The 51409-nt window shown below is 44.1% G+C and overlaps 1 protein-coding gene across 1 annotated transcript; it reads right to left on the reverse strand.

Annotated features, from left to right (window-relative positions):
* Nucleotides 1-473: 473 nt before the first annotated feature.
* Nucleotides 474-46025, reverse strand: FFAR4 (free fatty acid receptor 4). Its single transcript, XM_077455194.1, has 3 exons — nucleotides 45130-46025; nucleotides 19567-19695; nucleotides 474-5032 (listed from the first exon to the last, which is right to left on the reverse strand). Exons 1-3 carry the CDS (start codon nucleotides 45652-45654, stop codon nucleotides 4640-4642), a joined length of 1047 nt encoding a protein of 348 aa, XP_077311320.1. The 5' UTR covers nucleotides 45655-46025; the 3' UTR covers nucleotides 474-4639.
* Between the last annotated feature and the right edge of the window lie 5384 nt (nucleotides 46026-51409).

The raw sequence follows: 51409 nt of genomic DNA on the forward strand, positions 1-51409 counted from the left end.
ATGATAGACTTGTAGGAGATCTTCCCTTATGCGATGTTCAAATGATCCCACTCAAAAGTAATAAAAACGCTCCATGTAGCATAAAATCTATTGTAGTCTCATATACAAACAGTAAAAAAAACACCGGCTGGCATATGCAAACATGAGCGATAGCGATGATATCAGCATATTGTCCACCCTGCGCGTTTCGTCAGAGATTGACGTCGTTCTGGGGCACTGGTGACGTACTACGCCAAATATAACAAACATTAAAAACCAAGCCTCGTCTTGACTCCTGAGGAATCGGCTGGACACCAGTTACCCCTCATGCCACTGTGAATGCCCGCTACATGTAAACTCTATTAAGTAATCTAAAAGATGGCAGGAAACATATGTAGCGATGTAGTTGCCGCTAGTAACAAACAATCCATGAATTCCCCCCGCTGCCACACTTCATACATCACTTGCAGAGACAATGAACAGTCTTTTGCTGGTTTTGTTTTTGTTGTTTTATTGGGGGGTACAACTTGGATGGGGGAAAGGGGATATGGGATGCCCATAGAACCTTTAATTGCCATCATATTAAGATTAAGCACAATAGCATATAGTTAGAGCCAGAAGATATGATGTGCATTTTTACTGAGTTTGAATCTCCTACTGTATCTCCAATCAGATTGTTGCTCCTCCTCTGCTTCACTCCTGCAAACTATTCCTTCTAAGAATTCCCCATCCCTCACCTTGTGAAGGATGAAGACATCACTCTTGACTGTGTAAAAGTGATGGTCCCAGAATTTCTTCTCCTCCTGCACAAACTTCTTACTACTGAGGTAAAGTAATGTCACATCCTCTTCTATAGGCTAGCAGGACCCACTCTGAATGAGTCCTTAAGCAGGCTCTGGTTGCTCGCTGCTACTGGGCCTGAGGCCTGCAGTACTTCTCCCCAGAGGCCCAGTAGTTTAAAAGCATATTTGTCTTGGATGGTGGACTACTGTTCCCAGCCAGCCCAGCTTGCAAATCCTGTGCCCTCAGGCCACAACGATTTGACACATATCCCCACAGTCTCTCCTCTGATCCAGGACTCCTCATCATTCACTGTCTAAATGATGAAGACTTTGCTAATGATCGTGTAGAAGCAAAGTTCCCTCACAGACTTCCTGGCACATCCAGCCCTCCACTTTGGTAACGCTCATCGACCTTCCACTGCCCTTGATGAGGAACTTGACCGGACCATATGTTCCAACAGCATCATCTGCCCCTCTGCTCCAGGAGTTCTTTACCACCGACTGTGTGGTGATAAAGACATTGCCAATGACTGTGTAGAGGTAAAGTTCCCTCACAGCTCTCCCTGGACCTCCTCCTGCGATCGCTACACCCCCCTCCCCAGATAGGGGTGCCCTCCTGCTGCTACCTATCATTCCATTCCTCACCTCACTCAGCCGACATCTCCCTCCAGTGGCATGTTACCTCAGCTTTTATAGGAGGCCTGCCCCCTGCCAATACCAATTGGGGATTGGTCAGGGCTCCCACATGAGCTGCCTGCCACTCCAGCTCTAGGCCCAGACCCTCTTCCAGAATATTCTCCCTGGAAGCAGGGGAGCACCACAGAACTAGAGCACGGGTGGTCACACCCACTGCTGCTCTAACCACTCCCTGCCCCCAGATCAAAACAGACGGGCCTAGCTTGCAGCATAGGCCTGCCTAAATTTGCCTGTGATGACAGTGCCTATTAAAAAAAACTATTACTTGCACCTACCTATTGGTAGAGGGTGCTACACATACTACAATAGTTAATCCTACATATTATCAAGTACATCAAAATGATTTAATCCAAATATAAAATCAGCTGCATATTAATTACAACTAGCAATAATGTCCTTATTTCTGGAGTGTTTAAAAAATGTACATTGCAGGGATTTTAACAAACTTTGTTTCAGATTCCTATTCTGAAGACATAGTGGTTTGTCTTTGACCATGTGCCAAGTGAATCTGTATGGGTGTGGGTTTTATAATTATCAATGAGGAAAGGTGCAGGGTCTGATGTAAAGGGGAAGCTCAGTATATGATTTTTTTTCTTAATGCAGACTTCTGGGGAAATCAGTAAGCCCATCACACCAGCAGGAAATTACATTTATGGGGGGGCGTTCTGTACACCATCTGTGTAAAGAACACCTCCAAGTAGCCATATTGCATTTCACAGAAAATTCCAGAGCTACAGATTGAAAAGAAAAGGTCATTTTTAGTAACATTCAATTTCAATATGTCTTGTGTGGCAATTGTTTGTGCTATATTATTATTTTTTACCACAAAAGCAGAGTTACCCTTTAAGTTTTGAAGAACAAAAATAAAAGATGTGCAGACATTTTAGGATAGTAAAGTAAGGTAGGCCAATCAATATGTGAAGCTGACATCGCACAGACTGCCCTCAGTTACCGTGATTACAAAAAGGAAGATATCAATTTTAGAATTTTTAGAAAACCCTGCAGAAGAATTAAGTGAAAATATATTTTTTTTAATTATAAAAATTGACATTTTTTTACGGTAGTTTGTGCTGGGTGGGCCTGAGACTTTGAGGCCCATAGGGAAAAGAGAAGGGCCACAGTGCTATATACAAGGTTAAAATTGACCGTGACTACAAACTAAGTATTGGGAATGGTTCCCCAGATGCAGGAAGTATTCTACACTTCCAGTTCTGTTGAATACCTGCTCCTCCCATTCACACTGTGGTTCCTGCTGGCAGTTTATGCATCTCTACAAGACATGGAAGTTGTCTGGAAGAACCACATCATGTGGAGTGGAGAGCAGGTATTCAACACCACTGCAAATGTGGAAATATCTCTATCAGCTTTATGCAGAAACATACCTGCACCAAGCTTTTGGCGAGTCACCTATGTTTTATCAATTACTGTTGTATTGGATTTCATTATGTATGTATTAACTACTTGATGATGACATTTAGTGCCAGTTTATTGCCACTGGCACTTATTTCTGTATTTGTTAATGGTATAACCCAGTTCCCCTTTATGTTGGGGCTACTTAGTTTAATCCTTTAGATAGACCCCTCCTTTCTTCTCCATGTTAGCCTTCATAGCAGACATTGTCTCTTTGCACTTCATATGACCGGTGAACATCCCATGTTCCTCTATGGTTTCCTGGGTCACTGGAGCAACAATCTGGTTGGATGCTGACTGCTCATGCTGGCCATCTTTGGTCAGGCAGAGTCTATTTAAGACCCTGGTTCCTGGGTTCGGCATACTTTCAGCATGTGGGTAGTATAGGGACTTGTTCACCCGTTAGGGACAGTATTAGCAGTAGTAAAAGGTTTTCAGATGAGTAGGGAAAGCTTAGGGATCCTCCAGTCTCCTTGTAAGCCTTCCCACTTGGGCTTGGACCAGGCTGCATCCTACCCCTCAAGACAGATGCAAACAGCTTGACTGAGACCTGCTCCGCTACACGCTGCTGTCATCGGTGAGTGTTCCCGGTTGGGCTTCCTTCTACTGGGCTTGTTGTGAACTGTTTTTCACTGACTTCAATACAAGCTCCATTATTTGCACCTGGACAGAGTGTGTGTTATTGCTGCCACACCATGCTGCACCCGCCCACACGGGTATCCCTTTAAGCCAGGGGTGCCCAACCAGTGGCCCGGGGGCCACATGTGGCCCGCAGAGCCCTCTGATGTGGCCCACGACCTCCTGCTCTGGGATGGCTGGTTGGCAAGCCCAGTTCGCCGATCCGTCATCCTAGAGCCTCAGTGTTGTGAATGAAGCTGGTGACGGAGAAAGCAAGTGGCTGGAGAGCAGAGCCGCATAAGCCAATGCTTCCTGTATAGCGCTGGCTTCTGTCACAGGCGGACAGGCGGAGTGATACCAAATAGGGCCATATCTGTTCTGCAGTGGGTACCGGGCTGCTTTCAAACTGATCCGCAGGTGCACCACCTACCTCGAAGGGCCCATAGAGTGGGTTGTATCCGTGTCTGCTCTCTATATGTAGAGTGGATACAGACCTGTCATCTGCCCGCTCCACTCATTGTGGCCCTCGACTGGTTACCAAGTCACTTAAGTGGCCCTCACTCTTCGAAAGGTTGGGCATCCCTGCTTTAAGCTCTCTGGCACACAGGGCTTTCTGGTCCCAACAAGCGGAGAGCTCAAAGTGTGCACTAAAATCAGAGTAAACAATGACAGCTCAAAGCCAAACCTGAACAACTGTGCAAGACTGAAGGTAAGGCTGGAGTTAAGCTTTAAGAGTTTACTTAAGTGTTAAAAGTTAAATGTTAGGATTCAGGCTGAAAATTAAAGTTCTCCTGTCAGGAGAAAAAAACACGCAGGCCTAAAAGTTGACTATGTGTTGAACCCTCTGAAATGATGTCCAGTGATCCATGGCATTTTCATCTGCAGGTTTTTTTGCACCTTCCTATTGGTTATGATAGGCAACATCACTGGCCAAAAGGTATACTTTCGGTTCATCCCTTTTACACTCTTAGTAATTATGCAACTATTCGTAAAGCTGTACTTTATGTGACTGAAAAAAGGAAACCATTGTAAAACTGACAAAAAAAAAGTCTTCTGGCAAAGTAAAAAATATGCCCAACAGTGAGGTTTCATGTTGTTCTGTTACAACTTCATTGTTAACAAATTGACACTTGTCACCAGAAATTGACATCTTGCTATTTTATCCCTGCTGAACCAGTTTGATTTTCATTCTTTCTGGTTGTGGTCTCTGTATCTAGGGTTTCCTCTGAGCTGCAACAGAATATAATTTGCCACCATTTCTGCCGGAATAAGTTCATGTTGTACAGAATTGGGTTGACTATTGAGTTACAGAATGTAAATAAAATAATCCAAAAGAAGCATGTAGGTGAGAGATGGAAGTTTTTGTCCAAGTTCTGGACAAGAAGGAGCAGAACGATGATGAACACAGGAGTCCACATGACAAAGAAGGAGATCATCAGAAGGAAGAGGGTTTTAAAAAGTTTGTAGTCACGCTGAGAGACTCGGATTTGGTGGTTTTCAGAATATGCTATACTGCTGATCATCCTCTGCCTTATGTCCTGTGTTATCTGTAAAAATAAGTACAAAGCAGATTAGAAACAGATAAGTCCGCTGAATCTGAAGTCATAATTTTGAGTGAATTCAGCTTAAATGGAAATTCCCCTAAGAGAGACACCTATTAGCAACAAGTATAAAGGCACCCTGCTACTCCATCATTATATGGAAAATTAATATACAAAAAAATAATTGGTGAAACCCACAAGTACTTTTTTACCCCTATTCCTTTAAACAGTTTTTTGAAATTAACAAATGCAATAATTTAGAAGTTGGGTGAAAGTTTTAGCACTGTAAAATACTTTTGACAGTTAAATAGTATGTTGCAGTTAACCTTCCTGCCACTAGATGGCTCTGATCCCATTATAGTGTGGTAAAAGCAACCTACTAATTGAGGATTAGCCCATTCTAGAGTATTCCCTCATCTAGTGATGTAATGGGTGTGGTTAGTGTCCTACTAAATGCCATTAGTAGGTGGAGCCCAGGGCAGATGGGACATGGGATCCACATACCCCAGAGCTGTCAAGATGTAGTCTCCTGCAGTATTGCTCGAAAGGGCCCTTTGTAGGGCTGAAGTCCCAGGTGAGGTGGTACAGAGCAGTGTTTCTCAACCCTGTCCTTAAGTACCCCCCATGCTTGCAGGTTTTTCTTTATCTTGCACAGGTGCTTTAAATCAAGTCAATGGCTTGGTATTCTGGACAGCTATTTTATCTAAAAGAAATTCCCAAAACATGGCCTGTTGGGGGTACTTGAGGACAGGGTTGAGAACCACTGGTAAAAAGAAGAAAAGGAGGTTATAGGTGCAGAGGCTTGGGTCACAATACCTAATATGCAACCAGTGTAATTATAAAGGTACAAGTCCATGATAAGTCCAAAAACTATCCAAGGCACTAGGGCAGGCTTCTTGTTGGAGTTTAGAAGACTGAATATACACAGACAAAAACAAAGAAGCGCTTCTAAGTGCAGTCTTTTAAAATACAAAGTCTTACTGCACTTAGAGGCGCTTCTCTGCTTTTGTTTTTGAGAACCACTGGTATAGAGCATGGGAGGAACAGCTGTAGCTGCCCTTTCTCCTATGACCTTCTGCAGGCCCTGCAAAGGGGTGCTTAAGGCCTTGAAGGCCTGGACAGAGTGCGCGGATGTGAATAATGGTGGAAGCCTAGGAATGAGGGTGACATATTGGAGCATGCCTAGCTGGGCAGGGCTATAGAAGGGACATTAAAACAGACTGGTATACTAACGTAAGGGGGTGAAGGGGGATACCAATGCCTAAACATTTTTTTATCTAAATTCAAGTAATGCATAAAGGTGAAAAGTGTTTAGGCATCATAACCACTTTAAAGAGGAAGTAAACCCTGATGAGTTTACTTCCTCTTTCATTCCCTGCAAAGGCAAAGCATAATGGACTACTATGCATCGCATAGTAGTCCATTATGTGTCACTTACCTGACACAGGAGCCAGCGAAGTCGCCGCTGTCCCCTGTAGTCCGCCGCATCCATCTTCTTGGTGGGTCTCGCCGCTCCGCCGCTGTCATTCGGCGAAGCCGCGATGACGTCACTCCCGCGCGCCAGCTCCGTCCTTGAGAATGCCGCGCTCAGTGCGCCTGCGCGCCGCTGTCTATGGCGCATGCGCCATAGACAGCGCTGCCTGTTTTCGGGCAAATATCTCCTAAACCATATAGGTTTAGGAGATATTTCTTGGACCTACAGGTAAGCCTTAATCTAGGCTTACCTGTAGGTCAAAGTGGTTTGTAAGACTTTACAACCACTTTAAGATGCAACAATTAACACATACACTTGAGAAATACAAGAAAGTGTCCAGTTTCCAAAGTTGCGTTCATCGTATTCCCATACGTAATAAAAAAATTCAAATAAAATGTATTAAGCATTCAAGAAAATAGGTTTTCCAGAGATTTTGTGGACTATAAGAATGATCGCATCTTTCATTGGAAAAGATCCTTCAGAACATCTTCTGGTGGACCCCTTCAAACATGAATAATTCCAATCCACCTACTGATAAGCCTTAGCGCAGGAGTAAATATGCCAAAAGAGAGCATTCTAGACACTGCAATGACAATAAATTAGGTTGGGAGCACAAACCTTTAGAAACCACTAGACCCCATCCTTCATATGCATGGAGGAGGCAGAACACTAATGACAATCTATCAGATCCTCAAGTGCACCCACCCACTTCACAGGTGCCCACAGCTCATGCTTCTGTTTCTCCGAGTACTGCAGGAGATAACATTGTTCATGTTTTGATCGGATCACCATTGCACAGTCTATTGCCTCATCCAAAGTACACGGAGGCAGAGGGCACCAATAGTGTATTTGCAGTTACCACTTCCAACTCTTTTCAACTGCTGGAAGACTCTGATGTTGTTTCTACTTCACTATGCCCAGTTCTTGACCAGAATACATCCATGGTACAAAAGTTTTTTTTTAGCCACTCCCCTCCCAAAAAAGAAAACTGGCATATATAGAGGATTCCGAGGAGGGAGGCGTAAATCACACAAAAAGAGGAAAGCAGGATCCACCACTTCTACCATAAAAACATCACTGTATCCACTCTCAGGCAGTGAGATTTGTATCCTGCAAAGGGGTCTTAAAGAATAAGTTCACATTTAAAAAAATATATATATATATATTTTATTTATTTTTTTGTAAAAACCTGGAAAGCTCTTAATTTAAAGCATTTTTTTCACTCCTGCATAAAACTTTTGCACAGTAGTGTGCATGTATTTCTTTCTCAGTTTTTATCATGTACAGCAGTGTTTCTCAACTCAAGTCCTCAAGGCGACCCAACAGATCATGTTTTCAGGCTTCCCATTATTTTGCACAGGTGATTTGATCAGTTTCACTGCCTTAGTAATTACCACAGCTGTTTCATCTGAGGAAAATCCTGAAAATATGACCCGTTGGGGCGCCTTGAGGGTTGGAGTTGAGAAACACTGATCTACAGCAATGTTTCTCAACTCCAGTCCTCAAGTACCCCCAACAGGTCATGTTTTCAGGATTTCCCTGAAATCAAAATGAAACAGCTGTGGTAATTACTAAGGCAGTGAAACTGATCAAATTACCCATGCAAAATAATGGGAAGCCTGAAAACATGACCTGTTGAGGGGAATTGAGAGTTGGATTTGAGAAACATTTATCTACAGAATATAAGATTTTTATATATATATATATATATATATATATATATATATATATGTTTTATAATAATTTCATATATACATGTATTATCCCTCACAGGAGCCATAGTGTCACGTAAAGATCTGTTAATATGGACACATGTTCATGAGTGATTAACTTACTGGGTAGATGTACACAGAATATATATTTTATTTTATTTGTGATAAATGTATTTAAATATGTACTACAAAGTTGCTAATAGTAGCATTGTGTATATACCGTCCGCTTTTGTCATGCCCTAGACTTGAGAAAGGAGAGACGTGCCCTGAAAACGCATTGTCATGGCAGGCCACACCACCAGATACACTCCATAGTGGCTGGTGTTGCTCTCACACAATGGTTACCTCCAGAAGCCTCGCATAGCTATCAGTGTAGCCTGTTTCACCCATCAGCCTTCTCCCTAACTGCCTGTGAGTGTACACTAGTACTGCAGGTTACCAGCTTTACAGCAGGGGGCATAGATGCAGGATTGCCAGCCTCATCTCACTAGCCAGCTTCTCTGTAGGCTTGTACAAGTGGATTGCGAATTAGACCATGGAGAGCGCATTCCATCTGGATCACATGTAATAATTATTTGTCAGTGTATTCCTTGCCAAAAGTGAGTGCAATGTATTTTATCTTTCTGTCTAGCCAAAATAATAAGTGAGGGTTAGCATTTCCCTTTTTTTGTTTTTTTCAGTGGACCCATGGATCATTGGGAGCTGCAAGTCCCAAGGGCAACCTAATTATTGTTACGGCTGTTTACAAAGAGTGAATTCACTGACTTATTGGAGAGGGGTTTGTTTGGTGTCAACATTTAGCGCAACACTACTTTTTTTTGTTTTTGTTTATTCTATTCTTACCTTGCCCTGCCACCTCCAACCAGATAGATTTTTTATTTATTGTGCCGCAAAGCAGCACTTCTGCATAACTCGTCTGGGTGAGTATGATGTCTGCTCCCCACTGCGCAGATGTACCAGAGGGCTTCAGGTCCTGAGAGCCCCATGGCACATCTGTCCACGTGTGGCTTCCCCTGTACATCTGCACACATGAGCAAAGAGTTATTGCAGAAGTCCCAAAATGTTGCTGTCTTTGCACATGCACAGTAAATACCCTGCACATGTGCAGATGTGCCAAAGGGCTCTGTCAGGACCCGACATGTGGGTAGAGTCCTTCGGGTTAACTGCACATGTGGCATAATGGCAGCACCCGGAAGAGGGGGGGTTGGGAACAACTTCACTTCAGTCAACAAACATCGGGCTTGAAGTTCCTCTTTAAGGGCCATTTCATACCAGATGCAGTTCTGTGTGCTTTTTTTCTGCACAAAATGCATGCACAGTGTTTTCCATGTAGTCTAATGGCTCTAGTTCACACCATGCAGTCAGTTTCTGCTCAGTTCACACCAGATTCAGTTCCATGCAAAAAAAAAGCACACGGAACTGAACGGAACTGCGTCTGGTGCGAACTAGCACTTAGGGACAATTCACACCAGATGCAGTTCCATTTTTTCTGCACCAATACAGTCAGATCCGGTCAGTTTCTACACCAGAAACTGATCATAAACGGACTGCATGGTGTAAACTAGAGCCATTGGAATACATGGAAAACAACGCGCATGCATTTTTAGTGCAGAAACAAAGCACATGGAACTGAACGGAACTGTGCCTGGTGTGAACTGGCCCTTAATGTTTTTTTGTTTTTTTTTATCAAACTAAAATTTTGCCGTGGTGTGCCCAACAAAGTTGTTGTAAACATAATTCAAAAAACAGACACAGGTGTGCATGCACCGAATAAGCCACAGGGTTAAAACCTAACTTTTATTAGAGTTACTTAAAAAAGGGTGTTGCCCAACAGAAAGTATGTGTGTTTGATACTTATATGTGGAGGCTGGGGGTCTAACACACTTTTAAAATGAAGCCTCTCGTCCCTGACTGTAGCTCATTATTCTGGTAAGTTATTTAGGTCTCTGCAAATTAACTTGCAAAGCTGTACATTAGTGTTGCGGAGCCAAAAACACAGTGGCTAGAGCTCTAACACACTTTAGCTAAAGCCTCCCATATCAGACTATGGTTCATATGTCCCAGTCAGTTTATTTGCACTAATGCTTACTTCCCTCAAGCACCAGATTAGAGCTCACTTATAGAGAGGCATAAAGTATCTCCAGTCCTCCACTCTTTGTGACTCATATGTTCTGGTCAGTATATTTAGATCTCTGCAAATTAACTCACAAAACGGTACACCAGTATTGCAGAGACATAAAAACAAAGGGCTGGGGCTCAAACACATTCTTTAGAAAAAGCCTCATCACTGATGTGGCTTATATGTTTTTCTGTTTGTCTGCATCTCTGCAAATTAACTCACAATGCTATACATCTATATTGCAGAGATATTAACCAAAAGGGGTCACCATATTTCACCCCCGTGTACTCAAGAAGGGCTTTGACTCCATTCTAAAGAGCACAAAGTACTGAAGGGCTTAACTAGCCTAAAGCCCAACATATCGCCTGGCCCAGCAGCTGCCCAAATTAGCACTAATTCTTACTTCCCACAAGCACCAAATTAGAGCTCACATATAAAGAGGCATAAAGAGTCCCCAATCACCCACTCAAAACACCAAAATTATACCACTGATAAATATGAAAAAGAAATAAGCCCAAAAAGTTTCGCTCTCAAAAGGGAAAGCTTTGTTGGTGGCCGTAAAGTGATAAAAAAAAATACTTCAGTGGCCTGTGTGCCATCACCACATGGTCAAACAGCAAAATGGCAACTAAGTCCACTTTCTCCTCTATTTGTAGCCAAAGCTGGCTGCTATGCCCACCCCTTTCTGTATGATAACTGCCGGGACTTTGCCATCTTGTGGACAAAAAGGAGAAGGCCATCTACCAGGAACTCTGTGAAATATCCTATAACTTTCACCCTCGGGAGAATACTGAGAATCATCTAAACTTGGATTTTTACACTCAGATCCTCCAGTTCATGAAGGTTCAGACAAATGTCAACTTACAATAATCAGTCACACTTTTGCCTGTTCTGCCCCAAAAATATGCCACATAGTATATCTGTTTCCATTATAGGGTATGGATGCAAGTCAAAGATCTAATCACACACAAACAGAAGGTAAGTTAACTCCTCATTCAAACCCCAGGGTGAACGTGATCTGAGGCGAAATATCCATTGGGCACCTGCCTTAAGTAATTTTTTGTCCAGATCACCTTGTCTCTGTCCTAAGTAGACCTGTTTGATGATCCAGGACTTCAGGCAATCAGCTTTGCCATCATGTTTATGCCACATGTGTCTGGAAATCGGCCCGTCCTTCTTTAATGTCACATCATTGACATGCTCCAGTACATGACACCTAAACTGGTGAATAGTTTTCCCCACCTATAACAGCGGGCATGAACACTTACAAATAATAACCCTTCTGAACTACAATTGTAAAACCATTAAATCTTAAACATCTCAACATTCTTAGGGCAAAAAAATCCCTAACTGCTGGGATATATGTGCATGCTTTACAGTGTCCACACTTAAAACTGTCCTGAGGTCTTTCAAGTAATGATGTTGGGGCAGCCAGTGGCTGAGACTTCTTTTCAAAATGACTATGTAGCAATAGATCCATCATATTTCTCCTCCTTCTATATGTGATCAAGGGAATCTTGGGAAGTACACCATCTAAATCCTTATCATCCAAGAGGATATGCCAGTATCTCCTGATGATATTATAAATCTGACCGGATTGTCTGGAGTAAGTGCCTGTTAGGTGTGTGCCTTCTACTTCACCTCCTCGTTTCCTTTTGGGAACCAAGAGGAATTCTCTTGGGATGTCATTCACTTATTAAAGGTTCTTTTGAGATCACTCCATTTGTAGTCTCTCCTCTTAAAGCTCACAAATTACTGTACTTTCTCTCCTGAAGCAGGGGCGGACTGACAACTCATGGGGCCCCCCAGGGCAATAGAAGATTATGGGGCCCCCAGGCAATAGGATAAGATTATGGGGCCCCCAGGCAATAGATCATACAGACACACAATATACACACACAGAATACACATACACACACTGAAAAGGTACTGGAGAGGCGGGGCAGCTATAATCTTGGAATTTTTTTAAAAAACACAGATTTTTACATACTGTCCCTAGTTTTATTGAGGCTGGCAACCCTGATGGGGCCCTCGGGCAGTGTCCAAGTGCCCGAATGGTCAGTCCGCCCCTGTCCTGAAGACATCATCTGTAGAACAGTTTCTCTCTGCCCTCATGAACTGGCTTGATGTTATGCCTTTTATGAGAGAAGTGCAATGGTGACTATCCCAGTGGAGTAGGATGGAGGAGGGTTTAAAATATATGGTGGTTCCAGATGGCACCATCGGTATCCCACAAGATTTTCAGATCCAAGAAGTTAATACTTTCTCTCTCTATTTCACTTATGAAAAACATCCCTATGTCACTCATATTTAGATGTTCCACAAACCTCTCAGTTTTCTCATCGGTGTCCTGTCATAAGATGGAAGGATCTGTCCAATAATACAATATTTCCACCCTTATCTGCTGACTTGATCATGAGTTCTTTATTGTTTCTCAATTCCTCCAGGAATTAAAAAAATAATAATGTCAGATTGAAGCTTCTGTTCTTTGTCTATTTCTTACCCTGTAACTTTTTCCAGAGAACTTTTTCCAGTTCACGCTCAACCAACTTGACAAATAGCTGCATATGACTCCCATGGGCAAAAGGGGGGGAGAGGAGGTAATAACAGTTTCTTGTTTTGAGTGTGGTACATTATTATTATTATTATTATACAGGATTTGTATAGCGCCAACCGTTTTTCCCAGAACTTTACAACATGAGGGCAGACAGTATAGTTACAAAACAATTAAATACAAGAGGAATGAGAGGGCCCTGGTAAATAGTCCTATAATATCTACATCAACTCCTTCACTTTCATTTTGCAGGGATTCAAGAAGCCTCAGTCCCTCTATTTCTTTGGAAAATATAAATAGCAGTTGACTATATTGTTTGTCCTTATATTCTTTCCTTATGGCTAATTTTCTAACAAAGAAGAGTATACCCTTGGTCCACTCCATAAGATCAAAGTTATGGGAGAGGACAAAGGACCATCAACTTATAAGGGCAGCAATATAGACTTCAATTAATCTCGACTAAATCCAACTGAAAATTTGGAGATCAGTGTTCACCTCCTGAATATTCTCTTCCTCTGTGAGATATGTTTTTCATGCCCCTCCTGGACCCCGCGTAACCCCATTTCTCGTGGTCTACAATGCCTGTGTTGGCATCTCTAAAAAAAACATTTCCTCTAGAGCTATTCCCTGCTCTCCCTCTCCTTCCTCATCCTCTCCCAGGACTCATCTCAGTTCTCTTCTATATGCACTGGAGTCATCTGTTTATCATGTCCATCTTCCTACTCAGAACTCTCTAAATCTCTAAAAGTATCTGAGCAGGCTGTAGTGTCAGTGTGAAACCAGGGGTTTGAGACATTTGAGACCAGGTATAGACTCTGCCATTGGAGAAGTTCTGAGAATCTCGGATTAATTTTTATTTTTTTTTCATTTTGATTGATTCCTTGTGATTCTCTACTTGTCTTTGCAATCTTTCCTCCAATTGTGTCTCTGCAAATTAACTCACAAAGCTGTACATTAATGTTGCAGAGCCATAAAGACAAGAGGTGGTTGGGGCTCTAATACACTCTTTAGATCCGGGGGCCCCAACCACTGGGCCCGGGCCATGAAGTCTGCTCTGTCACAGGTTCGACATCTCTCTGCTTGCTCTTCTGCAGCCACGACAGAGCAGAGAGGTGACATCATCTCTCACTGCTCACCCTCACTCTGGGGCCCAGCCAATGCACATGTGTCAGTTCCCCCTTGGACGCCTGTAACAGTGGGGAGAGACCACCAGAAGCCTCTCTCTCTACTGTCTCTGTTGCCTGCCACAGAATTGCCTTCACATTTAAAGAGTGACAAGCTGCATCTGGTATTTTTGGTAACAGGCAATACGCATCGGGTGGCAGGTGACGTGGCAAGTGACAATCTGTACCTTGTGGCAGGTGACGGTGGAAAGTAACAATCCGCATCTGGTGGCAGACTACAATCTGCATCTGGTGGCAGGTGACGTGGCAAGTGACACACTCAGGGTTCCCTCTGATTCTGCATTATAGTGAGTTGAACTACCGTATCTATCGGCGTATAACACACACTTTTCCCCCCTTAAAATCAGGGGTAAATCGTGGGTGCGTGTTATACGCTGATCCCTGCTGTCTCTGAGGGAAGAGGAGCGAGCGCCACTGAATTACATAGAGCCGCGATCTCCTGTGTACCCGACACTCCATTGCTCACAGCCATGCCTCCTGGCCCCGCATTGGGCCACTCTTCTGTCTATCATACCAGCAGGGCCAGGAGGTGTGGCAGTAAGTGACGGAGCACCGGGTACACAGGAGATCATGGCTCTGTGTAATTCAGAGGCGCTCGCTCCTCTTCCCTCGGAGACAGCAGGGATAATCCAACACTGGCGAGGCTTCAATGATGGGAAAGGTGAGGCTGCAGATGGGCACTGGACAGTCTGCATTCTTGGTCAATGTATAGGCTGCAGATGGGCACTGAACAGGCTGCATTGTTGGGCAATTTATAGGCTGCAGATGGGCATTGATCAGGGTGCATTGTTGGGCAATTTATAGGCTGCTGATGGGCATTGAGCAGGGTGCATTGTTGAGCAATTTATAGGCTGCAGATGGGCATTGAGCATGGTGCATTGATGAGCTGTGATCCTAATTTTGCTTCAAAGTTCTTTATTTAAAATGTAAGTTTTTTTCCTTAAACTTCCCTCCTAAAATTGGGGTGTGTGTTATATGCTGATAAATACAGTATTTCATTTTATATTATGATGTAACATAGAAATAATGCGCCCCCCCCCCCCCCCGGCCATAATTTTCTTTCACGCAGACGGACCCCGGTGCCAAAAAGGTTGGGGACCACTGCTTTAGATTAGACCTTCTTGAGTACACAGGGGTGAGATGTGATAAACCCCTTTGTGTTAATGTCTCTGTAATACTGATGTATAGTTTTGTGAGTTAATCTGCAGAGATAGAGACAAACTGAAGGGAACAGATGGGCCACAGTCAGTGAAGTGATGGGAAGCTTTTTTTTTTCCAAAGAATGTGTCCGAGCCTCAGCCATTTGTGTTTATGCCTCTGCAATACTGATGTACAGTTTTGTGAGTTATTTTGCAGATATAAATATACTGACCAGAACATATGAGCCAATGACAGGGATGAAACTCTTTATTTAATCACTTGGCACATCTCCTTCCTGCCCAGGCCAATTTTCAGCACAATTGCGCGGCCATGTAACACTGTACCCAAATTACATTTTCATGATTTCTTTGACAGATAGAGCTTTCTTTTGGTGGTATTTAATCACCACTGTTTTTATTTTATTTTTTAATGTAAAAAAAAAAAAGTTTTTCTTAGTCTCTGTTATGACATTTTGTAAATAAGTAATTTTTCTCCTTCACTGATCTGTGCTGATGAGGCTGCACTGATGGGCACTGATGAGGTGGCACTAATGAGGTAAAACTGATTAGGAGGCACTAATATGCAGCACTGATGGGCACTGATAGACGGCACTGATATGCAGCACTGATGGGCTCTCACTGTCAGTGTGAGGAGAGGAATGCCAATAACCATTTCCTTGTTTACATGTGATCAGCTGTGATTGGACACAGCCGATCACATGGGTAAAGAGGCTTGTCACCAGCTCTTTATCGGGATTAGTGATGAGCCATGTCCCAGGGACGTAATGCACCACCGATTGCCACCCTGCCCTCCCCTCCGGCCAAGCCAGAACGGCAAGAGTGGGAGGACATAATATGACGTCCTCCCAGAACAAGAGTGCTCCTGCCCTTAATTAAAGAATGTGTTAGAACCCCAGCCTCCACTTATAAGTGGAGGACTGGAGATGCTTTCTACCTCTTTATAAGTGAGCTCTAATCTGGTGCTTGAAGGACATAAGCATTAATGCAAATAAACTGACTGAGACATATAAATCATAGTCAGTGATGAGAGGCTTGATCTAAAGAGTGTGCTAAAGACTCCAGAACTTCCAGGTAGGGGGCACGCGAACTGCTGGCGATCCGGCTGTACAGTGATTATACATGATTAGATGGTTATACACAGCAGATATCAGTGGGTGCCAGCCAGTGAATGACCGCTGTCAGCTGGAAAGTAATGGATTTTCTTTCCCCGCAAAACAGGGAATAGGCCCACATTTAACCCTTTGACTACCTAGGTGTTTGACGTCTTCCTAGCCAGTGTCAGTACAATGAGAGTGCATATTTTTAGAACTGATCACTGTATTAGTGTCAGTGTCCGACTGTCTGCTGCCATTACTAGTAAAAAAATGAATAAATATAAATTCCAGTATATATGTTTGTAGACGTTATAACTTTTGCGCAAACCAATCAATATGCGCTTATTGGGATATTTTTTTTTCCCAAAAATATTTAGCAGAATACATATTGGCCTAAATTTATGAAGACATTATGGATTTTTTTTTACATTTTTTTTAATTCTTTTATTAGATATGTTTTATAGCAGAAAGTAACAAATATTTATTTATTTTTTTCAAAATCGTCAGTCTATTTTAAGTTTATAGCACAAAAAATAAAAACCACAGAGGTGATCACACTTTATTTGGCTACTTTCACACTGGGGCTGCGCCGCATCAGCTTTAAAGCGCAGTTTCTTTTAGCATCGCTTAAATGTGGAATGGGAGGCAGTTTTCAGGTGCTTTACAGGAGCTATTTTTAGCGCTAAAACAGCTGAAAAATGTCTGGGTGTGAAAGTAGCCTTTGTGGGAAAATAATCCATTTGTATACAGTGTTGCATGACTGTGCAATTGTCAGTTAAAGAAACGCAGTGCCATATCGCCAAAAAATGGCCTGGTCATGAAGGGGGTAAATCTGCTGCTTACATTGCCACTAAAGCTGGACATAGACAGTTCAAATTCCTGCTGAACCGGCCGAGATTTGAGCAATGTATGAGCAGACTGAATGTTTCTGAGCTGATTGCGCAACTTGGGTACAACCAGCCTGCTGGATTTTACATGCAATTATTGAAAGCGGCTGTTATAGCCACTAGCGATAATTATTGTCTTCTCCCAGCGGGGAGGACTTCCCCCATCGCCAGGAGAACACAATCGCTTGGTGGGAGGGATTCCCTGGGCAGCACTGACTGTGTTGATGGGGGAATTGTGCAAATTTCTTTCTTGCAACCAGTGGCCACCTATGGTGGGTCTAAGGATTCTTTTGAGGAATGAGTACATAAGAAGTACTCTCCTGTGCTCTACAAGCGTCAGCATTCAATATAGAGCCAATGTAATGCCAGAGATGGGTGTATCACCCTTGTGAAATAGAATGGTGAATGTATAAACATTGTTTAGACCCCTTTCACACCACACCGCTGATAGCGGCGGCGGTAAAACGCCGCTATTTTTAGCGGCGTTTTACCGCCGGATTTGCGGCGCATTTCGGCCGCTAGCGGGGCGCTTTTACCCCCCGCTAGCGGCCGCGAAAGGGTTAAAACCGCCGGCAATACGCCGCAATAGCGGCGTTTTGCCGGCGGCATTACAGCGCTGCCCCATTGATTTCAATGGGCAGCAGCGGTGGAGGAGCGGTAAACACACCGCTCCTTCACCGCTCCAAAGAAGCTGCTGGCAGGACTTTTTTCTGACGTCCTGCCAGCGCACCGCTGTAGTGTGAAAGCCCTCGGGGCTTTCACACTACACACAATGGTGCAGCTTCTTTAGGACGTTTTGCAGGCGCTATTTCTAACGCTATAGCGCCTGCAAAACGCCCTGGTGTGAAAGGGGTCTTAATGTCCTCAGTATGTCTACCAATTGGCTAACAGGTGTGCGGGACAATCAGAGGGGAAGAGGGTGGAAATGAACTTCATCAGGTGGATTTAATAAAGGGATTTGTAGAGTACAGGAGAGTAGTGTTAGAAGTCCTTTATATTGTTTCAGCAATATATGGAATAGTAAAGTTGTCATACTCAAGCCTCCAGAAACAGTAAAGCCTCGTACACATGATCGGATTTTCCGATGGGAAATGTTCGATGTCAGGCTGTTGGCGGAAAATCCGACCATGTGTACGCTCCATCGGACAACTGTTGCCGGAATTTAAAAGGACAAATGTTGGATAGCAGGTTTTAAAATTTTCCACGGACAAATGTCTGTTGTCGGATTTTCCGAGCGCATGTACACAAGTTCAAAGTACAAACACGCATGCTCGGAAGCAAGGGCGATTCTACTAATGGAGAATTAACATTCGTGACGTGGCAAATTATGAAATCTCCAAATGCAGCGCACAATTCTCTTTAATGGGATAATAATGAAGCTGCTTTGCTGATAAAACTGATGGAGTTATTGCAAACAAATTTTCAAAGGCTTTTTTTTTTCTAGTGATATCAAGAATATTACCATATTTATCGGCGTATAACGAGCACCTTTTTCACTCTAAAATCAGGGGGAAATCAGGGGTGCGTGTTATACACCAATCCCCCTCCATTCCTAACCTTCTGTGCTGCTCTCGGTGGCTTTCACGTATTTTCGGCCGTTCTCTGCTATTTTCGGCCATTCTCGGCTATTTCCTGCCAAAATATATATATATATATATATATATTTTTTTTTTTTTTGGGCAAGTTACTACAATACCATTATTCCGTAGTTTTTAAGATCAAAGATACAACTATGTTGGTGCCCCTTGTCAATTGTACATTGTATTTTTTTAAATGTAACTGCCTATTCCCAAACTGTCATGTGAAGTAAACCACATAGCCAAGTATTATGCTACACAATTTTTTTTATTGTGCATTAAAAAAAATAAACAGATGAAATCAGACATGTTATCTGCCAATAGACCTTAACCAAAAAGTGCATTCTATGCATCCAAAAATATAGAAAATATACCAAATCAAATCATTATTCAACCAAAAAAATGATGTCAAAGCAATAACTCCAAGGCCAATAATAGATAACACGTTATCTCCTCCGATTCTGCAACATGTCTGGTTGACGAACAGCCATTCAGAAACAAACTGAAAGGCGCGAAACGAAAAGTGCGAATCAACACTCACCAAACTTCTACTAACATGAAATTAGCAGAAGGAACCCAAAGGGTGGTGCTAAAGAGCTGAAAAACTATGTAGTACGTCACTATGTTCATGATTGTTGGCCAACATTTGTGTGCCGTGTGTATGCAAGACAAGTTTGGGCCAACGGCCTTCAAACAAAAGCCCACGGTTTTGTTGGCCAACAATCCGATCGTGTGTACGAGGCTTAAAAGAACGTGATGGACACTTTATGACTAAGTACCTTATAGATCTTGGTATAGCTGACAACAATGCTCAAACCAGGGATCAGAAAATCCAGAAGAATAAATGAAACGTCCCATGAGATTTCTTCTGCAATCGTAGGCCAGATAAGAGTACAGATCTTCAGCTCCTAGTGGGTAAAAAAAACAATATATTAACTTGTGCTAAATAGCAGAATTATGGAAGACATTCAATTCATGTGTTTCAGAAGCCATCGTTGTTTCGTATTACCAAAGGTGACCTCCATCCAATACAGAGCAAGCTTTCTATTTCAGCAGTCCTCATTCCTTTGCTCTAATAGAATGGGCTTTTGGGGTATGGGAAATGTGCATGTGACCCCCACCATATTATAGCATTTAGGGGTGAGCAGCCACTCGCCAGGCACATGTTACATGCATTGGCAGTCACGTTATCCCCCTGGGTAAGCTCCAATGCCATTTTGACAACGTAAGTACTCCTGCAGGAATCTGCTGATACTGATGGGTACCAGCAGACACTGGTGTTAATTTACTAAAGGCAAATAGGCAGTTCAAGTATCAAGGGTAATTGCACTATGCATGGGAATTTTCCCTAGAGCTTAGTGAATGCAGTAACATTTCACTTTGCAAGGAAAATATAAAAAAATAAATGCATTTTTGATTGCACATGATTGGATGATGGAAGTCAGAAGAGCTTTACTACGCTTTGGGGTAAATTCCCATACAAAATGCAACATCTCTTGCAAACAGTCTATTTGCCTTTTAGAAAATTAACCCCAGTTTCTCTGTAACACAGTCTGACCAGGACTTGAGGAAAATGGACACCCGTCATTGGTATCACTTTCACTTTGTTTTAAAAAGGATAAGGGGGTGCATTGCTATAATCTATACTAGTATCCTACTAACCCTTAGTTTTAAAGGTAGAGCCACAGAAAATTTAGATTTTTCCAAGCCAAGTTGGTGACCTTAAATTTCTCTGCTAAGGTTAAGCCAACGGATATTACTTATATCCAATGCAAAGTGTCCCTTGTGCTGCTGGCTGGTCTCCTGTTGAAATCCAAAGTCCCCCCCCCCCCCCCCCCCCAATATAACTCTTTAGAGGCAATCTGAGGTTTGCGGGGGTTAGTAGAGCTGCTGTACATGTCGCAGGCACCTGTCAAGAGTGCCAACTATGTCTGCCCTTTCCACCCCCTCCTCCATTCATAGAAGCAGTACAAGGGTTCAATCAATGAGAAGCACTCTCTGAACGGAAGAAGTGGACCTTTTATTCACCTGTCCGTCCTCTAATTATACAAAACTTTCTTTGATGGAAGCTATGGTACAACTGATAGGAACTGAGGTGTAAAGGACGCTCTTGATAAGTGCCTGTTAGAGGTCCAGCAGCTCTATTAACCCCTGAAATATAGGAAGATTGTAGGTGCGGTGGTTCGGGGAGGGCCAGTGGACTTCAAATTTTTAACAGCCAACAGCACAAGGGACATATTGCATTAAATGTAAGTACTGTCCCTTGTGCTGATTTTAAAAATAGAACAACATTTATACGCAACAAAACCATTGGAGCACATTGTATTGTTTTAAATATTCTTCATCACCATCAGGCAAATAAACCTAAAGAGTGTTTGATAGTCGGAATAATGTGTATTTTATGTCTCCCCATTGGCAGTCATTGTGGTCTGGAAATGTAGAAGAAGAGTGTGCCAACACTGATAATGAGTTTACGGGAAAGAAAAGTAGCTGAATAGCAGGCTGATTGCTAGGAGCCGTCTCATGTGTTGTGGTTATAGCCGTGTTTGCCCAAACCCAAAACTTTGTCCTAGAGTTAATTCGACTAGCTTTGTTCACAGTGCCCTAATAACAAATATAACCAAAAAAACAAACATTCGTTTGACTCATTTGGAATCTGACTGATTCACCAGCCATTGCTAATAAAAGCACTAGTTCCCTTTCCTCATTTTCTCATTGCTATTTTTAAATGATTCCACAAACACGTGTTTGAAATATGCTTAAAAAATTCTACAGGTTGCAGGTTTTGAGTTAGAGGAAGTTTAGGGCTAGAATCATTGTTCTCACCTCCTTTCACACTGGGGCGTTTTTCAGGCGCTTTAGCGTTAAAAAAAGCGCATGTAAAACGCCTGAAAGAAGCCTCATCTGCAATCCCAGCCCGAGTGCTTTCACACTGAGACCTCTTTCACACTATGGCGTTTTTCAGGTGCTTTAGCGTTAAAATAAGTGCCTGAAAGAAGCCTCAACTGCAATCCCAATGTGAAAGCCCGAGTGCTTTCACACTAAGGCGCTGCGCTTGCAGGGCGTCAAAAAAAGTCCTGCAAGCAGCTTCTTTGCAGCGCTTTAGGAGCGGTGAAATCAATGGGAAGCACCTGCAAAACGCCTGCAAAAGAGTTAAAAGCACCCCACTAGCGCTTGAAAAACGCTGGTAAAACGCCGCTAGTTTAAGCAGAGCGCTGGCAGTGTAAAAGGGCTCTTAAAGCACTTGGGCTTTCACATTGGGATTGCAGATGAGGCTTTCAAGTGCTTTGAAGGCGCTTTTTTAACGCTAAAGCGCATGAAAACGCCTGAAAAACGCCCCAGTGTGAAAGGGGTCACAATAGCAGTGATACCTCACATGTGTGGTTTGAACACTGTTTTCATATGCAGGCGCTACTCACGTATGAGTTCACTTCTGTACGCGAGCTCGGCCAGATGGGGAGCATTTAAAAAAAAATGTTTCTTCTTATTTATTTTACCTTTTTATTTTTCATTTTTACACTGTTCTCTTAAAAAAAAATAGTGTCACTTTTATTCATATTACAAGGAATGTAAACATCCCTTGTCATAGAAAAAAAGGATGACAGGACCTCTTAAATATGAGATCTGGGGGTCAAAAAGACTTCAGATCTCATATTTACACTAAAATGAATAATAAAAAAAAAAAAAATACTTTTATATATGTGTATGTGTGTGTGTGTGTGTGTGTATATGTATATATATATATATATATATATATATATATATATATATAATTTGGGGAAAAAAATTCTTTAAGAGCTATGGGCGGAAGTGCGCTTCCGCACTGCATTGGTATGGAGCCGGGTGGGGGCCATCTTCCCCTCACTCAGCTCCATAACACAGAGGACACAGGTTCCAATCGACCTCCGCCGCTTCCAGTAAGCGGAGGGCACCAGAGCGTGGCGGGAGGGGGGCCCCTCTCCCGTCACAGATAAAAGTGATATTGCTGCCAACCTGTTGCAGAGACCTATTTTATCTGAAAGTGGACTGCCCGCTGAAGAAGAGGATACTGAGGTTATGGCAGCTAGTTGCTGCCATAACAACGACATTCCTCTTTTAGTACCGCCGTACAAACACGGCTAGGTGGTCCGGAAGTGGTTAAATATGCAATCTGCTAAATCTCATCTTAATACAGACCAAACTAATGTTTTTAGTCAGTTTTCCAGCTAAGCTAAACAGTTTGTAACACATGCTTCCCTAAGTACTTTCACTTTTTATACTGCTGACAAATGAGGATGTTAATGTAGCACCGTCAGATGCTAGGTAAACCTAGTTTATGGCTCTTTCTGTAATCAGGGGAGCAGTAATTGTCTGTTCTGACCTGTTCAGGGTCTCACAGGCTGGGAGTTTGATTGTTTCCCCCTGCCTCTGAAAGAAGCTTCCAGAGCTTATGGTTATTATTATGGTGGATTATGGTTATGGTCAGGGGCGGACTGATCAGTCGGTCACTCGGACTCTGACGAGGGCCCGCGGACATTAGGGGCCCGGACTCGGCAACATGAGAGGCCACTTGCAGCAGCTGAATTACATGCAGTGATGACGATAATAACACTGCTAACTGCTCGCTGCTCCCCACCGGCCCCTCCCTCCCGTCCGTCCCAGGTGCTTGTACTGTATGTGTCGTGACATCACCTCGGACGGACGAGAAGAGTGGAGGGGCCGACGGGGAGCAGTGCGCCGGTAGAAGTATTATTATCGGCATCCGGTGACTCGGTGAGTGAAGACACCAGGGGCCGCCTGCGTGTCCTCCTGTGCTGTGTAAGTGTCCTCCTGTGTAAGTGTCCCTCTATGTGCATGTCCCCCTCCCTGCATTCTCCCTCCAGTGTCCCCCTGTGTGTGTTTGCGTGCGTTCTCCCTCCAGTGTCCCCCTGTGTGTGTGCGTACATTCTCCCTCCAGTGTCCCCCTGTGTGTGCATTCTCCCTCCAGTGTCCCCCTGTGTGTGTGTGTTCTCCCTCCCTTTCGGCAATCATAGCGAAAACCTCTGGGTTCAAAGACCATTCCGCTTCTTGGATAGGATTCCTGCTCAGGAAATCTGCCACTCAGGGTTCAGGGTTCCCTTTAGGTGGATTGCTGACAGAGACAGCAAGTGTTCTTCTGCCCAATGAAGAATTTCCATAGCTAGTGCTTCCAATAATTTGCTCCTTGCGTCCCCCTGTCTGTTTATATAAGCCATGGCATTGTCCATTAGCACCTGAACATGGTGTAAATGAAGATCCTGGGCAAATGTTCCTAGAGATGTTACCTGAGATATTTCATGAGACTGGGGTGAGATCGGAATATGCATCCTTTAAATCTATTGACACCATGAAGCAACATGGAGTCAGCAGGTTTCTGACTGAAAAATTGAGTCCATCATGAACCTTCTATATTTGATGGATCTGTTCAGAGGCTTTAGATTGAGAATCAATCAAAATTATCCTGTTGGGGTTTTTTTACCAGGAAGACGTGAGAATAGAACCCCTCCTGCCATTCTTTTGATGGCACTTGGATCACCACCCCCTGATGCATCAGTTCCTCTAAAGAGGACTTCATGGTCAAGGCTTTTACCGGATCCTTTGGTGTATTCGTCCCCCAAAAACCTTTTTGAGGGGCATTTGGTAAATTCCACTGTGTAACCCTGCGAGAGGGGGATCAGAATAAACTGATTTGATGTTATCTCTGACCACTGCGGAAGGAACTCTTGTAACCTTCCACCTACCCGCCAGGTCGAGTCAGTGGGGTTTTTTGAGGCTTGTGTAGGAGGATGGAAAAGAATTCCGCCCTTACCCTTTGCCTTTTGTGAGGATCAGTTCTCCCCTAAAACTTGCTGTCCTGCTCCTGAGCTTTTTGAGGTCGGAAAAGATGCTTTGGGGCCTTTTTCTTTTTGACCGGGAAGCACCTTTTCTTTTTCGGCAGTCCTGTCTAGAATATTATCTAGATCAGGGCCAAAAAAAAAGGTCACCCGAAAAGGGAATCCCACAAAGTTTACTTTTAGACATTGTGTCACCTGGCCAGGTCTTTAGCCATAAAGATCTTCTCACAGAATTTGTCAAGGCTGCTGATCTAGCCGACATTTTAATTGCTTCAGCCAAAGCATCTGCTATATAGGCAACTGCAGAGGCTAGGGTAAGGGTAAGAGAATATAAAATCTCTTGTTAGGGGGAATCTGTCACTATATGAGACTTTAGCTGTTAATCCAGAATTCCAGATTTATGGGTACACATGTTGTAGCCATTGTTGGCTTTAAATTGCTCATGACTGATTGCCACAATCTCTTGAGCAAAAGATCTATACGTTTATCCATTGGATCATTTAGAACCCCCATATCTTCAAAAACCAGATCGGTGGATCTCGAGACCTGGGAAAAAGCCTCATCCAACCTGGGTACCTTGTTCCAAACTGCAGAGGGGTCTTCCTCAAAAGGAACGCGTCTCTTGTGGACTTTGGAGAAAAAAAAATATTTTCTCTCTGGATCCTGCCATTCTTTTTTTAATGGCGTCAGAAATGACAGAATTAATCAGGAAAGTCCGACCCTTGGGTTCGTTTAACCCTGCATATATACGGTCATGAAGAGATAATTCCTTGTTTTCTTCACTTAAGCCAAGTGTAACATTAATGGCTTTAAGAAGCCCGTCCACCTCTTCCAAGGATAACTTAAGGGGGATACCTCAGCTTCCTCAACTTCCTCTTCCAAGTCTTTTTAGGAGGGTGCATTTGACTGCTCTTCCCTATTTAACCACTTCAGCCCCGGACCAATTTTCAGCCTAAGGACCAGAGGTCTTTTTACAATTTCACACTGCACTGCTTTAACTGGTAATTGCACGGTCATGCAATGTTGTACCCAAACGAAATTTGCGTCCTTTTCTTCCCACAAATAGAGCTTTCTTTTGATGGTATTTGATTGCCTCTTTTTTTTTTTTTTGCGATATAAATGGAAAAAGACTGAAAATTTTGAGAAAAAAATATATTTTCTAATTTTTGTTATAAGAAAAATCGAATAAACTCAATTTTAGTCATACATTTAGGGCAAAATTTATTCAGCCACATGTCTTTAGTAACAAAAAATGTCAATAAGCGTATATTTATTGGATTGCGCAAAAGTTATAGCGTCTACAAACTAGAGTACATTTTCTGGAATTTACACAGCTTTTAATTTACGACTGCCTATCTCATTTCTTGAGGTGATAAAATGGCAGGGCAGTACAAACCCCCCCCCCCCCCCAAATGACCCCATTTTGGAAAGTAGACACCCCAAGAAAATTGCTGAGGGGCATGTTGAGCCCATTGAATATTTTTTTTTGTCCCAAGCGATTGAATAATGACACAAAAAAAAAAAAAAGTTTACAAAAAGTTGTCACTAAATGATATATTGCTCACACATGCCATAGTTATATGTGGAATTGCACCCCAAAATATATGCTGCTGCTTCTCCTGAGTACGGGGATACCACATATGTGGGACTTTTTGGGAGTCTAGCCGCGTACGGCACCCCAAAAATCAATCACTGCCTTCAGGATTTCTAAGGGTGCAAATTTTTGATTTCACTCCTCACTACCTATCACAGTTTCGAAGGCCATAAAATGCCAAAATAACACAAAACCCCCTCAAATAACCCCATTTTGGAAAGTAGACACCCCAAGGAAATTGCTGAGGGGCATGTTGAGCCCATTGAATATTTTTTTTCTTTTGTCCCAAGTGATTGAATAATGACACAAAAAAAAAAAGTTTACAAAAAGTTGTCACTAAAGGATATATTGCTCACACATGCCATAGTTATATGTGGAATTGCACCCCAAAATATATTCTGCTGCTTCTCCTGAGTACGAGAATACCACATATGTGGGACTTTTTGGGAGTCTAGCTGCGTATGGCACCCCAAAAACCAATCACTGCCTTCAGGGTTTCTAAGGGTGCAAATTTTTGATTTCACTCCTCACTACCTATCACAGTTTCGAAGGCCATAAAATGCCAAAATAGCACAAACCCCCCCCCCAAATGACCCCATTTTGGAAAGTAGACACCCCAAGCTATTTACTGAGAGGCATGTTGATTTCATTAAATATTTTATATTTTGCCACAAGTTGCAGGAATATTACAAATTTTTATTTTTTTTTGCACAAAGTTGGGCATAAGTCAAATTACACCCCAAAATAAATTCTGCTGCTTCTCCCGAGTACGGGGATACCACATGTGAGGGACTTTTTGGGAGCCTAGCCATGTACAGGACCCCGAAAACCAAGCCCTGCCTCCCGGGTTTAAATATAAAACGCTAACAAAAAAAACTGTTAGCGATTGCAGGGATCAGGCCTGACTCTGCGATCGCTGCAGTTATGTGTTTAGTGTTTTGTAAGTGACAGTGATCAATCGATACTGCACTTGGGTGGGCTGGGCGGAGGGGCACAACGCAGGTGCTAGCAGGTATCTGGGCTGATCCTGCTAACAATGCGTTTTTTTGGCCCCCCTGAACTGCTGGGGACGCTAGTATAGATCTGATCAGATTCTATACCACTACGGGAGGTGTATGCTTTGCGCGTGGGTGTTAGCGGTACTGGCACTAACCTAGCGCTGCCTGGGGTGATGCAGACCCTGACCCTAAAACCTAATTGATATCACCCGCCGGGTGATCAGGGGGTTAAACCTTTATTGGGTAATAAATGGTGGGTGCCCTGATGCTATAAAAAGCAAACTAACCAGAGTCACCCGTAACACTTATACGGTGATCACTGGTGAAAGGGTTAACTAGGGGCAATCAGGGGGTTCAAATTTTTATTAGGTAGTATATGCGGGTCCCTGGCGCTATATAAAAACCTGACGGGGAACCTAAATAACGAACTGGCTAACCAGCGTCACCAGTGACACTTATACTGTGATCGCTGGTGAAAGGGTTAACTAGGGGCAATCAGGGGGTTAAAACCATTATTGGGTAGCATATGGGGGTACCTAGCGCATACAAAAACCTGGCGGTGAACCTAAAAAAATAACTAGCTACCTAGCGACACTAGCGACACTAATGCAGCGATCAGAAAAATGATCACTTAGTGACACTGGCAAAAAGGGGGTGAAAGGGTTAACTAGGGGCAATCAGGGGGTTAAAACCATTATTGGGTAGTATATCGGGGTACCTAGCGCTATAAAAACCTGGCGGTGAACCTAAAAAAATAACTAGCTACCTAGCGACACTAATGCAGCGATCACAAAAATGATCGCTTAGTGACACTGGCAAAAGGGGGTGAAAGGGTTAACTCTAGGGGCAATCAGGGGGGTTAAACCTTTATTGGGGAGTGGTAGGGGGCTACCCTGGACCTAACACTAACTGCCCTGACAGTTTTTACTGTTACAACTGACACAGTAAATAAATGATCACTGCAATCAGTGACACTGTGATTGGGGGGGGGCGGGGGAGATCGGGGGGGTTTGTGTACCTATGTGTGCCTATGTGTCAGTGTAGTGTTGGTGCACACTTACTGTGTCCTCTCCTCGTAGTCCGTTCAATAAGAACGCCCCGAGGAGAATGACATAACTTCCTCCCTGCCTGTGTTTACTATACACAGAGGGAGGAAGCTTTTCATTCGCCAGGAGCGATCGAGAGGGGATGGCCAGAAACCAATGGCGATCGAGAGGGGATGGCCAGAAACCAATGGCCATCCCCTCATCCCGGATCGCTCCTGCAGCGAAACGGACCGCCGCATCCAGCGGGAGGGGGTCCGATCGGACCCCCCCACCCGCTGGAAGGCTAGCACGTACATGTACGTGCTTGTGCCTGTACATGCCATTGTGATGACGTACAATGGCATGCGGCGGTCCTTAAGTGGTTAAAGGGCCTTCAGTTAGAGTTTCCAACACCGGGATAGAAAGAGAACCCTGGGAAGACTCTGAAGTAGATTGCTGACTAACAGCTAGATTAACTAATGAGTCATGAAAGGTCTGAATCGTGGCATATAGTTCCTTCTTTACAGAGGCAACCAGGTCATCACAAAGAGAAGCCGATTCCTCCTTAACTAAAGAAGTGATACAAGTACTGCATAGTGCTTTCTTCCAATTTTCTCCCATCTTGGCCCTGCAAGAAGGACATCTCTTTTTGCCTGGGTCAGTGCTTTTGGCCTATGAGAGGAGACAAAAAAAGGGAAGAAAATAACAGGGGACCCTTAGTGAGACCCGGTCTCTGCTTTAAAGGACCACCCACACATGTGCACAAAGAGTCAGCCTCCAGTGCCCAGACAGTCCCCTTGCCACAGGGGGGGGGGGGGGGGAGAGAGAGACCAAAACTCCAGGTAAAGGAAACAAGGCAGACTTAAACCTCTGCCTCCTACATGAGCCTTGCTGGTACCTGTGCCTGTCCCTACCGCTGCAGACACTGACTCCTCCATTGCGGGTGTGCAGCGCTCCACTCGTGGCTTTACACGCCACTTCTGGACTCCCATAGTGCCACTGCTACAGACCGGAAGCGGAGATAGGTGCCAGCTCCTGTCCTGCCTCCTCCCCCCTGCATCGACACCGGAAATTATGCCGACCCGGTGACCCGCTTTGTCACTTCCGATCTGACCTTTCGGAAAGAACATGGCAGCGGCGCAGGGACTGTGCAAGCTTACTGGATCATCTGCTCTCCTTGAGCACTAAGGGGAGAAGAGGAGCCTGAGATGCTACCGCTGTCACTGCTTGGGTAGGACGGGAGGACAGAGGGGCTCAAGGAGGAAAAAAATGGAGAGGAGCCCCGTCTCTCAAAAGCACCCAAGAGATACTGATTCCCCTCCTAAAAAATGTTCCCTTCAGGCTGGAGGAGACACAAAAACTGCAAGTGCATGTGCGTCTCCATGTGCCCCTGAGATCCCCTTCTCTCAGGCTGGATGTCCCGACTGGCGGCGGAGGCCTGAATTGCACGGTGAAATCACCTGAGAGACAGCATCTCTCCCTCTGATCTGATCTCTTGCCCCGCCGCATGCTGACTGAACTTAGAGGAAATAAAATGTAGTCTTTTACTTTCCTGTACACAGAGAATGCTGATCTTGGTAGTTTCTGTCACTATACAAGGCTATGGGGGCTCTCTGTGCTGAAACTTCATATTCCTGCAGCTTGTTAAAGTTCCTCTGATTGGCTCCTGTGACCAGGGCAGCTGATAGAAATCATGGGGCCCCATACAGCATACCTGTCTGGGGGCCCCCTTTAGCCCCACCCGTATCCTCTTCCAGGCTTTCAGCGGCTGCAGGAGGAAATTGGAGAGATCGGTTCCTCTAGATCAGTGTTTATCAACATTTTACCAGTCATGTTACAATATATTGCCTCTTTACTGCCTGTCAACTGTCTCTGAAAAGCGATCTGAGCCTGGATTGCTTTTCAGAGGAATGGTGTTTTCTTGTTGGTATTATGAACCGCTCTAAGAAAATCAGCTCTGATCGTACAGAAAAAGGGCGTCAAGTTTAAAAGTAGTGTATACACACACACACGCGCACATATACAAATATGCATATAAATACATACACACAGATATAAATGCACACACATATACATACATATAAATCCAAACACATATACATACACACACACGTAAATATACACACACATAAAAGCACACACAGACACATCTCTTAAACGGTAGCTGTCTGCTAAGGAGGACCTGTTGTTACACATGGCAGAGGTCATGAGGCTAGATTTGCATAGCAGCCGGCAACTTTTTTTTGGGACAGGGGGACAAAAATGACAGATTTCTGGCCATGCTTTCTCAACAGAATTGGCCCCTCACTTCTACTGTATATCCAAAATCTGTGCATTTGAAGGGTCTATTGTCTCCTTTCCCGAGGGGATACTGTGAGAATTTACCATCTACTATAGTCGGTTAAATCCCTCTTCCCTGCCCTCTGATTTTGAGCACACACACATGCATAATTACAAACATATACAGGTTGCTTTTGTTTTAATTGTCAGCAGCACTATACCTTCAATCTCCATGCCGGGTACTGACCTCTAGGGGGAGGCAGAGAGCACAGTACACACTGCAAGCCAGCTCTCCCTTTGCTTTCACTTTCAGTGTAACTGTAAAGAGTGAGATCGAGTTCCTGCATCACCGATTTACACATCAGCTGAGGATCAGGCAGCCACTTCTCTAACAATTCAGGCATGGGGGGGGGGGGGGGGGCACACGTGCCCCCTGCAGCATGCAGCCCAAGCTCAATGGTGACCCCTATATGTCTGCTCCTGCCTTAAGCAGAAGGAGATGAATCACTCCGCATGGGAAGGGAATGTGCAGGGCGGGACTTGAGCCAGTTGTGGAGTGGCTGCGGAAGTGACATGCTCCCGAAATAGAAAAAATAGTACCTCACATCCACAAGAACAAAACATGAATACGGAGGCACCCAGAAAGATGAAAAAAGCTCAGATAAGTCGGATGCTGGCTGAGACTTTTTTTTTTTTTTTACTCTGCATTCTTTTATTCTCTGATTGCCGGGCCCCCCTGCTGGCTGGGCCCGGTACAGCAGGGCCAGTTGTACTGGCTTATCAGCGGCCCTGCCTGTGACTGTTCCTTTGATTGGCTTTATTCTTCCTGCCAATAGGGAGGGGAGGCTGCAAGGTGAACAGCTCTGTGTGAGTCAGCTCGCATTACATTAGATTCAGTGTGAGAGTAAAACAGGGAGAAGGAGCGGGAAGAAATCCCCCGCAGACATGACGGGCAGCTCTATTCATGTTTCAGGCTGGAAAGCCTGTATACATGCAGTCAGTGAAGAGAAAAGGGAGGAGGGGGAAACTCCTCATAGCTGCAGACACTCTGAACTTTTCTCTGTCAGCTTATGTGGGTTAATGTAAGTCTTTGGCTGCATTACCCACTACACAGTGTACATCTGTAGCGCCCTGGGGTTTAGTCAGGGAGCTCCTCACCAAATCCCTTGTCAGTAGTAGCTACTGTAGTTAATTGTTAGGGATCCATTGACTTCTCCTTAAGTTTGGCCTGGTTGTACTTTCTTCTTCTATCACCAGGTGGCCAGGCACTTGGAGGTATTAGATTGAGAAGGAAAACTCAAGGTCGGGTTATGGGTATATGGAGTATCTCAGCCAATGGGCAGGGATTTTCTTGAATCCCTTGGCCTGCTGGGAGAGCCTATATATCCGGGTGAGGTCAGGTGATCCAGGTTCTTGTGTGCCATCCGGACCGCCATCTGGGTGGACGTGTGTTGTATGCTCGGGCTGCTAGGCCAGAGATTGGGCCTATCTCAGGGGGGCATCTGGCTGCCAGGCTGTGTGAGGGCCTATCCAGAAGTAAGAGTGCAGCACAGGGTTGGGACTGCAGCTTGCAGTCCAACCAAAAGTGACGGTTCTGCCAGCTGGAGAACCTGTCAGTGGTCGGACATAGAAGGGAAGCTGTCACCACGAAGGGACCAATCGTCTTTACCAGGGGCCACAGCAAGTACCGGAGCAGTAGTCTAACCAAACGGGCACGGCGGAGAATCAGAAAAATTCAGGCGGTGATCAAGTCAGGGACCCAACCAGCGGAGGTGACGCTTGAAGAGCAGCCTTGTGTGTCAAGCTAGGGACCAAGCTGGTCAGCAGGGGTGAAGCTTGAAGGTATCCGAAGTGCCAAGTTAGGGACCCAGCAGGGAAGCGTGGGTGACGCTTGAGGAAGATACTACCGTAAAAGCCTCGAGGAGCTCACGGGATTCAGAGTTAGTGAATCAGAGGGTCCAATGAGAGACCAGGAGCTCAAGGGGCTGAAGAACTACAAGAAGAAGTGGTAGTACAGCTGAGAGAACTGTTACTTTGAGTTAGGAATTGCTTAAGTACCATTGCCATAGGAGACAACAATCCTGCATGTGCATAAGTGGCACCTTGCTGGGGCCTTTCCCTGTACAGCTGTTTTCCTATTGAAGTTTTGGAGTCTGCCATTTGAAATTGCAACTACTTAAGGGTGTCCTGGCCCTAACCCTCTTTCCCCTACAAAATATAAAAAGGACTGTCAAAGAAATAAACCCTCTTTTACATCCAAGAAGTATCTGGCGCCCAATGACTTTTACCACCTTTGCACCCACTATGCCTCACATCTCACCATCTTTGGCCTTGAAGGTTCCCATTAGACTGGAAGAGGTCAGAGATTCTGCTACACATCTAATCTTATGGGAAACTTTGAGTTAAAATGAATGGCTTGGTGACAGGCTTTCTTTAAAGAGGCACCTCCACCCTTTCCATTTTTAATGGCAATTTCAGGCAATGTAACAATTTGTGTAAGTAGGTAAATGTTTATTTTCCAATTTATGATCCTTTCCCATGCAATGTGACCTTTCAATTGATTTATATAGAAGATGTTATCTCTGTAGTTAGAAGGGAACCGATTTAAGAGATGTAAATGTCTCGAACACAGTACACCCAGTGTATTGGTGTTACCAGACATTGTGAAATCCAGAGAGCTTTGTGACAAATGTGTATAATCAATGAGCCCAAAGCCAACACATTTTGTATTAGTCACGCTAACATTGTAGACCAGTAAATGGATTTATGTGAAGTATGTACTGGGAGGGCAACTGCTTAGAGAGCAAACAGATCTGAAAAGGAGAACCCCAAGCTGTGTGTGACTTGGCACAATCAGAGGTATTTAGTACGCGCTCCTATCAGGCCGTGTGTCTTGTTTCCTGATTGCTTACATGCACATAAAAGCCATATCATACACAGATCATTTTAACCCTTATGGTATTAAAGGAAAGGTTTTAGTTATTCCACCCCAAAAAGATAATTCGGTATTAGATGGACTCAGGTCACCTGCTGGCTCCCTTTATCTCTTGTTGAGGGGTGAGATTTTTCTGCAATATTTTACCATTTTTTTTCCCAGCCCAGGACCCATCATTCTTTCTACTACTGTATAATATAAAATAAATTGGGGCTTCAGAGTATGGAAATTGATACCCATACCCATTGGGCCACAGCAGGCATGCAAAACAAGCATAGGAATTTCAATACTTGAGTCCTCCAAAGGACCACTAAAGGACTCAATCCACCAGCATCTACCCTTACACCCATAAACAAAAACTTTTCAGTTTACCAATTCTTAGATGCGGTGGATGCATTTGTCTTCTTTTTACGTTTTCCCCTCTAAAGCAGGGGTGCCAAAGTAAATTTCATCGTGGGCCGCATCAGCATTATGGTTGCCCTCAAAGGGCTGGTTGTATTTGTAAGACTAGATGTCCACCCCCCCCCCCCCCACCCCCCACCCCCCCACCTTACACCTTACACTTTACATCAGATGTCAAGAGCCTCCACGCTCCCTTACATCACAGTGCATCCCCCTTACCTTGTGCTGCTGTCAGGGAGAGGCTGGGGGCAGACCTAGCGTAACACTCCCCTCCATCCAGACTGACAATGCTGATGTCCAAAGGTGTCTCTTTTGCTCTTCCATTCAGGGTGAAGACACCCTCATGCCACGTACACAGGACCGGACTTTCCATCAGAAAAAACTCTGACGGTCTTTCCGATTGGAGTTCCGCTGAAACGGACTTACCTACACATGATCGCACCAAAGTCCGTTCGTTTAGAATGCAATGACGTATGATGGGTCTAGAAAAGGAAGTTCAGTAGCCAATAGCTGCCTTTGCGTCGCTTTTGGTCCGTCGGAATAGCATACAGACGAACAGTTTTCCCGATAGGAATTGATTCCATCTGAAAGATTTAAAACATGTTCTATTTCTAGGTCCGTTAGAATTTTTGGGGAAAAAAAGTCTGCTGAAGCCCACAAACGATTGGAATATCCGATGAATTGATTCCGTCTGACCTTTTTTGCCGGAAAGTCCTGTCATGTGTACGCGGCATAAGGCAGGAAATATGTTACTGGCCGGATCACCATGTGAAAGAAAAAGAGAAAAAAAACTAACAAAGCCAGCACATTTAGGGACTGGTACGCTGCAATATATTACATTTTTCTTGTGTTTAATACCACTTTAACCCCTTCTCTACCAAGGTATTTTTATAAACGCCCTGGTATTCAAGGGGTTAAAGCATGCAGGATCTGTGCTTGGTTAGCTAAAGTGGAAGGCAGGGGAGACATTATCTAATATAGCGATAGCAATATTAAATAAAAAGTTAAAATAAAAAGTGTTACATGTCAAAGCACCCTTGAATATACACCAGTGCAAACACTCAGTCTAGAGCAGTGATGGCGAACCTTGGCACCCCAGATGTTTTGGAACTACATTTCCCATGATGCTCATGCACTCTGCAGTGTAGTGGAGCATCATGGGAAATGTAGTTCCAAAACATCTGGGGTGCCAAGGTTCGCCATCACTGGTCTAGAGCATGCATGTGTATATAATCCATGTGCAAAATAGACTATTGGGAAAGGTTGCAATTGCAATAACTTTCACTGCTGGCCTAACTGACAACAATCAATTGCAATTGCAATACTACCCTGAGAAGTAGTTTATCCTCTGTTCTGCTATTATAGAAAGGCACGTGTGAAATAATTAGTAAGATTCTTTTAAGCCGGGTTCACATATATGTGAATTGGATGAGGGTTTCCGCATACGAGTGTGACCGGCTCTCAATGGAGCAGGTACAGAGGTCCAGGACGGCCGCGGTCCCCATTCCAAAAGGGTTCTGTGCATGTTTGGGTCCAGTTCAGATGTGAATGCAGGCAAAATTTCAGACCTGATTCACACCTGTACAGGAACACATACTGGTTACTGCGGGCAGAGATATGTGAACCTAGGATGTTAAGCACCTGTGCCCCATGGAAGGCAAGGAATTACAAGGAAAAATTATATATGTCATATTTATCATCCAATGTTTTCTGGATTATGACTGCGCAAAGTTCCCATAGTGCAAGATCAGTCCTTGGCAGGGCAGGACTTACCATTGGGCTCGACTGGGCTCAAGCCCATGGGCCCCACCCAATAGGGGGCCCCATGGGCCCCGCCGAGATACATAGCTGAGTGTACTCGGCTCCGCTCCACTCAGTCATGCCCAGTCCTGCCCTATGATGGACATAACACGGGGACTGGGCGTAACTGTGAGCCGAGCCAAGTACACTCGGCTACACTCAGCTCCGCACGGGACTGCAAGAGGGCCCGAGAGCCGCGGAGACGCCCGAGAGCTGCAGAGAGGACCTGAGAGCCGCCAAGAAGACCCAAGAGCCTCCGAGAGGACCTGAGAGCCGCCGAGAGGACCCGAGCGCCGCCGAGATACACAGGACTCTGTATCTCGTCTGCACCATTTTTAAACTTCAAGACTGCAATGAAAAGGGTGTAAATGACACTGCAGATGGATGGGCAAAGCTGCAGATGGACACTGATAAGGCTGCATTGATGGGCATTTACATGTAAGTTTTTTTCCTTAAAATTCCCTCCTAAACTTGGTGTGCGTGTTATACGCCGATAAATACGGTAATGTATAGAAGGTAGGGCCCGAAAGTGACTCAAGCCCAAGGGCCCTCAGCACCCTAAGTCCTGCCCTGGTCCTGGGACAATATATAAATTGACTGGCTCAATAGATCACACTGAAATTCAATGGCAAAAAGGTTGGTATAGTTACCTGCAGGATTTTCAAACCTAACTCAACTGTTCACTCGTATGAATGGAGTGCTATTTCAATGGGAAACGCTCAGGATTCACTGCATTTCACACACCGCATATACAGTATGTGAACCAGGGCTTAGTGGGAACCGGGATCAGCCTTTGGCGGGCTCTCAGCACTTAAAATTTGGCAGCTAAGCGACGCATATGTGCAGCATGTTTTGCCCCACACATACAGTATGTGTTAAAGGGGTTATAAAGGTTCAGATTTTTTAAAATAAAAAAAACAAACATGTTTTACTTACCTGCTCTGTGCAAGGGTTTGGCACAGAGCAGCCCTGATCCTCCTCTTTTGGGGTGCCCTGGCAGCGCTCCTGGCTCGGTCCCGAGTCCTGCTGCTGCGTCCATTGACACAGACAGCGGGACTCAGCCCCGCTCTCCATCTTGTGTCACTGGATTTGATTGACAGCAGTGGGAGCGAATGGCTCTTGCTGCTATCAATCTGTCCAATGAGATGAGAGCCAGCGGCTGGAGCCGCCGGACTTGTGTGCGGTGCTGGAATGTATGAGCTCAGGTAAGAAAAATGGGAGGAGGGGGTTGGCGCTGCAGCAAAGAAGGTCTTTCACTTTAATGATGCATAACATGCATTAAGGTGAAAAACTTTGAGTCTTTACAATCCCTTTAAGTGGATGGCAATAGGTCTAGTTTTTTACATGTCAAGAATCTTTTCAGCAAATACAGAAGATATCTGTTGGTCTTGCTAAAAATGCAGTGTCCTTGTCATTTCTTGTGAGCTGGAAAGCACAGACATCATTATCTTTCTTGTGTATATAGTGCCCTCCTCTAGGTAGGCAGCTAGATAAAATGTAGTTTTTAGCTCCACTGTAGTAAGCGGAGCAGTGATTGTTTTGGCCTCTTCAGGGTTACTTGAGCTGAGAGTTTGATTCCTCCCACCTGCTTCTGAAAGAAGTTTCCAAAGTATAGGGCAGAAAGATTAAGATGATCAGCATTACTCCTCATCATGCTTCAGCCAATCCCTGGAAGGAGGCACCCAGAAGGTGGCTGGGGAGGTGATGAATATCTGGGAAGCCCTACAAGAGTATTCTTTTCCCTTGTGGTAGGGTTCCAGTTCTCTTGGGGCTGCTGCACCTGCAGGCAGCTTTACTGACAGAGGATTGCAAAATGGGCCTCAGCAGCTCCTGATCTAAGGGCCTGGAAAATATTGCCAATGGATGTGTGCTGGAGAGCACTGTACAGAAGTCTGGGTCTGGAGAAGGATCTTGTTATCTCCCTCACTAGGGATGTAACCGTGGATGCTGGGTGCAAGACAGTTCCTTGGACATTATGAGTAGAGACCTTGCTGGAGGCTATTAGTTGTGTAAGTGTTATCAGGGAACTTAGTGCCAGATGTGGCTATATGGATGGCTGCTGTAGGGTCCTAGATATACTGGCCATTCCCGCTTCCAGGAAAAGCTGCTATTAGAAGATTTGTGAGAAGTTTGTCCTCCCATTATTACTATTGATCATTTTGGAGTATTCTGTGACCCTAAACCCCTCTTCTGTTAAAGTTCTTCAGCAATCAATACTAAAAAGGCATCTCCTAGACTAGGGGTCTCCAAACTATGGCTCTCCAGTTGTTTAGGAACTACAATTCCCATCATGCCTAGTCACACCTATGAATGTCAGAGTTTTACAATGCCTCATGGGACTTGTAGTTCCACAACATCTGGAGGGTCGTAGTATGGAGATCCCTGTCCTAGACCAAGCCTAAATTGTCAGTGTGCGTGGCATGGGGCTTGTGTGACTTGCAGCTTCTGTGCTACATTGGGATACCTGGTTATATTTTCAGTGGCCCCTCCTGGGGGTAAGCACTACATGTAATCTACTAATCCCATCAATCCACTATGGAATGGAGTTGAACAAAGACAGTCATGTTTAACCACTTGACCTCCGGAAGATTTATCCCCCTTCATGACCAGGCTATTTTCTCGATACGGCACTGTGTTATTTTAACTGAGAATTGTGCGGTCATGCGACACTGTATCCAAATAAAATGTATGTCCTTTTTTCCCACAAATAACTTTCTTTTGGTGGTATTTGATCACCTCTACTGTTTTTATTTTTAGCGCTATAAACAAAAAAAGGCAGACAATTTTGTAAAAAAAAACAAAAAAAACAATATTTTTTACTTACTGCTATAAAACATCCAATAAAAAAAATCAAAAAAATCTAATTCCTTCAAAAAATGTAGGCAAATATGTGTTCTGCTACATATTTTTGGTTAAAATCCTAATAGGCGTGTATTGATTGGTTTGCGCAAAAGTTATAATGCCCACAAACTATTGGATTTTTTTTTTACCAGTAATGGCAGCGATCAGTGACTTATAGCGGGACTGCAATATTGCAGCAGACAAATCGGACACCTATCACTGCTAAAGAAATATGCAATGTCACTGGCAGGGAAAGGGTTAACATCAGGGGAAATCAAAGGGTTAACTGTGTGCCTAGCTGGTGTTTTACTACTGTGGGGGAGGTGCTTGTACTAGGGGAAGGCATGAATCAGTGCCCCTGCTTTGCAGAGACACAGGATTCATGCTTTCTGTACTGACAGAAAGTTGATCTGCCATCGAGTCTATTGTACCCGTGTGACCCAGATCAGGAAGTGCAGGATTATTTACTAGGTATGTGATCCTGCACAGCAGAGCTGCCTTGCCGACGTACGTATAAGTTATACGGTCGGCAGGTGGTTAAGCAGACATGTTTCCAGCCTGTGTGGCAAACCATAGTTCCTTCCATAGATACAGAGGAGAAGTGAGTGTAGCCACCCAGGGATGGGAGGTGTGTTATTCTCAGAAATACCAGGTGAGAATTAAGTGGGAAAATCGAATAAAAAATGTAAAATTTAAAATGAAAAACTGCAATATATTACGTTTGTTTTGAGGTTTATATAAATGAAATTATTGAGCACCTATTATGGGACATTTCTCCTTACTTAATGTCTATGGCTAGGCATTTTTTTTTTCTCCCCCTCTCTGTCCTTCCTGGTTAAACAGGATGATTTATTGCAATATATATATATATATATATATATATATATATATATATATGCGTGTCGTGTTTTTTTCTTTGATTTTTGGCAAGTGTTTCTTTGTTTTTGCAGTGCCCATCACCGTTCATCAGTATGCTATTCCGACGGACCAAAAACATCGCAAGGGCAGCTATTGGCTACTGGTTATTTAACTTCCTTTTTCTAGTCCCGTCGTACGTGTTGTACGTCACCGCGTTCTAACCGATCAGACTTTGGTGTGATCGTGTGTACACAAGTCCGTTTCAGTGGAACTCCGTCAGAAAAAGTTTATTCTGATGGAAAAAACGGTCATGTATACACGGTATTACAGGGGTTTTGATGTGATTTTCTATGGCTAGGTTTACATTGGCAGTGGCCTAATTTGCAGCACTCTGAAATCAGTGAGATGTCACAAGCAAATAGAATTACAAACCCTCTCTGCCGTCTGCATGGTTTGAGAAAGTGTGAGTAAAAAGTACTGGGAACAGAGGCTTATGCCGTGTACACACGGCCGGACTTTTTGTCAGCAGAGGTCCAACGGAATGAATCCACCGGACAATTCGATCGTGTGTGGGCTTCATTGGATGTTTGCTGTTGAAAAATCAGATGGACTTTAGATTTAGAACATGTTTCAAATTTTTCCAACGGACTCCAGTCCGGTCAAAAAATCAGTTTGTCTGTATGCTAGTCCAACGGACGAAAACTGACGCTAGGGCAGCTATTGGCTACTGGCTATGAACTTCATTATTCTAGTCTGGTCGTACGCCATCACGTACAAATCTGTCGGACTTTGGTGTGATTGTGTGTGGCCAAGTCCATTCGCTCGGAAAGTCTGTCGGGAAGACCGTCGGATCTAGTCTGATGGAAAGTCTGGTCGTGTGTACGCGGCATAAGAAGCTGCTCTGTATTCACCTCGCAAGATGTGATAGTCTTTGCTGCAGAATAGCTCCCAGGTTGCAACCCTCAGGCTCACCTATGCCAACAAACAAGTGTAGTAAGATACAAACAGATATCAGCAACTGGAAAGAAAGGCAATTGTGAATTTGAGAATACAGGAATATAGAGGGGGCACTGGGTGATACCGGATACTCGGGGGTCACTGAGTGACAATTAATTCTGGAGATAGACACCTCTTTCTTTTACTTGTGTCAGAAAGATTGTGAGGCAAGGGAAAATCTCCCTAACAGGGAAACAGGCAACCATGAAACACATTTTTGGGTATTGTGAGGAAGGTTAAAGCCTCGTACACACAATCAGACTTTCTGACGGGATATGTGTGATGACAGGCTGTTGGTGGTAAATCCGACCCTATGTATGCTCCATCAGACAATTGTTGTCGGATTTTCCACGAGCAAATGTTGGCTAGCAGGTTTTAAAATCATCCTTGAACAAATGTCTGTTGTCGGATTTTCCGATCGTGTGTACACAAGTCCGTCGGACAAAAGTCCAAAGTACAAACACGCATGCTCAGAAGCAAGGACAAGCCAGGTTTTGTAAACTAGCGTTGGTAATGGAGGATTAATATTTGTGACGTGGCAAATTATGAAATCTTGAAATACAGCACACATTCTTCTTTAAAGTGGATGTAAACCAGAATTTTTTATTTTTTTTTGTCTGGCGTAATATAGAGTATGGGATTTCAGATCAGCTGTGCCCAGTCTTGCCACAAAGAGTTAATCCAGCTCTGAGAAATCCTCATATCTTTTTTCAGTGAAATAAAATGGACAAACTGTGAAATCTTTGTCCGTTCTTCCCCCTTGCTGTGAGTGACAGGTGATTTACATATCTCGTGCACTAGCCTAAGACATGCATTATTTTTTAATTCCCACCCCCACTCCTTTCTTTCGCAGCTCTGCAAGGATTGGCTGTTCCACACCTCAGCATGATTTGGCATGCTGAAGTCATGTGGGGACTTTTCTGCGTTTTGACTGGATGTTAGTGATCATAGCAGAGGTTCGGTGTAAGAAATACACAGGAGAAAATGCATGTTGGTAAGGGGAGTATAGAGGTGGGCGGGGAGTCTACTGACATCATGACTCCTCCCACTGAGCCCTGGAAAACAGACCCACCCACAAAATCTGCATTTTTTTCGGGTCTCATAGCAGATTTGACAGATAAGTATACATGCAGGAGGCATGTATATCCTTCTAGATAACCAATATTGCAGTAGATTAGAAAGGATGAGAGTGGGTTTACATCCACTTTAATGGGATAATAATGAAGCTGCTTTGCTGGTGATACTGATGGAGTTTTTGCAAACAAATTTTCAAAGGTTTTTTTTTCTAGTGATATCAAGAATAATATTATTATGCTTTTCTTAATTTTTGGGCAAGTTACCACAACACCATTATCCCGTTGTTTTTAATATCGAAGACACAGCTATGTTGGTGTCCCTTGTTAATTTTACATTGTATTTCTTTTTTAATGTAACTGCCTACTCCCAAACTGCCATTTGAAGTAAAACACATAGCCAAGTAATATTCTACACAATTTTTTTATTGTGCATTAAAAAAAGAAAACAAATAAAATTAGACACACTATCTGCCAATAGAACGTAACCAAAAAGTGCATTCTATGCATCCAAAAATGTATCAAATCATTATTCAAAAAAAAATGTCAAAGCAATAACTTCAAGGCCAATAATAAATAACACACTATCTCCTCTGATTCCGCAACATGTCTGGTTGATGAACGGCCGTTCAGAAATAAACTGAAAAGTGCAAAATGAAAAGTGCGAATCAACACCCACCAAACTTCTACTAACACAAAATTAGCAGAAGGAGCCCAAAGGGTGGCGCTAAAGGGTTAAAAAACAATGTAGTACGTCACTATGTTCGTATGTGTTGGCAAACAATTGTGTGGCCGTGTGTATTCAAGACAAGTTTGGGCCAATGCCCTTCGGACAAATTTCACGGTTTTGTTGGCCAACAATCCGATCGTGAGTATGAGGCTTTAGAACAACTGTCAGGATTATTTTACTGTGTCCCCATATGGGAGATTTCTTATGACTTCCTGTCCAGGTGATGGGATCCAGACAGGACAGGAAGAGAAGAGATATTAGTTTTATGACAACAGCTGTACAATAATGCATGGCTTGTAAATTACTGCAAGAAGCACATTATGCGTTGCTTGCTTTGATAACTCAAACAACCCCATTTTATGACTTGCCAATGCAATGTTTCTACTTAAATGATGAATATCCAAAGGAAAGGGAATCACTTACACTTTCCAGCCAGGCCTGCCGCATCTCTGAAAAGTGTTCAGTGTGTAGTGGGGTAGCTGCTTGGCAGAGGACCTACAATATCACTGCTGTCACTGTAGTAGCGCTGACTGCTACCGTGATTGTCATCTTCCACAGCAGTCCTTCGAATATGAGGTTATATTGGTCCAAACAGGGCCAATGTAAGTATGCAATAAAGATTAGTCCTGGAGTTCAGCTTTGAAGCAATAAAAAAAAAAACAGTCATATTGTCTATCTCATCCGTTCTGAGCCAGCTAAGGGTTCCTTGAGAAAAAGTGAACTGACCTCCCATCATATGGTACCTGTATAGTTCTGGGGCCAGTGTCTCTTGGCAGAGTCAGAGGCATGACATCAATGATCTATTTAGCAGTCTGTAAAGTTTGCAATCTTCCCACTGACCACCACCAATATTAGTGGAGTGTTTTTCCATTGACCCCAATGAAATGGTGCATTTTTGTTCTACTGACCTCCAATGTAAAGGTCACTCTTCCTCTAATGAACATAGATGTAAGGGGGGGGCACCTGTCTCACTAACTCTTAATTGAAAGCGTTTGTTACCCTAAAAAAAATTATTGTATCCTGTTCCTTTAAAGCATGTTATACAGCACAGTGGTTGTGCTGTGTCATTTGGCACCTTGTATCACCTGAAATACCTGGCTGATCCTGCCTGGTTCAGCCCTCCCCCCTGTAAAATGACCACGGTTTATCATGGCCGCTGAGCCCTGACCACAAGGTCAGTTTACGTGCCTCCTTCATCCGCTCTGTCCTCCTCTCCCCCGTCCCTTCCCTGCCTGTCAGCAAGTAACCGTGTCCGCCCCTCCTCTCCTGTGGCTAAAATAACATTTACATTTTTATATAATACTCTGTTTCCTAATCCTGTGTGCCCCTGTATGCGTGCTTTTTCTATAAAAAAATGCTGTCTATACCTTATGTCAGAATGGCGCTTGGCGCTCACATGACTGGCCGCCACTTGACCGACATCAGCGAGGGATTCTCAGCCCCTCCTGCTGCATCTGTCAGATGGAGAGAGGCGGAAGGTCACGTGAGCACCGAGCGTCGCTCTGACATAAGGTACAGATGGAATTATTTATATAAAACGCAAAGAAAATGCATTTACCACCTGCCTAGCCTCAAGACCTTCCAAAAATTTGCGGGCGCAACGTCAGAAGTTAGAGTTGTCTGCTGATATTACAAAGCGTGTGTGACTCACAGAACGTATGTTCTTGTGGGGCCAAACTATCTGGTAAGCCTACATCAGTAGAGGTGGTGGTATTGTCACGTTGGTGGTTGCACATTGCATCCTTGGATCTGGTGGTCTATTCATCATCCAGCATTTGATTCAACACCTGGGACTTTTCTTGCACAAAAAAAAGGACTTTTTCTTTACATTCTTATTTTTTATCTATTTTTTGTTTTTAGTTTGATGTCAATATGTTTGGGCAAATATAAGTGCAGTATATGCGGGTTTAATGTTTCATTATATTAGCCACACTATCACTAATTGTGCACGATATATATTTGATAATATAGATTAACTAGTATATATTTATTTATATTTTTTTACACGTGTTGCTTTTTTGACACTAATTTAGTTAGGTCACCAATTTGATTGTTCTAGCGCTATGTAGCTCTTTATATAAAACGCACACATACAGGGGCACACAGGATTAAGAAACAGGGAAGATTATGAAAAAGTATATAATGGCGTAACTACTTTGAGGATGCTCTTCTGCCACTGGCCACCAATGTAAGAGGCCACGTCTACCACTGACCACCAATGTAAGAGGCCACGTCTACCACTGACCACCAATGTAAGAGGCCACGTCTACCACTGACCACCAGTGTAAGAGGACACTTCTACCACTGGCCACTAATGTAAGGGAACCCTTTACTGAACACCAATGTAAGGAGATATTTCTACAGTGATCGGGTAAGTAAGGGTCTATACTGTATGTGTTTCTTTTCTGGCCGATATTATTATAATTAAATTTTATTTGAAAATCGTGATCATAACTGAAAATCATGTTATCATATAGAGCAGGGGTGTTGAAAAAGAATTCCATTAGGTGTCAAACATTCTAGATATGCCAATTTTTTTATTATTATTAACATTAATACAATAACAACTTACTGTTCTTACAAATATATCATGAGCTTTGGATACATTTTTTTTGCAGGGGTTCATCAAGACCTTAAAATTATTTCAAAGGTTCCCCCTGGAATTTATTCCATTGCGACTACAAGCAAGATGTATTATTTTATCCCAATGGAATATATATAGGTAATTAAGGTGGAAATCCATTTAAGAGGAATGCAGAGGGAATTCCTCCTTCTGAATTACTTGTGTTGGTGTTCGTGTTGGGCAGCCAAACATCAAAGAAGAAAAGCCAGTCCAAAATTACAACAAGCATTACAGGGCACCTAGGAAGATAGCACAAAGTACTACATGTTCGTTGTACCAAGGGGAACAGCATTGTATAAACAATTGTTGTAATTCTTCTTTAATAAATCAAATAATGTGAACAAAAATGGACTCACCTTGTCAATTTCAACCACCTTGAAAAATAAGCATAGAGGTAAGGCGGTCATGGCGGAGAACCCCCAAATTATCACCAGTCCCATTACCACCACCTTCACATTACATGTAGTTGTCTGTGTCATCTTCATGATACAGATCATCCTCTCCAGGCTGACAGCAGACAATGAGATCAGTATGACACAGCCACTGAGGCAGATGACATAAAACAGCAGGTGACATACAAAGTCCCCTAGGATCCAATTCTCTGTCCAGCGGACAACCAAGATGAAGGGAATCATGGTGACGAAGAGCAAATCGGAGCAGAAAAGGTTCAACACAAAACAATTGGAAGTGACCAGTCTCTTCTTTCGAAGCAGCAACACTATGGCACAGACATTTGTTAGCCAGGAGAATACAAAGACCAAACACAAGAAAATGGTCTCCACCACTTTCACCTCCAAAGTTTTGTTAAATTCAGAGTAGAAAGTGAATTGGGTATTGTTACCATAGTGTATATCCTGGTATGCAATAATCAGATGCCCCATTGTCTTCTAGATTTCTTGAAAATTCCGTTGATCAGTAACCTAACATGTTAAAACCAGGGATGTCCAAATGGCAGAACAAATCAAGGGAATGCCTCTTAGTTCAAACATCCAAACCCACAAAGATCCACCAAGAAGTCCTCGATAACTGCAGCTAGGATCTGCATGGTGTGATTCAGCCAGCAGCAGAGAAAGCCATCTACTTACTGATTTGAAACAAGGAAGTCACACAACATTCTTGTAAATATACACCCGTCTAAAACAAAGATGAAGGTGTTGTGTTTTTATGATCCATCCACTTCCACTACTAAATATTAGAAATGTTTGCTGGCCTTATAAAATTGGAAATGTTTGCGTAGTGCAAATAAATTTATTTAAACTGCCTTCTGTTTCTGTAATAAGACTACTTTTAAGATGAAGTGATACTGCATTTCCTGTACTGTTATTTTGTTAGTTCCTGATAAATGCTAAGGGTAATGAGATCATATCTTTTTTATATGTGACAAAGTGTCACAATGTTCCATTTGTATATATATAAAAATCACCTGATTGAGATTTTGAGGTCAAAAACATTTTTGGACAGTTCATTGACCACTTAAAGACTAAACAGTCCATGATTGTCTGGGACAGTATGACAGCATTCCCATAAAATGAGTATTTTGCCATAAAGAATAACCGTAAAAAATTATTTTTGTTTAATAGGTTCAACTCTGTATTCCGGAAGTGAGGGACAAATGTCTAACCTTTGTGTGCCATCTATGCCAATTGCTTTTCTTCATTAGGAACCTCTGGGGTCATTAAAGAAGTATTGTTGCAATGTAAAAAATCTTAAAGGATAAGTTCACCTTTGGAAGCATGTTCTATGTTTCACCCATTTTTTGGGTGGAACATGTAACATGTTCCCGATGCTGCAACCGCTTGCCGTTCCCTCCTCTCCTTGTGGCAGCAATACAGGGAGAAGGTCCCCGTACTAACTGTCGCTTTTTGAAAACAGCTCCGCCCACACGGCCACGTCATTCATTCACACAGCTCTGTGTGTGAACGAACTACAAGCCCCAATGTCTTTTGTGGCTGTCAGCTTGTAGTTCTCAATTAAATAACCAGGTAAAGGGGGGGTTTGGGACTAGATGAAGCACATGACATATTGTAGTGATACCTCTCCATCCCTATATCTGAAATTAGAAGAAAGGAATTTGGGACTTTAAATGAGGCACGTGCCACACAAATTGGTAAAATGATCAATACATGATGGAATATTTATTATTTCGTATATATACAGATATCATTGTCAGGTCACCTGAGACCAGGTGACAGATGCACTCCGTAAGAGTCGGAAGTGCACCACTAGGTAGTGGACCTTAGGACTGACTGCCGCGGATTGTACCCAAGGAGATTCAGGACACAGGTCTACAGGATCACTAACACAGATCCCAGTGGGAGCTAGAGCATAGATTCCCCAGGGCGCGGAGTCTAAGAGCCAGCGGGTGTTTGCCAGAGCCTCCATTGGTGAGGATGGACTTCGCTGCAGTCTGGCTCCAGGTCACGGCCCCTAGGGTCTCCCAGCTCACGCTCACAGTAGACTACAGGAGAAGGAAGCAGCAGGCTGGAACAACAAGGATAGTAAGGGGATACGGCAGAGGTCAGGGCAATTAGCAGACAGGAACAACAGAGTACACGCCAAAGGTTCAGGGTCACAGGCAGACAGGGATGGTCGGGAACATGCAAAAGGTCATGGTCACAAGCAGACAGGAATCATTGAGAACACGCCAAGGTCGGTAACAGAATCAAACGTAGAGCACACGGCAAGCAGGAAACAGGAAGCCAAACACACAATGATACACAATGGTTGATCAGCACCGCTGGCTTGCAGTGCACAGCTTAATATAGGGTTCCCTGATAGGGCCTGGGGTGGAGCCATGCTTAGAGGAGAGGTTATAAAAACCACCAGGTGGAAGTGGCTGGCCTCTTAGTCTGAACACATGAGGGGAGGTAAGCAAACAGAGGAAGATCACTGCATAACCATGACAGTACCCTCCCTCTTACGAGGCCTCCCCCTTCCCCGCCTGGGTCCAGGCTTAAAGGGAAACTCCAGATAGAACCTCCTCAACAGACGAGGAGCAAAGACCTCAGATGCAGTGACCCAAGACCTCTCCTTAGGGCCAAACCCTTTCCAATCTACGAGGTACTGAAGAATGCCTTTACGGAGCCGGGAATCCAAAACTTGACTAACCTCGTATTTTAGATTATCCTCAGAGACCGGAACTGAGGTAGGGAGAGGACAAGAGGACTTGAGGACTAAAGGCTTTTTAGGAATGGGTAAGGGCATGAGAAGATCAGGAGTCTGAGCAGGGTCCCCCAGACCCTTAAAGATGAGCTGGACATCCAGCACAGGACCCCCAGACTGGGCAGAGGTCAGTGGATCCCTGAGGTCAGGTTGGTTGACATGTCACAAGCGTCAAGCTGGATAGCTGAAACACAAACAGAATGCAGAGAGCCCTGAGAAAAAGATTGAAAACCCCACCTGGTCGAATGAGGCAGTCTATCCAAAGGATGGATTGAGCCTCTTAAACGGGTTTGAACGGACATAGTAGCAGTAGGGTGAGACCAGGTTACAGAAGGTCCTGAACAAGAAACAGGAAGCTCTTTGGGCATGGGCTGGACTGGCATAACTAGTGCAGAGGCCGACTGAATAGTATTGTCAGGTGTAGCGACAATCTCATTTGCATCACAGGGCATAGCGACTGTGGAACTTGCAGACAAGTTAGCCTGGCTGTGCGTCCAAGGGAGATTAGGGACAGGCAAAGGTAAATGGTTATGCAAACTGGAGTGAATGATCGACTCAGGTTCATAGGTGGGCCCCTCATCCAGAGTACCACATGACCTAGAGAGTGCACCAGTCCGACTATTGCAGGACATATCCCCGAGATCGCTGTATACAGCGGGAAGAGCAAAAGATACTGGGATGGTGGCAACAGGAAGTTTCTCTTTTAGGGTAGCCTTGAGTAGGCAGGAAGAGGAACAGGAGGAACCCCAAGCCAGGATCTGTCCAGCAGACCAGTCAACGTGTGGAGAATGGAGCCGTAACCAAGGAAGACCTAATATGATAGGAAATGAAGCCTTAGGTAAGACAAGGAAGGATATACACTCCTGGTGGAGTGTCCCTACTGACATCTTAACAGGAAGGGTCTGGAAGCGGATAGGGCCCCCTGGGAGAACAGTGCCATCAATCGCCAAGACCGCCAATGGCGTTGTAAGGGGCAAAAGGGTAAGTCTCATGGAGGATGCAGTTTCCAAATCCATGAAATTGGCAGCGGCTCCGGAATTCAGATGTGCTGAGACCGAACGAGAGGAAGCACCGACATGAAGCAACACAGAAAGGAGAAGACGAGAAGGTGAAGGTGATATTTCAGGGTCTAATACTCCACCTTCCAGATGTATTAGCCCTGAGCGTTTTTCTGGACAAAGAGAACAAGTGTCACGGAAATGACCTTTGGCCCCACAATAGAGGCATAGGCCCAGTGTTCTGCGCCTAGCGCGTTCTTCGGGAGATAGCTTCGTCTGGCCCAACTGCATAGGTTCCTCAGCAGGCAGGGGGTGCTCCTCGGATCGAAGAGAAGGGACTGGGAGCTCAGGCTGCCTAAAGAACGGGGAGTGCTGGCATCTTTTTTCCAGGGCCCTCTCCTGAAAGCGAATATCGATCTGGTTACACAAAGTGATGACACTGTCCAGATCAGCACGAAGGGATCTTCCTGCTAATTCATCCTTCACTCTATCAGAGAGGCCATGTAAAAAGGTTGCAACTAGGGCCTCATTATTCCAGCTCAATTCAACTGTGAGGATACGGAACTGAAGAGCATACTGTCCCACAAAAGCGTACTCTTGACGGAGACGTAAAAGAGCGCTAGCCGCTGAGGAGACACGACTCGGTTCCTCAAAGATATTCCGAAAAAGTTTCAAGAAATCAGGCTAGAAACCACTGGATCATTCAGTTCCCACAGAGGGGCAGCCCAAGCTAGCGCCTCGCCGGACAGGAGGGATATAATATATGCTACTTTCGCCTGATCGGACAGGAAGTTTTGGGGCTGAAGTTCAAAAGGAATTGTGCACTGGCTAAGGAACCCCCTGCAAGCCTTGGAGTCCCCAGAGAAACCGGCCGGAGCTAATAGTTGTAATGAATGTGTGGCTGCGACTGATGCGATAGGTGCAGCAGCAGATAGCGGTTGAGGTTGTTGAACCGGGGGTCTTAATGAGGCCCGAAACTGTTCAAAACAGGATGCCAAATTCTGAAGGAATCGCATCACCTGGGTCTGATGCGATTCTTGGATCTCAAGTCTGCAAACTAAGCCCTGCAATGGATCATCTGCGGATAGCGGCACATCAGCTGGGTCCAGGGCTGATCAAACTGTCAGGTCACCTGAGACCAGGAGACAGATGCACTCCGTAAGAGTCGGAAGTGCACCACTAGGTAGTGAACCTTAGGACTGACTGCTGCGGATTGTACCCAAGGAGATTTAGGACACAGGTCTACAGGATCACTAACACAGATCCCAATGGGAGCTGGAGCATAGATTCCCCAGGGCGCGGAGTCTAAGAGCCAGTGGGTGTTCACCAGAGCCTCCAGTGGTGAGGATGGAGTTTGCTGCAGTCTGGCTCCAGGTTGCGGCCCCTAGGGTCTCCCAGCTCACACTCAGAGTAGACTACAGGAGAAGGAAGCAGCAGGCTGGAATGACAAGGATAGTAAGGGGATACGGCAGAGGTCAGGGCAATTAGCAGACAGGAACAACAGAGTACACGCCAAAGGTTCAGGGTCACAGGCAGACAGGAATGGTCAGGAACATGCAAAAGGTCACGGTCACAAGCAGACAGGAATCATTGAGAACACACCAAGGTCTGTAACAGAGTCAAACGTAGAGCACATGGCAACCAGGAAACAGGAAGCCAAACACACAATGGTTGATCAGCACCGCTGGCTTGTAGTGCACAGGTTAATATAGGGTTCCCTGATAGGGCCTGGGGTGGAGCCACGCTTAGAGGAGAGGTTATAAAAACCACCAGGTGGAAGAGGCTGGCCTCTTAGTCTGAACACATGAGGGGAGGTAAGCAGAGGAAGATCACTGCATAACCATGACAATCATATGGCACATTGCAATTCATATTATATATATATATATATATATATATATATATACACATACACACAGATATTAGTTAATTCATATATATATATATACTGATAAAATATAGCATATTGCAATTCATATATACACAGATATCATCGTAGCACATTGAGGTATATAGTATTGTGAGCTGATTTGTAATCCATGTCCAAAAATCATTCATAACTGCAGCAATTACAAAATAAGATCTAAAATAAAAATGCATGGTTAGGATATAACTGCATCCAAAAAAGCTAAACACGTTTCGTGGAATTCGCTCCACTTCCTCAGTGTCATGGTTATGCAATAGAGTTTGTCTGCTTACCCGTCTCCATGTTATAATCTCTAGAGACCAGCCGACTCTCACCTGACTGCTTTTGTAATCCCTCCTCTGGCATGGCTCCACCCTAGCTCCTATCAGAGAACTCTATATTAACCTGTGCACTGCAGGCCAACCCTGCTGATCAACCCTTGTGTGTTTGGCTTCCTGTTACCTGCCGTGTGCTCTTCTGTTGTTCTGTTACCGACTTTGGTGTGCCCCTGACTATCCCCGTTTGCCTGTGATCCTGACCTTTTGGCGTGTCCCTGACTATCCCTGTCTG

Source organism: Lithobates pipiens, unplaced genomic scaffold, assembly GCF_037356315.1.
Source record: "Lithobates pipiens isolate NorthernLeopardFrog02 unplaced genomic scaffold, aLitPip1_a1.2 Scaffold_25, whole genome shotgun sequence".
NCBI classification, from domain to species: domain Eukaryota; kingdom Metazoa; phylum Chordata; class Amphibia; order Anura; family Ranidae; genus Lithobates; species Lithobates pipiens.

Coding starts and splice junctions, on each gene's coding strand:
- FFAR4 (XM_077455194.1), bottom strand. CDS start 45,654: ATGGGGCATCTGATTATTGCATACCAGGATATACACTATGGTAACAAT. Junction 19,696..45,129: donor AGGTGGTTGAAATTGACAAG/GTGAGTCCATTT, acceptor TTTACCCACTAG/GAGCTGAAGATCTGTACTCT. Junction 5,033..19,566: donor GCTATACCAAGATCTATAAG/GTACTTAGTCAT, acceptor TTATTTTTACAG/ATAACACAGGACATAAGGCA.